Source organism: Humulus lupulus, chromosome 6 (genome assembly GCF_963169125.1).
Source record: "Humulus lupulus chromosome 6, drHumLupu1.1, whole genome shotgun sequence".
NCBI lineage: Eukaryota > Viridiplantae > Streptophyta > Magnoliopsida > Rosales > Cannabaceae > Humulus > Humulus lupulus.
The window spans coordinates 58,416,471-58,488,559 of record NC_084798.1 but is presented as its reverse complement, the minus strand read 5'-3'; the positions used below and the strand labels follow the sequence as shown (position 1 = coordinate 58,488,559).

At 38.5% G+C, this 72,089-nt stretch overlaps 1 protein-coding gene and 1 non-coding gene across 2 annotated transcripts; both read right to left on the bottom strand.

Annotated features, from left to right (window-relative positions):
- Window positions 1-25,291: 25,291 nt before the first annotated feature.
- Window positions 25,292-26,233, bottom strand: LOC133785134 (uncharacterized). The gene has a single exon (XM_062224389.1). The coding sequence runs from the start codon at window positions 26,231-26,233 to the stop codon at window positions 25,292-25,294; it is 942 nt and encodes a 313-aa protein (XP_062080373.1).
- A 26,764-nt stretch (window positions 26,234-52,997) lies between these two features.
- LOC133787667 (small nucleolar RNA R71) lies at window positions 52,998-53,104 on the bottom strand. Its single transcript, XR_009872673.1, has one exon. It is a non-coding gene; the product is annotated as a small nucleolar RNA R71 (small nucleolar RNA).
- Window positions 53,105-72,089: the final 18,985 nt, after the last annotated feature.

Here is a 72,089-nt window from a genome sequence, read left to right as displayed (position 1 = left end):
CCGATCGCGTTTTCAAAGATAGCTTGAGTTATAGGACTCGGAATCAAGTGAGGATCAAGGCATAGCAATCCTAAGGAGAATTAGAAGCATATTAGCCAGAGGATTTAGTTGGAAACAACTCAATCAGAGGTAATTCAAGTTTAAGTTTTAAATTTTTAAAAGTTTTTAAGCTTGAATTGGATTTTGTGAATCGTTGAGTTTTTAGTTCGTTTGAGCCTTAGGTTTTGATGGTTTTGGACCATTGGGGAGTTTGGGAACTTTGATTTGATGATTTGGGAATGTTTAGAAATGTTTTTGGGAGGTTTTAAAAGGTTAAAAATGAAGAAAAATGGCTGCCCCGAAGTTGGGCCACGGCCCTGTTCTTGGGCGCCGCGGCCCTTGCTCGATGAAGCTGGTGTAGGAATTTGTTCCTGCTGGGCGCCACGACCCTATGCATTGGGTGTCGCGGCCCTTGCTTCAGGTTGTGCTAAGGGCCGCGACTCAAGGTTCCAGGGTCGCGGCTCGGCAGGCTTTTGAGGCTGTTTGGGTGTTTTGACCTCGGGAACATGGTTTTAGGCCTTGGGATCATTCTTACTACCCGGATTAGTGAGGATTGATGTCTTGGAGGCTAAGTTTTAGTTCAAGGATTGGTTTTAGAACTTGAACTCATTGGATCACCATTTATGGTTGTGACTAGGTTATCACTAGAGGCTTGGAATCAGGATCGTGCTTGTGGCTCATTTGTTGGTAAGCTGTGCTTGGACCCAAGGTAAGAAAACTGCACCCCATTTGTGACATGCATGGTTATGTTTGATACATGTTGGATGTTTAAATGTAAACATTGATAGCATAATGAATGCTTAGCAATCTTGCTCATTTGCATATGATTATTACTGAGGCATGCTGGATGATTAAGTGTGATGGATGTGATGCACGAGAAACATGTGATTAGGGCATGCCATGAATGATGACTATGGGATTGGTTAGAGCTTGAGTCTCTATGTTTGTGCTTGATCAATATTATGCTCACAACTGTTAGATAAGCATGCTGAATGTTCTACTCTTGGATAAATGACATTTTGATAGCATTGCTAACTTGTGCATGGCTCTAACTAACTAGTCAGAATTGGCAAAGGTGTCAGTATCAACTGTGAAGTTGTGACTCACTAGTCAGGTTCGGCAGTGGTACTGGGCACTGGTCACATTGTGCTAACTCACTAGTCAGGACGGCCTTAGCGAGTTCCACGCAAGCCAACAAAGATTAGATCTAATCGACTTTCTACATTGAATGACTCATATGAGCATTAATACCGGACTGACCTCAAGGTCGATGAATACTAAAAAGTGCTTGTCTAGCCAAGGGCTAGCCATTTAGAGCCAGGGCCAGCGAGCCCCATGACTGTTATGTCACATGGCTATGGGCACCGGCCCCACAGTGACGTGCTTTTCAGTCACTCATCTGATAAGAGCCATTGCAGGAAAGCCCAGGTAACGGTGTCGTTACACGGCTATGGGCACTGAGGCCCTAGTGACTTGTTTGTCAATCACTCAGTATGGTTTACCAAAACCTCAAGTGATATTCACTCATCTGATCAGAGCTATGAGCTCTGTATGATCATTTTGATCATCATATGCATGGCTATGGGCACCAGTCCCGTAGTGACTTGCTTGTTGGTCACTCAGCAAGGTTCACCAGAACCTCAAGTGTCGAGATACTCATCTGATTAGGATTGACTTGATAGTCCTCCAATCAGAAGGGCAGGATTTCTTATCCTGGATACCCCAGCATTGTTTGAACTCATTTGCATGCTGAATAGAGCTATGTTTGCTAGGCATGCCAGATATGATTTGATATCATGATATGACTGTTCATGAGCATATGAGTTTTCTTGCTGGGCTTCGGCTCACGGGTGCTTTATGGTGTAGGTAAAGGAAAAAGGAAGCTGGACCATCCTTGAGTTGGAGAGCTTAGGTGATGACATGTACATATGCAGCTGCTCGACCAATACTTGGGCGAGGTTTGAAAGAGGAACTAGGGTTAAACCCTGTTTTGCCGCTTAGAACGGCCTGTTGTAAATACTTTCTTGTAATAGACTCTCAAATTATCTTTTTGGGATCCCAATGTATACAATAAACGTTCTAGTGAAACGTTATATCTTAACCAAAATGTTTAATCCCTACACCGCTAATCATACTTAGTTATACATTTGTGGCCAAATGACTCGATTAGCGAGTTTAGCACTGTTTGCAATGTGCACTGTAGCGGTCCCTGGAGTTGGGGCATTACAATTGTATCTCTATATGTCAATGGATCATCTTTGTTTATGTCAAAAACAAGCTTCTGAACTTCATGTTCATAGCGTACTGGTTGTTTACCAACCCTCCCACTATGACGAAGTTCTCTATTATTCTTACTATAACTAGCAATATCCTCTGGCCTTTTTTCATTTGCCATTGCTGGTGATTGGTCTTGTTTACTTGAGACCATTTCCTCAAGTACGACTTTAGTTTGAGGTTTGTGGTTATTTATATAGTCATGCTCTAGAATAGTAGCATTTGTAGATACAAACATTTTGTTATATTTAGGACTATAAAATATACCACATTTTTTTCTTTAGAATATCCTAGAAACATGCACACTTCAGTGCGTGATTCCAACTTCCTGGTCTTTCCTTTAAGCACGTGTGCAGGACAACCCCATATACAGAAATGGCATAAACTAGGTTTAGTACCATTCCATAATTCCAATGGTGTTTTCTAAATAGACTTAGATGGAACAACATTGAGTATGTATAGAGCACATTTTATGTTAGAAAACCATTTAGAGCACGCAATGAAAACTCATGCGTGTGGGCCCATTGTTGTGTTTATAAACAACAAAACAACAACAATAAAAAAATTTCATTAATCATATAAATAATTTATATAACCAAGAAAATAATCTTGAAACATTATCATACAATACTATTAATCATGCAAAAAATATGTATATAAATATACAATATATAAACACAAAAAAAAAATCAAGAACATAAACTTTTACCTCTTGAAGCCTATCAAGTGCACTTGAGTCTTTTTGTATTTTTATCGATTTTCCTATCCAATGCTTTGAGCACTCAAACCACAATCTTTCAGAGTGTTCTCTGCACCTCAAGATGTGTGTGGGCACATAGAGAACATGTGTATGTATTTTCGAAATCACACGTATTTATCAACACACGAGAACTTGGATTATGGTCTAAGAATGACTAGAATAAAGAAGAAGAAGGAAAAAATTTATGTCTAACAAAAAGCTTTGAATGATTTGTGTGTCTGTGTATTTTTCTTGTTGGTTGTAGTACGTTTCTCTTCTTCTTCTATATCATATATATAGAGATATTTCTATTGCCTAATAATAATAATAATAATAATAGTAGTAGTAGGATTTGATATAGGTAAATATCTTACTTACCAAATTTGAAATACCATTTTCAAATTATTAAATAATTAAATAAAAAAAACTATACATATACAATATCTGTATATGTGGTACACGCATGGCACAATCCTTGGACTGTGTCAGGCATGTACTGCTATTCTCTTTTTAGGGATTTTGTATTTTTCTTTTATTTGATTATTTAATTAAAATCAATCTCCCACAAAATAAGATGTTAATCTTTTAAATGAAAAGATGACAACCATATTTCAAAATTTAATCTCTTAATTCAAAATTCAAATTGATGATCATCATTACCATCATCTTGTAAAATTAAATAAATCAAAAACTATTTTTTGACTTACAAATTTTATTTTCTCTCACTCAAATAAAATAATTAATTTCAAAAATTAATTTATTTTTATATATATATGAAATTCAAAATTTTATATATTTAAATTAATAAATATATTTTCAAAAATTAATAATTAATTATTCAACCTCAATTATCATATAATTGCATACTTGACCCGAAGAATAAAATTCTTCTCAAATTCCCAAATTACAGTTATACCCTTGTATCAACTCTTACATTGATATGGTATTGATAAAGCCACCCTGCTGACCTATGAACCTATAATATCAAGCTCCAATAAATATTACATTATTAATCAAAGCTCTTTGATTAAATAATCATATTTATTAATCTCATGATTACTCCACTAAATATATGAGATTGAACTATTGATAATTACATACATATATTTACTGAGTACTTTCTTAAGAATAAAGTGTCCATTGATATAATCATTACATACAGTGTTAATCCTCTATTAATGGTTCATAATTAAATGGGAATAAAATTACAGTTTCACCCTTTTAGCTATATCTGGTTCCTAGAGTACCATTGACTTTACTAGTGAAGGTTGTGTCACAGCAAGTTTGCGACGTGAGCGTTCATAACCTTTTCAGTTCCAAAACTCAACCCAATAGGGAACCATTATTCAATCTATAAGAAGGTATAGGTTCCATATCTATTAAACTACGTCCCCAACCATATATATCATTGAGTCCCCAAAACAATTGGTCTTAGCCTGATCATTTTGACAAACTTAATGCATGAATCAAAGGGTCAGATGACATATATAAGAGTTCATAGTAACCTCAGGATTAATATATTCGTCTATATGATCATCGTTTGATGTGTTTGTTTAATACTATGAAACAGTGTTTAAACAAGTATTAACAAATCACATCCGGTCCAGTTCTACATACTCTCAGCATGCAAAGTACCTCCACTAAAGTTTCCTACTACACTAGTAACTTGGATCTAGGTCACATGTATTGATAATACTAGTGGACCGTACTAGCAGTAATTAATCTAAAGATTCCATAACTTTATTTTACTACGAACTATTTAAGTTTATTATCTTAATCTCGATCCTCCCATACCAATATGAGATTAATACCACATAGATAAACTTTGTAATTTTCTGATATTCACTTAATATTATCATATAACATCAGACATAGTCTATATATATATAATAATTCAATTATTTATTTCATTTAAAACATTTGTCAACTACAATTTCTTTAAGGGCATTATTCCCAAAAATCTCCCACTTCCCCTAAAGCAAATTGAGGCATCTCTTTTAATATGTCAATTATATTCTCCTGACCGAATTTGTCTAACAAAGTCTTTGTAACAATTTTGTAAGAAACTATTTTGAAGTTATCTTCAAGATTATTACATCAATTATGTAAATTTGTCTTGTATTCAATGATATTTCATTTCATGTGCTTTACCCTCTCATGATTTATAGTTCTTATAAAATAGTTGTATCTCCATTGCTTTTGCAATGCGATGCTAGCTGTTTATTCTAGTCTGAAAACCTTTCCAAAATGTCAAAGAACTTAACTAAATAAAATAGCCTTTTTAACTGCTCGTAGCTGTTATATATAAGCTTTTGTGGTGAAACATATAAATCTGAAATGTCTAACACATTTCTAGATTAATGTGTTTCCTCCACAGTTATGGAATCCGATTCTGATATCAATCTTGAAGATTTAATATCAGATCATCCATTGGGATTTTAGGTTTCTGCCTAAATGTACATACATATAATCTCTATTATATTTAAGATACTCAAAACTAAGTCATTATAATTATTCAATGACTCAATCCATAATGGATTAACAACTGTTGACTATTCCCATCGTTTAGCAAATGTCAATTTGAAAATAAAATATTCGATACATTAAACAGTCTATCAGTGAGTTGTAGGAATAATTGTCTCATGCCTCTTTTCTACTAAAAGAATAAATGGACATTTATTATTTAGATAATACATTCTCCTTACCTGGAAGGCAAAAATCATTTCTTGGATTTTGTAAAGTAAAGTATTTAAGCTTCTTATCTATATAAGTTGCTTGAGACATAGCCTAAGGATTGTTCTTTCAATCTCTATAGAATTGAATGTACAGAACATTCTTGGCTTTTTTAGATCCAACATTAGAAATGTTCAGCTAACCATTTCTTTTCTATTGAGGAATTCTCTACATCATTCCTAATGATTATAATGTTGTCAATGTCAAGAATAAGAATCACAACAAAATCTTTCTAGTCAAGATCTTCAAATGATTTTGTCATGCCAGTCATTCCAGTAAAGACTATTTAGACATTCATTTAGATTAATCTCATAATCCATGCATAAAGCAATGGACAAGACTATGTAAATAGATTCAATTTTGGTTACACTAGAAGACATTTATTCAAGTAATAAATTCTTCTTTTTGTTCATAGCCTTTGGCTATTAACCTAACTTTGAAAAGTCTGTATTTTCCTCTGTTCTCCCCTTCATCTTGAATATCCTGTTTCAAACTGAAGTTCAATGAACTTTAGTTGGATGTTCAAGAGTACAGATGTCATAGAATTCCAAATTCAATTTCTTGATTCATGGTGTTTCAACCATTGTTTTCTGCAAAAAAAATTTCATTTCATATACTAGTTTGTGGATGAAGTATAGTTAGATTGCGTTACACACAATTTAACTATCTTTACATTTGTAATGGAATAGTTACTAACTAACGCTCCCACTACAACTACACTTTACAAAATTTGTGATATTCTTTGGTTTGATCATTGTTAATTATCAGTAACTCGCTTACTTGACTTGTAGTCATTATTTCTAGTACAACTTAACTAGAAAATATAGTGATTATAATAATCATGCTTCATTAAAGTATCATTTAAAGAGATTCAAACTCTTTTGTAATCTTTTATGATTATTAAACTGCTTCACTAAATGCCTTCATGGAAAATTTTCAATTTATTCACATAACCACTTGTGAATCCCAACTTCTAAGTCTTTGATGTTGTATAATCAAACATGTACAGAGTATAACAAGTGTTAAAATTATAGAAATAATAAAGAAGATAATGATTGCTCATTATCTATTTAATCTTTATCTAATATGATTATACTCCATTTCCAAAATACTGATTTTGCTTAGCATTCTAGTTGTTTGTGAGTTAGGTTTGAATTCCAAGTTCTCATGAAAATTACTTGAATTCCAAATTTGAGTTTACACTTCCTTTTGATCAGATCAAACAAGTCTATAAGTGACTTTACTTTGAATGTTGCATAAAAATTTCTAGAAATTTTATTTGCATTCAATCAAAGTTTAAGCATATCTAAAATAGATGTCAATATGTTGACTTACTATTTATTATTTCCTTTAGCTTTGAACATTAAAAGGTTCATCATACATCTCTATGTATTAGCTAAATGATTATGTGATTTTTGAGCCTTTATTAGAGAAAGATCATTTGGTTAATTTTAATTAACAGACTATATAAACAGGGAGAGAACCATTAAATGGTTGCAATAAAAGACTGTCTTTAGATTGGACATATTGCTGAAAATTAAATAAATAAAATATAATGAATTAATGCATATAATAAATATCAGTTTATATTTGGAATAACAAATATGATGCATGAATGCAACACATAAAAAATAGTAACAAGTCCATGATAGATTAATTTGAAAATTAATGGACCGCCTTAGGGTAGGTCAGATTAATCACAAATTAATCTTGAGACAAGATCTCAACTCCATAAGTGAAAACTTGAAAACTCCTTTTTCTCTTTTGACTTATAAATTACCGTTAGTTTGGTCAAGATGCATTAGTCGTGCACGAAAGCCTAGATACATATTCAGAGTGTAACTAATTATTTTTCGATTAATGACTTAACTCAAGAGTGTGCCTTAGTGTAGCGTCCCAAATTTGCTAATAAGGCATAAGATCTTGATTCGCGTGCCTGGAGGGCAATAATTGATTTATTATGTTAATATGTGAATTTGGTGATTATGTGATTAGAAATGCATGTTTAGGTGGATTGAGGTAGAGGCAGAGCATTTGCAGCATCTTCGACAGGTTTTGCAGAGATTGAGGGAGCATCAGTTGTACGCCAAGTTTAAGAAGTGTGAGGTTTGGTTACTAGAGGTGACTTTCCTTGGACACATAGTAGGGGCAGAAGGGATTAAGGTGGATCCGTCCAAGGTAGAAGCAGTTAGGGATTGGCCGAGGTCGATGAATGCCTCGGAGGTGCGAAGTTTCCTTGGGTTGGCTGGTTACTACAGGCGGTTTGTAGAGGGGTTCTCAAAGATATCTTCACCGATGACAGAGTTGACAAGAAAGAATCAGAAGTTCGTCTGGTCAGAGAAGTGTGAGAACAGTTTTTAGGAGTTGAAGCAGCGACTTATTTCTGCACCTGTGTTGAGTCTTCCTTCGGAGGAAGGGAAGTTTGTGGTCTACTGTGATGCATCGAGGATGGGTTTAGGCTACATGTTGATGCAGAATGAGAAAGTTATAGCCTATGCATCTCGACAGTTGAAGGAGTATGAGCAGCGATATCCGACTCATGATTTGGAGTTAGTAGCAGTTGTATTCGCACTAAAGGTGTGGCGTCATTATCTGTATGGAGAGAAGTGCGAGATATACACTAACCACAAGAGTTTGAAATATTTCTTTACTCAGAAAGATCTGAATATGAGACAGAGACGCTGGCTAGAGATGGTTAAGGATTATGATTGTGATATCCTTTATCACCCAGGGAAAGCCAACGTGGTGGCAGATGCATTGAGTAGGAGAGGTCCAGGGCAGTTATATAGCTCCACCCAGATCTCAAGGGAATTAGCTGATGAGATGGTCAGGGCAAAGATAGAACTGGTGGTAGGCCAGTTAGCCAATATCCCTCTGCAGTCGACTCTGTTAGAGCAGATCAGGGAGGGTCAGTTAGTGGATGTACAATTGCAGGAAGTTAGGCAGCATGTCTTAGCGGGGACAACTAAGGATTATTCAGTTTCTGAGACAGGTTTGCTCCGTTATCAGGGACGGATATGTGTTCCAGGAGATGAGGGAATTAGACGAGAGATATTGGATGAGTCTCACACTACGCCATACTCACTTCATCCGGGTACCACAAAGATGTATCAGGATCTACAGACATTATATTGGTGGCCCGGGATGAAGAAGGATGTAGTTGAGTATGTGTCTAGATGTTTGACATGTCAGCAGGTTAAGGCTGAGCATCAGTGACCAGCGGGATTGCTTCAGCCTTTGGGTATCCCAGAGTAGAAATGGGAGGATATTACGATGGATTTCGTAGGAGGATTACCCAGGACAGTTGGACTTCATGACTCGGTGTGGGTGATAGTGGACAGATACACCAAGTCAGCTCATTTTCTACCAGTGAGGTCGACGTATTCAGTGGAACAATATGCAGAGCTGTATGTGAGGGAGATAGTTTGTCTCCATGGGGTTCCAAAGTCTATGGTAACTGATCGAGACCCTATCTTTACCTCCAAGTTTTGGGGAGCTCTGCAGAGAGCCATGGGGACTCAGCTGAAGTTTAGCACAACTTTTCATCCTCAGACTGATGGATAGTCTGAGAGGAAGATTCAGGTGTTGGAGGACATGCTTAAGGCATGTGCGATTGATTTCGAGGGGTCTTGGAGTAAGTATCTTCCGTTGATCGAGTTTTCATATAACAACAGTTATCAGTCCACGATTGGAGTGGCTCCTTATGAGATATTATATGGGAGAAAGTGCAGATCGCCCATTCACTGGGATGAGATGGGTGAGAGAAGGTATTTGGGGCCGGATATGGTTCAGAAGACTAATGAGGCTATTGAGAAGATTCAAGCCAGAATGCTTGCTTCGCAGAGCAGACAGAAAAGCTACGCTGATCCTAAGCGTAGGAACGTGGAGTTCCAGGTTGGGGACCATGTGTTTCTGCGAGTTTCACCACTGAGAAGGGTGAAGAGGTTTGTTGTAAAGGGCAAGTTGAGCCCTCAGTTTGTTGGACCTTTTGAGATCCTAGAGAGGATTGGACAGGTGGCTTATAGGCTGGCCTTGCCACCGTCACTATCAAGAGTTCATAATGTGTTCCATGTCTCCATGTTGCGGAAATATGTTTCGGATGCAACACATGTGTTGAGGTATGAAGACTTGGAGTTGTAGACAGCTTGTCCTATGAGGAGAGCCCAATTTAGATTTTGGATCGGAAGGACAAAGTCTTGCGGAATAAGACCATTCCATTAGTGAAAGTATTATGGAGGAATAGCAAGGTCGAGGAAGCGACCTGGGAGTTAGAACGGCGATGCGGGATCAGTATCCTGAGCTATTCAGGTAAATTTCAAGGACGAAATTCTCATTAGGAGGTGATAGTTGTAACGACCCAAATTCGCTAATGAGGCTTAAGGGCCTAGATTAGTGTGCCGGGAGGGCATAAATGGGATTAGAATGAATATTATTGACCTAAATGTGTGAATATGTGATTAATGATGCTTATATGATCATTAATGATATTATGTGATAATATAAAATATTTATGTGATACATGTGAGGACCACATTATTATGTGGGTAGGTCTGCAGAGCACGACTCAAGGCGATCCTAGGGTCAGATAGCGGGGAAAGTCACAATGGGACTTAGAATATGACTTTGGACAAGTCAGGGGTATTTTAGGTATCGGGTAATGATTTAGACTATCGGGTCATGAAAATAAATATATGGAGATATATTTGAGGTTAGGATGTCTAGGCGGGAATATTGAGGGATTTTACTGTTTTGGCCTCGGGGACGGTTCCGGCACCCCGGGGATTTGGGTAAATGACTAAATTTCCCTTGAGGTTACTTGAGGATTTAAGATAAGCTTAGGGGCAGATTGGTCTTTTTAGCAAATGGGATATACACTTAGAGGCTTAAGAAATTGCTGAAACTCAGAAGAAGAAAAAGCATAAAACTCTTTACCAGACTCCGCAGCAATAGGGCCGAGGATGACAACCAAGGTTAGGACCATCCAGCTGCTCCACAGAATTGGCAACAGTTATTTGCCGAGATGGAAGCTAGACTTCACCTAACAGAAAAAGAGCTTTGGCAGTTGAGGCAACAGGCCCCTCCTCAGGGCATAGGGTTGCAGGTTCAACAAGCTGAGGAGCTAGTGCCAGTTCAGCCTCTTATGGAGAATAGGTGGAAACCTTTGTATGAGAGGTTCAGGAAGCAGCATCCTCCCACCTTCAAGGGTGGACCAAACCCACTGCGAGCAGAGCAGTGGATGAGCATGATTTATTCCATCCTCGACTTTATGAGGGTGGAAGGGAATGAAAGGGTAGCTTGTGCCAGCTACATGTTTAGAGAGGATGCCCGCATCTGGTGGGATGTAGTGACTCAGAGAAGGAACATTGCAGTTATGACCTTGGGAGAGTTCAAAAATATTTTCAACGAGAAGTATTATAGTGTTGCAGTCCGAGCTGCGAAGGTTGACGAGTTTACCAACCTGACTCAGAACCGGATGATAGTTACTGAGTATGCCTTAAGATTTGATCGGTTGGCGAAGTATGTGTCAAATTTGGTGCCAACTGATGTGGCAAGAAGGGATTGGTTTGTGCGGGGATTAAATGTTATGATCGCCCGTGATGTAAAGATTACCTTGGATCTAGGGACTACTACGTATGCTTAGGTAGTGGACAAGGCCCTTACAACCGAGGGGGCCGAGGATCAGATATGGAGAGAGAGTGTTGTTAGGCGCGATGCTAGGAGGATAGTGCCTCCTTTTACAAGATCTAGTCGGGGTAGTTGTCCCAGTGAGCAGAAGAGAAAGGCCCCCGACTCTTTTGTTCCTCCTAGCTCGGATAGGAGGGCACGGGGTGCTTTCAGTGGCCGTCAGGGTGGGGGTGACAACTGGAGGAGTTTCCCAGTGTGTCCATGGTGCAGACAAAGACATCAAGGAGAGTGCAGGATCAGGGCCTGCTTTATTTGTGGGAGCGTCAACCATTTGAAGAAGGACTGCCCATAAGACAGGAAAGAGGAGCCGAAGCCAAGCGACAGTCTCGCTCCTACCAGAGTATTCACCTTGACCCAGACTGAGGCTGAGGCTAGTCCCTTGGTCATGACAGGTCAGATTCCTAGTGTTGGTTCTTCTTTTACTGCATTGATTGATTCGAGGGCTACTCATTCATTTGTATCTGCTAGAGTGATAGATCAGCTGTGTAGACCTAGTGATTTGTATGCTAAGGGATTTCAGACTTTGTTGCCGACTGTGGAACTGGTAGTCTCTAGGAGATGTTAGAGCGTTTCCAGTAGAGATAGATAGTAGGGTGTTGTCTGTTGATCTGATTGAGTTAGCAATGGATGACTTCGATATGATTCTAGGGATGGATTGGTTATCGAAGTATAGGGCGACGATTGATTGCGAGCGCAGGATGGTGACTTTTAAACCAGAAGGGGAGGTACACTTTGTATATATGGGGACAATTAGTGGACCGCGAGTCTCTATGATTTCGGCACTGAAGGCTAGAGACTTGATGCAGGAAGGTTGCATAGGATTCCTAGCAAACATTGTGGATACCTCTAGAGTTGCGTCGGTTGGGCCGAGTGAGACCAGATTGGTATGTGAGTTTCCAGATTTATTTTCAACAGACTTTCCAGGGTTGTCGCCACAACGGGAGATTGAGTTTATTATAGAGTTGGCGCCAGGGGTGGAGCTAGTATCCAGGACACCTTATAGAATGGCTCAGACAAAGTTGAAGGAGTTGAAGATTCAGTTGTAGGAGTTACTGGATTTAGGGTTCATCAGACCAAGTTTCTCGCCATGGGGTGCTCCAGTGTTGTTTGTCAAGAAGAATGATGGATCTTTAAGGATGTGTATTGATTACAGGGAGCTGAACAAGTTATCCATTAAGAACAATTACCCATTACCTAGGATCGATGACTTATTTGACTAGTTACAGGGGAAGACAGTGTTCTCTATGATTGATCTCTGGTCAGGTTACCATCAGTTAAGGATTAAAGAGGAGGACATACCAAAGACTGCTTTCTACACGAGATATGGACACTATGAGTTCCTAGTGATGTCCTTTGGATTAACCAAAGCCCCAACAGCTTTCATGGATTTGATGAATAGGGTTTTCAAGGACTATTTGGAAAAGTTTGTAATTGTGTTTATTGACGACATATTGGTGTACTCTCAATCAGAGACAGAGCATGAGCAACATTTACGCCTGGTATTGTAGCGGTTGAGAGAGCATAGGTTATATGCTAAGTTCAGCAAGTGCGAGTTTTGGCTACCGCAAGTCACATTTCTGGGTCATATTGTCAGTAAGGAGGGGATTTTGGTTGACCCAAGAAAGATTGAGGTAGTGAGAGATTGGCCTAGACTGAGAAATGTACTAGAAGTTAGGAGCTTTCTGGGATTGCCAGGGTATTATCGGCGGTTCATTAAGGGGTTCTTCAGGATAGCCGCACCATTGACTGAATTGATGCGAAAGAAGAATAAGTATGTGTGGACAGACAGGTCTGAGTATAGTTTCAAGGAATTGAAGCGGCGACTGATCATCGCTTTAGTATTGAGTCTGCCGTCAGATAATGAGAAGTTTGTGGTTTATTGTGATGCTTCCAAACAGGGTTTGGGGTGTGCACTGATGCAAGCCAGAAATGTGATAGCCTACGCATCGAGATAACTAAAGGAGTATGAGTAGAGATATCCCACGCATGGATCTAGAGTTGGCAGCGGTGGTATTTGCACTTAAGGTTTGGAGACATTATTTATATGGTGAGAAGTACAAAATATACACCGACCATAAGAGTTTGAAGAACTTCTTTACTCAGAGGGAGTTGAATATGCACCAGAGATGGTGGCTAGAACTAGTAAAGGATTATGATTGTGATATCCTATACCATCCTGGGAAGGCTAATGTAGTGGCCGATGCATTGAGTCGGAAGGGCCCTGGAAAATTGTTCAGTTCGAGGCAGATATTTCATAAGTTAGCCAAGGAGATGACTGGAGCCGGTATAGAGTTGGTGGTTGGTCGGTTAGCCAACATCACTCTTCAGTCTACACACCTTGAGAGGATCAAGGAAGTGCAGGGGAAGGATCCTCAGTTGAGAGGGCACAGAGAGAGTGTCTTAGTCGGAGCTGCTAGGGACTTCTCTATTTCGGAGAAGGGACTACTGAAATATAAGGGTCGGATCTATGTTCCGATGGATTCTGATATCCGGCGAGAGATCTTGGATGTATCTCATACCACTCCCTATTCTTTGCATCCAGGTATAATGAAGATGTACCAAGATTTGAGAACCTTGTATTGGTGGTCAGGAATGAAGAGGGACGTGCTGGACTATGTGGCCAAGTGCTTAACTTGTCAGCAGGTAAAGGCTGAACATTAGAGACCAGCAGAGTTATTGCAGCCTCTAGGGATTCCAAAGTGGAAGTGGGAAGATATCACCATGGACTTTGTGGTTGGTTTGCCGAAGACCATGGGACAACATGATTTAGTGTGGGTGATTGTGGACAGGTATACCAAGTCTGCCCACTTGTTGCCTGTTAGGACGACCTATACTGAGTTGTATGTGAAGGAAATTGTTCGACTTCATGGGGCTCCGAGGTCGATAGTATCTGACAGGGACCCCACCTTCACCTCCAAGTTTTGGGAGAACCTGCAGAAGGCTATGGGCATGCAGTTGCGGTTTAGTACCGCTTATCATCCTCAGACGGATGGACAGTTTGAGAGGACAATTCAGACTGGAAGATATGCTACGAGCCTGTGTGCTGGATTTTGGGGGATCATGGAGTAAGTATCTCCCTTTGATTGAGTTTTCGACAGTTATCAGGCGACTATCAGAGTGGCTCCGTGTGAGATGTTATATGGGAGGAAGTGCAGATCACCTATCCATTGGGATGAGACAGGTGAGAGGAGATACTTGGGTCCTGAGATGGTTCAAAGGACCAATGAGGCGATTGAAAAGATTAGAGCTCGAATGCTCGCCTCCCAAAGTCGTCATAATAGTTACTCAGACTTCAAATGCAGGAGCGTAGAGTTTCAAGTCTGTGACCATGTGTTTCTTAGGGTTTCTCCCTTGAGAGGAGTGAAATGGTTTGGTGTTCGAGGCAAGCTAAGCCCTAGGTTTGTTGGCCCCTTCGAGATTCTGGAATGGGTTGGAGAGGTAGCTTACAAATTGGCGATGCCTTCAGCTCTATCAGGGGTTCATGATGTTTTTCACGTGTCCATGCTCTGAAAGTACATATCAGATGTTACGCATGTATTGAGTTATGAGAACTTGGAGCTAGACCAGGATTTGTCATATGAGGAGAAGCCGGTTCAGATTCTCAACCGGAAGGACAAAGTCTCGTGGAGCAAGACCATTGCCTTGGTGAAAGTGCTGTGGAGGATCAACAAGGTTGAGGAGGCGACGTGGGAACTTGAGTCAGATATGAGGGAGCGGTAACCCAAGTTATTCAGATAATTTCGAGGACGAAATTTCTGTAAGGAGGGGATAGTTGTAGCATCCCAAATTTTCTAATAAGGCTTAGGGCCTTGATTAGCGTGCCTAGAAGGCAATAATTTATTTATTATGAAAATATGTGAATTTGGTGATTATGTGATTAGAAATGCATGTTTAGGTGGATTAAATATGAATGTGTGCCTTATTTGGTTGTTAGGGGTATATTTATAATTTTAGTCCGCTGAGGGCCATAAATGCAATATTTGTGTATCTTGTGATTGGCACCACATGTGAGTGGTGATATATTTTTAGTGCACGATCTGAGATAGTCCTAGGGAACAGTTTAGCTAGAAAGTCACAACGGGGTCAAATACCCGGCTCTGGAGGAGCCTAGGGGTATTTTGGGTATATAATATGTGTTTGTAATTTATTGAGTAATAGGTAGTAGTTTGGTAGTTATTGGACATATCGGGATTAAGCAGGGATTTATAGGAATACTCGGGGACTTAACGGAATTTGGGTAAATGAATAAATTACCCTTGGGGTTACTTGAGGATTTAAGATAAACTTAGGGGCAGATTGGTCTTTTTAGCAAATGGGATATAAACTTAGAGGCTTAGGAAATTGCTGGAACTCAGAAGAAGAAAAAGCATAAAACTCTCAAGACTGTCTCTCTCCTTCGGTTCTCTTTCCTCTTCTTGGTGTTTGAAGGCTTTGGATTAGTTGGAAGATTTTGACTGAGTTCTTTGAGGATTAGGAAGCTTAAAGCTCAGGGAATCTGTTCAGGAACTGGTTTAAATGTAGAGGTAAGCTTTTAAATTGATTTAAACTGTTGAATTCTACTGGTTTTGGTTGCTAGAACTTAGGCTTGCATGGATTTGGTTTCCAAGAATGGTTTTAAATGTTTGATGGGTGTAAGAATTGGTTTATGAGCTTGTTAGGATGTTTAGGCTATATGAGTATGAATTCTAGGCTTAATTATGAGGCTGGCTGAAGTTCGGGGTGTGAAATATGGGTTTAAGCTCAGGGAAAAACTTGAGAAAAAGGTTGGTTTTCTGGGTTTGGAGGTCGAGCCGCGGCCCAAGGAAGGGCATGTCGTGGCTCGTGTGTGCGTGAAGGCATGGGGAGGCCTCTGTTCTTGAGGCGCGCCGCGGCATAGGGCTGGGAATGCCGCGGCCCGTGTCTCCTTGCAGGGAGGCATTTTGCCTCTTTTTTGGGGCGCGTCGTGCCCCTTAAGGGGCAGGGCTGCGGCCCTAATTCAATGCATTGGTTTTTTTGTAGGTTTTTGGCTTGGGAACCCCATTGTTAAGGCTCGGGATGGATTTTATCACCCGGATTGATAGAATTCAAGGTCCCAGAGACTAGCATTACATTCCAAAGTAATTTAAAGGATTAGGGCTTGATGGATGGCTTTTGTCAATGCGTTGTGACTAGGTTTTAAGCGAGGCTCAGACTAGAGGACTGTGCTCGGGATATCGGAGCTCGAGAATCTTGGGACACAGGTAAGAAAACTGTTGTACCTGTAGAGCAGGGCGTGACCCTATAGTTTGTATTGCAGGGCATGACCCTATGTGATTGAATTGCAAGGCGTAGACCTATTTTTTATATTATGTATTTGTTTAAATATTTGTTGAATATATTCTATGTATTGCATATTTCTAAATGAAAGGCGAAGGCCGAGAACGGCAGGAAGCCGGATACGGCAAGGGGTTGGGAACGACGTTAAGCACGTGGAGTGCAAGGCCGAGTACGGCAAAGGGCCGGGAGCAGCTTTGAGCACGCGGAGTGCAAGTTGCTAGGGTGAGACCCTTCTTGGATGCTTGAATCATCCTCACGGTGTCAATCGCGAACCCAGGGCCTGGTAAAGTGCCTGGGATGGCATGGCCGCTAAGTGTTTAGCCTATTGGCTACTTTATTATATGTTGACTAATAGATATGCATATGTAGATTATAGTGTTGAGTTTTCTTGCTGGGCTTCGGCTCACGGGTGTTTTATGGTGCAGGTAAGGGCAAGGAAAAGGTCGACCAACCATGAGTACGAAGAGCGTGAAGTGGCGTGTACATGTTCGGCCTGCCTGGCTGCCACAGCCAGGGGTATTTTTGGGAGATGTTATGTATTAATCTAAATTTTGTTGTTTAGTTGACCTTAATCATATTTTTGAGTTGTAAATATTTCTAAACAGTATTTTGGGATCCCAAATGTATAATGCTTTATAATTCCAATGAATGACTACATTTTCAAATTATATGACTTTTATTACTGTTTAGCCACACTTTTAACCTAAAACCTCGATTAACGAGTTAATTGCACGTTTTAAACTCACTTAGTAACGACTCTAAGGAAGTAGGGCGTTACACTTAGGGTCAGTCAAACGTGAAATACATCACTATTCTTATTCTCTTATGAGAAGTCAACCTTGAGATAAAATAAGCATATTCAGAAGCCTTTCCTTAGGGAGGCCGCAAACGGAGGCGACACGAGGCCCTTCCTATTCCTCTCGGTATTCAACCAATAATGGAGACCATGAGACTTATTGTCATAATTCTCTCTCCCACTTAGTATTTTTTTTTTTAAATATGTTTTCTCAAAATAAATATTTTTTTAATTTTTAAAACTAATTAATTTTACCAAATGATATTTTAATAAATACTAATCCAATTATGAAAAATAAATAATCGTGCCCTAGATTTTATTTTGCCTTTTTAAATAGAATACCATCTTATTTAATAAAACAATTTTATTAAATAAGAAAATAAACAACTTTAAATTCTTTTTACCATCTTAACTAATTAAGACTAAATTAATTATATGAGTTATCAAATAAAAATATATAATCAATCCTAAGCATGTTTCTAAAAAATGCATGCTTAATATTTACTATGTGGGTAATATGTATGACATGTTATTATGCATGATAAAGTATTAAACAATCTAATCATGTTCAAGCAAATAAATAAATAAATGCAGGTTGGGTGCTTTGGGTATTTCTAGAAAATTACAACACTTGCAAAAAAATATGCAAAAATAATTAAACTAACTAAAGCCTAAAGAAGAGTAACTCGTTTGATCTTGGACTTTCTCTTTTAGTCTTTGGGTCATTAACATTTTAATTATCTATTATGAATTAAATAATATTTTAATTATTTTAAACAACTTTAAAATAATTAAACTTTGGGTTTTAATACCCAACAAGTTATTGATGCCCAATTGGAATTTGGACTCACGACAGTTAACTCAAAGATTATAAGTAAAACACTTTTAATTATACTGGGCTTAAAATGGCTTGAATGGATAACTACATATCCATTAGGGTTTGCATGACACAAAACATAATGGGTGTGTCAATGGTGGGCGACGACTAGAGGCCGTGGGTGGCTGGCAAGGGCGTGGGATGCAGGCAGTGAGATGCGCGCAAGGGCACGGGGTGCAGGTGCGCTAGGGTGCTGGGCCACGTGGTGCAAGCGCGCTGGGAGTGCTGGGCCGCGCGGTGCAGGCGTGCTGGGCATGAGGTGCACGGTCGGGCCTCGAGGTTCGAGCTCAGGGATCTGGCCACACCATAACTTTTCTTTTCAGAATTTAAAAAAATTACAAAATTCCTCAATGTTGATGATTCCACCAGGAGCAAAAAGACCCCCTGAGTTCAAGATGAACCGCCTACTGGGAGATCTTGTACCCCAGTCTAAAGTTAGGTAATTAACATCATTCAATCAATCTTATTTTTTTAATGTTTGCATTTGCTGGGTATTATCTAGTTTTCCTAGTGTTACTCGATGTGATACAAGAATAACGGGGTTCAATGGGTTACCATAGTAGGTTCGATGGGGTTCAAAATGATGGTGGGGTTTGATGGTTGTTTCACTGGGTTTGATGGGATTACATATAGTTGGGTTCGATGGTGGTTCGATGGGGGCTTCTTTGATTGATTTGATTTTGTTACTAATGCAGTTTATATTGATTGTCTAAATTTTATGTTTTCATTTACAGTGGAGATTGTGGTGTATAAACCATCAAGCACATCGGGCACCTATTGGGTAGGCTACCACTTGACATGATCTGCGATGATAGCATTGAGTTGTTCACAAACAAGTGGACGACTGATGTAATGCCTTGGTTAGCCAATATCGTTACTATGTGTATTTTAGATAGTGCTTAACTCGCTAAAAGAGTCATTAGACCATAAACGTGCATCTAAATGTGTTTAACGGTCCAGGGTTAAAAATTTCGGTCAAAAGGAATGGATATTTCATTAAAACGTTAAGTTGTACATGGGATCCCATAATAAACATTTACAAAGTTGTTTACGGTTCCAAAAGGGTAATTACAACTCTAAAATTACAACCCACCGACCTAAGCGGCGTTTAACCCTAGTTCCTCTGAGAAACCTTAGCCATGGTGGTCAAGCCGCCGTATATGTATACGTCGCCACCTAAGCTCTCCAACTCATGACTGGTCCAACTTCCTTTCCCTTACCTGCACCATATAGCACCCGTGAGCCAAGCCCTAGTAAGAAAACTTAAACAAGCTCATAAGCAGTGAATAATACATTTCCAAATCATAATAAACATTCCCAGTAGTAATAACCCTACTCATGCATGCATACCATTCATATAAATGACTACAATGTCATATGGGGCTAGCTGCCCTAAATAAATGATTAACTGAATCATATTGGGGCCCGTTGCCCAACTTAGATGATTAATAAATCACATTGGGCTCAACGCTCTAGGATTTGGCACTAATAAGTCACCTTGGGGCCCATTTCCATATGCTCTGTATAACCAGCCTTGGAGCTGGCCCAGCGTACCTGGTGCTTTAGTTTTCTACGACCATTGGGTCAGACAAGCATATAATGTGCTCCTGATTAGAACTAATTATATCGACCAGCGCTCAGCGCGCTATTGTTGTCCTTAACTCATAAGTCAATGCTTTTCGACCAGTGCTCAACGCTATTGCCATTATTGACTGATAAGTCAATGATTTTCGACCAGTGCTCAATGCTATTGCCGTCCTTGACTGATAAGTCAAGCCTTTCCCAAATATATAATGCTAACAGGCATTCATCATATAACAAATATCCATATAAAAAGCATTCAACATGCTTAATCAATAACTCATAGGCATACTCATAATCATGCAAGTTTACAAGGGTCCATGTAACGTCCCAAAATTACCTAATAAGGCTTAGGGCCTTGATTAGGGGGTCGGGATGGCAATATATGAAATTATGTGTTTAATTGCTATACTAATTGTGAATATGTGAATTATGTGATAATATGATTAAATGCGCATATTTAGGGATATTAAATATGCATGTGGGCCTGCTTCTTATTAGAAGGGCGATTTGGTAATTTTGCCTGTTGCGGGCATAAATGTGTATTTATGTGCATATATGCGATATATGTGAGAGACCACATTATTATGTGGGTTTATTTAAACTTCTCGGCATGAGGCGATCCTAGGGAGCAAGATAGCGGGAAAGTCACAACGGGACCCGATACCCGACTCGGGGCGAGTCAAGGGGTATTTTGGGTAATAGACATTTAATTTGGTTATCGGGTTATGAAAATAAATAATTGGAGATATATTTGGAGTTAGAGTGTTTAGCAGGGAATATTGGGGAAATTTACCATTTTTCCCCCGAGGAAGTTTTTGGTACCCCAACTTTGGGATTAACTTAAGTGACTTAAGTTAGAGAAGACAAAGCAATAGAACACCTTTGGAAGCTATTTTAATCAACCCTCTCCCTTATTCACTCTCTTTTCTCCTCAAAACTCTCTTAAGCTAAACCATTAAGGAACTAAGGAGAATTTTGGGCTAGAAACACAAGGATTGGAGCTAAAATCTTGGGGATTAACTCAGAAGCAATTTGGTGTATTTATTCTTCAGTAGAGGTAAGCTTTAAACTATGGTTTTGCATTTAAATTCTGGAATTTGCTAACTGTTTTGAGGTGTTCTTGAGCCTTTGAGTTTCAAAGATTGAATTGAAGTTTTGATGAGGTTTAAGCTAGTTTTCTATTGGGTTTTGTTGCTTGGAACATATTGGAGCTATTGTATTGATTCGATTGTGTTGTTGGGATGATTTTGGGTTAAATTAAATAGAATTTAGCTGCTGAAATGGAGGTTATTTATGGGTTTGAGGGGCCAAGTCACGACCTTGTTCTTGACAAGTCGCAACTTAGCTTGAACCAGGCGCCTTGGGAGGCCTCTGCCTGGGGGGCGCGCCGCGACTTGATAGGACAAGTTGTGGCCCGTGCCTCTGGACAGAGAGGAGGAAGAGGCTTGTCAGGGGGTGCACCGCGATCCATGGGGGGGGAAGTCGCGGCCCGCCTGGGCCTTTTTTCCTTGGGAGGTTGTCTTCAAAATATAACTTTTTCCTTAGGGCTTGAGATTGTTTCCACTACCCGGTTTGGTGGAACCCGGGCCCCGGAGGCTAGGAATTGGTCCGGAAGCCTTTGATCACTCAATATTAATAAAATCCTATTTTATGGTTGTGACTTAGGGTATCGCTAAGGGCTCAAAGCTGGGATCGTGCTCGAGGGTTGTTTTGATTTACGCTTGCTTGGATCTAAGGTAAGAAAATTGCACCCAGAACGTGTTGTATGTGATTAGGGCTTGGCCCGTCTGTTATATATTGATATGATTAGGGCTTGGGCCCCAAGATTGGTTATGTTTGGCTATTGTTCTAAATGCTTGGTGATAGATGCTTAAGTGCTTATATTCGTTGCACGAATTCTATGTTATATGAATATATTAGTATTATGGAAATGGTTATTCTATGGGAATATATGATTAGCGTGAATATGTGCTTAATTTGTTGGGATGTGCCTTTCTACATCTGTTTCTTATAAGTAAGATATGGAATCCTGGATCAGGGCTTGACTTATGAGTCAAGGATGGCAATAGCGCACTATGCGCTGGTCGAGAGGTATTGGCCTAAATCAGTAACGTATTATTACGTTGATCGACTCTAAGGTTGATGGTGAACCATGGGGGTTAGGCTAGCTCCATGGTTAATGAGACAAAGCTAAGAGCGAGGCCCCAGGTGACTCTATGGTCATGTAGCTAGGGCATAGGCCCGGACGGTGGCTTAAAAGCCAATTGAATAGGGTAGTGGCCCCAGGTTGATCCAATGATCATGAAATTGAACTTAAATGATATTGGCTATGAATTAATGTTACTGATTTTTATTGAATGGTTATTTTAAAGTTATGTTTTCTGTTGTTGCATGTTCTGTTTTCTTACTGAGCCTCGGCTCCCAGGTGCTTTGTGGTGCGGGTAAGGGAAAGGGAAAGCTTGACCAGCCATGAGTTGGAGAGCTTTGGTGGCAGCGTGTACACATGCGGCTGCTCGACCATCACGACCGGGGTTATCTCAGAGGAACTAGGGTTGTAGCTTTGTTTTTCCGTTTAGGCCGGTTGATGTAACTTTTGTTATGTAATTACTTTTTTTTAACCATTGAGTTGTAATATTTTGGGATCCCATGTTACATAAAACTTTTGGAATACAAGTCAATGGTTCTCTGACCAAATTTTTTAACTCTAACCCTTGTCACTAACAGTAGTTACACGTTTTAAGCCAAATGACATGATTAGCAGGTCTGACACAATTTTAAGTACACAATGTAACGGTCCTTGATTAGGAGGGTGTTACACTTCAAGCCCTAATCAAATATGTATTCAACATTTGGGCCAAGCCCTAATCATGTACATCACTTATTGGGTGAAGTTTTCTTACCTCAGGTCCAAGTGTAATGTAAAATAATAACAACCCTCGAGCACGATCCTGATCCCGAGCCGCTAGCAATAACCTAGTCACATTGAAGTATAGAATCTCATCAAAAAGGAGTAAATAAAGGCTTCCGGACCGAGTCCTAGCCTCTGGGACATCAAATCCTACTAAAACGGGTAGTAGGATCGAATTCGAGCCCTTAGGTTTGAGTTCTCGCCCTCAAAACCTCCCCAAGGCCAAAAGTCCCTTAAGCGTCGCGACCCCCACAAATTTGAGCCGCGACCTGCTTAAGTCAAAGGCCCAAGCCTCTTCCCTAGCTGCACCAATGCCACGACGCCCCCTAGCAGGCGACGCGGCTCAAAAGCCCCACAACCACCTGCTTCTACTTCGTTCAAGAGAGCCTCAGCGCCCCAAGAACAGGGTTGCGGCTCAACCTACAAACTCTATTTTTTCTCCATTTTCTCATGCCAAATCCCTCCATAAACCTATCCAAACATAGCCAAATCCCATAAACAAAGTTTCAAAACAACTCAGTAGCCTAAAACCATCAAAACCCAAGTAACAATCCAATCAAAAACTCATCAAAACTATAAAATCCAATCAAAGCTTACGAACTCAAAAACTCAGAACTTAATGCTTGGATTGCATCTGATTGAGTAATTTTGCAGTTAAATCCTCTGGCTATCAAGCTTCTAATCTTCCCTAGAATCGTTATGACCCTAACCTTGCTTGAATCCGAGCCCTAAAACTCGAGTGACCTTTGAAAATGCAACGAGCGGTAAAAAGGAGAACGAAGAGAGAGAGTGTTTGAATGTACTTTTTTTCTATTTCTATCAAGTTACTTTGAACTCAAGTAACCTTAAGTAAAACCAAGGCTTTGGGTCCCAAAAACACCCCCAAGGGTAGAATAGTCAAAATTCCTAGAATTCCCTCATGATCTCACTAACTCTAAATATATTATTGATTATTCATTCCCATATACCCAATATCCGAGTAATGCACTAAATACCCAAAATACCCCTTGACTCGGCCTGAGTCAAGTATTGGCCTCGTTGTGACTTTCCCACTAGCTTGATCCCTAGGACCGTCTCGTGCCGAGTAACCCAAATATATCCACATAATAATGTAGTTTCACACATATATCACATATATGCCAAATATACTCATAACAGGCCAAGTTACAAAAATTGCCCTTCTAATAAGAAATGGGCTCACATGCATGTTTAATACACCTAAACATGCATATTAAGTCATATTATAATATAACTCACATAATCATGCAATGATACACATATATATCACATAAGCATATAATTTCCATAATTTTCCATCCTGGCCCCCTAATAAAGGCCCTAAGCCTTATTAGGTAAACGTTACAACTGAATTATGGTATTTGAATGTCAGACCTTGACCATCCAGCAACCAATGATATGTTATTTTTGTTATATATCATATTTTTTAATTTTCCTTTTTTTCCCTCACTGTATTAACAACAAATAGACTGGCCCATCCCTTATCTTTAATGGGAAAAATTAATGGTTTTTTGCTTAAAATTTATGTTATCAAAATCTATATATTTAATAGGCATGCATCGAGAAAATGACTAACACATGGAAATTGTGACTCAACAGGCATGCATAAAGCAGCCATTGAGCATGCATCGAGAAAATGACTAACACGTGGAAATTGTGACTCAACAAGCATGCATCGAGCAGCCATTGAGTACTTTTTGTTAAATAACTAAACATTAAAAGTTACAATTAACAAGCATGCATCGAGCAGCAATCATTGAGCATGTCGGAGCAGCCATCGAGCATGTCTTAGTGGCCATCGAGTATCCATCGATTAGACATCGAGCAACCAACGAGCCAATGACCAACAATCTAGAAAGAAAAAAATAAAGACAGGTCTTTCATGACCCATAATAAAAATCCCTAGGCAGTTCAAATTAAGTAAAATACAAAAAAAAAATTATACTCAGAGTCTAGCTATACATGAGGACTTGTTGTGGCCACGACAACCGCATCTACTACACTTACGCTTTTTCACAACTTTTTCCCCGTCGGATGGCCAACACTTTGTCTTTGGTCTTCCTAACTTTTTCTTCTTCGGACGACCAACTGGTTATTTCTCTACAAGTACACCAACTTCCATATTCTTAATGTCATCTGACATTGTCTAATCCTCCTCGTTCCCAGTTGTGTAAATAGTTTCTTTGTATGACTCCCTCCATGACTCAATGGTGTAAATGGGGAACACAAAGAGTAAACGTTCACACCACGGTCAAGAGTTGCTGCAACTCCATGCACACAAGGTATACCTATGAGCTAAAAAACACTAGATGAGCATGAGCTACATGCTACATGAAATTCAAACTAGGCAATGGCGTAGACACTCATGAACCTTCCTTTGTCAGGAATTTGTGACAAATCTGCCTCTATAGGGGGTGATAATTTGGTGGTATTGTTCTTTGAGGCACTACGTCGTTCAGAAAACAAAGATTGCAGTGTGAACTGAATGAATTCCAAAAAATTTGTGACTGGAAAGGTTCTTTCATCACTGGTCTTGTTGTTGAAGCTTTTAGCATAGTTGCTTGTCAATATATTGTATCGTTTCCCATGAAAGAAAAGACGATACCACTTATTGAAACCAATTCCCTCCAGATATTCAGCTATGGAAGGATTCATTTGCTTAATATTTACAAAATGCATTTGAAATTCTGTTTTCTTCCATACATAGGTTGCTGCATTCATCTCATTGTGAGAGTGATCTGTCTTGGACTTAGCTTTTACATTCATATTGATGTGACGGTAGCATGCACCGTGATAGACATGAGGAAAGACAATCTCTAGAGCATGAATAATGCTAGCATGCATGTCTGATACGAAACTCAGGTCATCAATGTCCCCAATGGCTTCTTTCAACTTCGTCATGAAATACTTACAAGAGTTGTGGTTCTCACTATTAACCAACCCAAACATAATTGGATATAAGTGACTATTTGTGTCAAATGAAACGACACATAGCATGTGGCCACCGTACTTTTTCTTTAAGAATGTGCCATCCATATATATCACAGGACGACAAGATCTGAATCCCCTTCTGCAAACTCCAAGGAAAAGAAGCAATATAGGAAACAACCATCTTAAGTGAAACAAATCAGTACTTGTACCTGGATTCTTTTGTCGCAACATGTGCAAGTAGGATGGCAACTTAGAATAAGAATCTTCAAGTGTCCCCCTAACATACATAAGTGCATTCTCTCTACATCTCCATGTCTTTTCATAACTCGTATCAATACCAAAAAATTTCTTCATATCCTCCTATATGTTGTTTTCCATGTAGCTGGTCCCATCAACTGCATATTTGTTCTTTATTTGATGCTCAATGACCCACAATGCTACTTGATGATGATCTTTCTGTTGCACTTCTAGTGAGCATGTATGTACACTCTTGTACACTGTGATCTCAAGCATTGGAAATGTCTAACCCATCATTTGACACATTTGCACTGTCATACGATTATGAATCATCCCCGAAACCATCATCATTATCTTCAAAGCAATTACCAACTAGATCATCATTCATATAGAGATCGTACTCATATGCTTCAAGCACAACAGTGGGACCTCCATGTGGTATATCAAGCTGGACACTATCCATCGAATTAGTAACTGGAACAAAAGTGCCCACCTCACTATTAAGATTCTTGTAACTGCTAGCTATAGGAGATGGATCAACACTGGTCATATCTTTTTTGTTCACACTAATAGAGGGATCTGATATGACATTTTTCTTAACTGTAGTCACACATACGTCAATCCGTTCTTGAGATGTTATTCCTAAGAATACACGAACATTAAGATCATTCGTGATATGAATTGGTGAAAATGGTTGGTTGTCGCATGTGTGCAGCACCTCAAATTTCAATCCATATACCTCTCTATCCATCTGAAATATCTCGTGCAGTATGTCAAGTAGTTGCAAGTAAGTGACATCATTCTCCATCGTTATCACTGTACATTGAGCATCCTTAAAATAAAATTTCCTACCGTTTGTCTCCCAAACATCGTTGTAAGAAATAAATACGTAAATAGTAGAACCTGAAATAAAAAAAATACATAGAATCAGTAAATGAAAAAAAAAACAGCAACAATCGATCATGCATCAAGCATCAATCGAGAAATCCATCAAGCAAGCAACAATACCCATCGAGCATACAAAGCAGAATGAACAATGAACAATGACATCGAGCCTGCATCGAGCAATCATCGAGCATGCATGAAACCATACAAAAGAACACTACCATCGAGCCTACATCAAGCAACCATCGAGCATGCATGAAATCATGAAAATGAACACTACCATCGATCATGTATTGAGCAGGCATCGAGCAACCATCTAGCATAAAAATAACCCAGAAAAAAATGCAGAGAACGCAGATCGACAAAAAAATAAGAACAAACTAAAAATTTGTGTAAAGAATGCTCAGATCTATTCAAAATGTCCAAAAATATTGAAGGAAACATCATCATTCCAAGTATTAAAGAAAAAATTACTTACCCATAAATTTATTCTCAAAGAATCCTCAAAATTTATGTTGCTTTGGGTATTATGTTTATCTCTACAAATAGACGAAATTATGGAGGTTTTTCTGCTGTTGGTGGTGTCGTCACTGTCATGGGAGGTGGTGTTGGTGATGCCATGAGGTGAGGTGAGGTGAGAGAGAGTGAACCGGGAGAGAGAGAGAGAGAGAGAGAGAGAGAGAGAGAGAGAGAGAGAGAGAAAAGAGAAGAGGAAAAAAGAGAAGATATAAGAGGAAGTGGGTGGGAAAAATTATGACAGATGTATTTTGGGTATTGTCAAATGAATTGACATTATTTTGAAATGATTAGAATGCCTAGAATATTTTTTTAATTATGACCCCTCATTAAGCATAGAAACTCAAATTTCCCTTTACAAATCTAAATATCATTTACCCCATAGAATGTTGTATATCCAAGAAACTAAGTTTTCTTTTATTTTTTTTTTCAAAAGAAAAAAAAAGGTTTTCCAACTATGATTTTTTTAATAATTAAAAAAATAATTATTTATATATATCTATATGTGTTACTCTATATTTTTATCATTCTTACAAAACTACTAATCTAATTTATTATTTCTAATTTTGCTTAGCTATATATATTAGTATATACTTTATAATATATTATATTTTTTTCTAAATTAATATATATTAGTAATTTTATATATATTAGTTAACCATATGCTAAAATAATAAACTTATCTTAGTTAAAAATTAACCACATATATATTAATTTATATATTTTTTCTATAAGCATGTATTATATTTTTATTTTAGAAAAATATAATATGTGGTTATAAATTAAGAAATGTATGCTTATATATATAGCTACGTAAAAATGAGAAAAATGGAAAGTTAGATTGATATTTTTGAATGATGATACAAATAAAGAGTAATATATATATATATATATATTTAATTATAATCATAGTAGAAATACTTTGTTTGTCTTTTGAAGAAAAAAAAAGGAAAGTTTGTTTCTTAGATATATACAGCATTCCATAGGGCAAATACTATCTAGTTTTGTAAGTAATGGGGTAAGTAATCAAAAAATGTAAATGTTATAGGGTAAATGACAACTCTAAGGAAAAGTTAGGGGCTTAGGAGTTCTTTGTCCTTATTATAATGATGATATTTTATAATATTTAATTTTATATTAATATAATTACTAAATATTTATTCCACCATATTTTTTAATTAGTTTTAAATGTATTTTCGTTAGATATTTGCAATATTATATTAAAGTTAACAAAAAAATCTGTTAAAATCAAGAAAAACTATTAAATACACACTTTTTAAATAGAAGAATAAATATGTATATATGTGTATATATATTTTAATAAAAAAATATTTACTTTGTAGGAGTTCACATGAATATAATTTTTAATTCAAAATATATAAAATTATTAATATAACTGGTAGTATACCGATATTTTCTAAAATATCCCAGTATTTTTGAAGTTTTAAGGATAGCAACACTGTTTTCTACCAATAATATCACATATCCATATATCAATTAAAATCGATATATCCTTGAAAGTTTTAGCGGAAAAAGATTATAATTCAACAAAAAAATAGGGACCCTACAAATTATGAGATTTCCCTAATATTTCGATCGATAAAATTAATTTCTTCTTCCTTGGTCAAAAGTCATAGGAATACAAATATTGGTCAATTACTTACATTAGAATTAAGGTTAAGTCTCACACGACCATCGAGCGATGAATGACAATTAGAAATTTATACTTTTATCATGTCTTAGTCCTATACAATTTATATTATATACGACATTTTCTGTATCACTATACTAAACAACCCATATTAGTTAATCTGTCTAAAATAAAAGATAAAATGTGCTCATAACCTTAACTACAGAAAATTTAATATTATTGTCTTAAATTAAATCTTCTGGTATATTGATATTCATATACTTAATTCAAGAATACATTAATAATATTTGATTTTTATGTAGTGTCTCAAAATTTTTACTTAGCTAGATAGTAGTAGTAGTAGTTAGTATTAGTTTGTAGTATGTTAGTTTCCGTGGATTTTAGTTCAATCTGGGACTTAGTTGGAAACTCATAGATACAGTAATGGATTTTATAAGTTTAACCTATAGTTTAGAAATATTAATTATAACATAAGGTTTGATAAATATTGCTGGTCTTAGAAATATTATTTATTATAACCTAAGGTTTAGATAGAATTATTAAGAATGTGACACTTGTCATGATCATGTTTATTAAGAATTTAAGTATTTTTGATGAATAGTTTAAATAAAGAAAGATCTAGAAGCTCTAGAACCTTCCAGCAGCTGTTAGGATCATGTTTTGACTCAGTCAAAGTTGTTTAATCAATTCAAAATACGCTGAAAAAGTGCAAGATATATCAACGTATGCCGATATATCGTAGCTATAGGGGTCGATATATCGCCTACGGGAGATACAGAAACGAACAAGCGAACAAGCGGGGCTCGGGAAACAGCCTTAACCACTTGGATCTGCCTTTCAACGATTTTGACCGAGTTCTGGGCATCTGTTGAACGAAAATTCAAATCTTTTTCATTTTATATTAATTTATTTATTCATTCTAAAAGGGGTTAGTTTCACTCCTTGAACTCTATAAATAGGACCTAGTACTCAGCCATTTCATTCATCATTCAAGCATTGTTCAGAGCCTCCAAGTTGCTAAGATTACTATAGAGAGAAACACTTGGGTTTTGGGATAAAAAAATTTCCAATCTAAGCTTTTCTAAACACTTGGGAAGTAAGATATAGTGTTATTTCGGTATCAAGGTATAGATTAAGTCATAGTTCATCCAAGGTATTCCTATCCTTATGCTCAGTTCTTCATGGTTCTTTAGTTTTCTTTGTTTTCTTTCAGATCATAACTCTTGTTTATGATTCTTGATTAGTTTTTTAAGTTTCTTGAAACTTAAGGTTTTCGGTAAGTTTATACTCGGATGGTTTAGATTTCTTTTCATCTCTTTTTCTTTAGAAACTCATGGTTTGTGCTGTTGGTTTTTAGGAGTGTTCCAATTCAGTTTTTGTTCCCAAATATCCCGATTTTTTGTAAGGAAAATAGGTTAGATTATATGTGTTCATATGTTTATATGTTATGATATGCTATGTATATATGTATGAATATGTTTTTTTATCACTTGGGGCTTATAGTTGCTTAGATAGCAAACCCCAAGATTTTTATCACTATATGAATATGTTTTTTTGTCGCTTGGGGCTTATAGTTGCTTAGATAGCAAACCTCAAGATTTTTATCATTTTCATGGTTTAGAGTTCTGATTTACCCTACCTCGATTAGTAGACGGATGACCTAGATGAGTTATCATATACTATAGTTGTGATCTAACCTACCTCGATTAGTAGACAGAGGATCTAGATGGTTTTATCACATACCATGTTAATGAGTTAATGACCATTAATATATGATATATGTTTTTATAGTCATATGCTTTATAGTGTATGTATATGATATAGTCTTATGTTTATGATTTATGATAAATGTTGTTAGTAGATTTTCATTGTTGGGCATTAGGCTCATTCCTTTATTTTTAGCTTGATACAGAAAAATGAACATGGAAGGCGGGAAAGATTCATGGCAGCTTGGCATATGTGTTGAGGATGAATGAACTGAATGGACTGGTGGAAGATCGAGGATGACGTTGTTTTAAAGTCTTTTGATTTATGTTTTTATGTATTTCCGCACTTAGTTTTTAACAATTGATTTAAGTTTATGTTTTTATGTATTAAATAATGGGTACCCATACCATATGTTATATTTCATACTTTACTTTGTATTTGACACATTATTTTGGGTTTTAAATAAAGCTATGTTATTTCTTAAATATCTATTCAAATTAATAGTTATGTTTAGTAGTTTTTAATAATATGAAGTCTAGAATTAGTTGGGCATTACATTTTATAATATATGTCATATATATAAATGAAATACAACAATGAGTAAACAATCATTATCTTTATTAAATTAACAATAATTGTTTTACAGAAAATATATATTTTAAGTGCACATATCCCAACAATTATGTTGGCCAAACAAGCCCTAAGGGCAAGTCTTGCCCAACACTTTGGTGTGTGGGTTTTCTTGGAGGCATGTTTTTGGAGTTCAATTGGGTTAAGTAGTGTTTGAGATTATCGAAAAAAATACTCATAAACAAAAACATCAAAAATGTTACAAATGATGATTATAGAACAAAACAATAGTGTTTAATTACTTAAAACAACAAAAAGAGTTTTTACTTTGTTCAACTAAGAATAAATCCTACTAAGTTTTTTTTTTTCAAAGTTTGAGGTGTGACATAGTTTTGCATGGTATTAGAATACCATAAGTACTGTACACTGTGAATCGTTAATTATCTATTTATAGTAGAGTCAACTTAACTTTCTTTCTCAAATGGATTGGAATAGGGAAAATTGGAAAGATACCCAGTTTTATTATTTACTAACTACAAATAGATACAAAATTTATTTTATTGATTTTTGGCCATATTTAGCGAGCGAGTGATCAAACTACCCCTCTTACTTTCTTCAATGTCACCATCTCAATTCTCTCTTTTTTTTTTCTTTTAGAGCCAGCACTATTGCCTCACTGCCATTGTTCCTTCACCACTGTGCCTCCCCTATCTTGCCCCAACACCGTATCCTATGTTGTTATCATCACCATCGACAATCACAACAATATTAAAGAGAAAAACATGGCAAGGGTATAATAGACAGTTTGTTAAAAAACTAGGTATAAAAATAAACATTTTAGAATATGGTTAAAAGTTAAATGAACTTTCTAAAACTAGGTATAGAGTCTAATTTACTATATATATATATATATAGGGAAATTCTCCTATAGGGGCTTCACTTTAAGCTCTACCGGTAGGGCTCTCAGTGTTTACAACCCGTGAACAGTTTTCAGCGCAATTTTTTTTTATGACCGTGTATATTGTAGCTATTTAGAGCATCCTGCAAATTTTCAGATAATTCCGAATAGTTTATAGTACCGAAAACTAGGTTCAAACATGTTGTTGCACGTGTGACTAGTTTTTTTTCTGAAATTTTCAATTTGAACATTCAAATAAATACAAAAAATCGAGAAAGTAATAATAATAAAATAGTCTAGGAATTTAGTTTTCTATTCTGGTGTTATTTGACCTATGCGGATTAAGATCGATCTATCATATATATCAAAGTAAATATATTATGCAATTAATGATGATTAATTACATATATTTAGTTTTTATTGCAAATACTCTAGCTGACGAGCATGTCATTTGTTATCAAGTCTTAATTGTGTTTGAGCCTAGTTGGTTTACATGCTAATTTTATGTACCACACAACACCTACTAAGGAGATAAAATCATTAACTGGAATCTAATTATATGATTGAAAATACTAAGGTAGTGTTTGGTTGAAGGCAGGGCCGACCCTAGGCTAAGACGGGCTAGACCCATGCCTAGGGCCCCCTTAGCTTAATGGCTTATTTTTTTAACATTTCTTTTAAAAATACCATAAATTTTTAGAAATTTTTACAAAAGAGACTCCTAATTCTCAATTTTTACTAGGACCCAAAACTTTTCCGAGTCAGTCCTAGTTGGAGGTAATGGAATAATAGTTTTTTAAAGTGCATTTAGATCCACACAAGCATTGACAATGATTTTGTAACTAAATATGATAATGAAAAATTGACATAAAATAATTTAAGTTTTGCAAGTCATGTTCATACATTTGATAATATCAAAGAGAGTTGAATTAAGAAATGGTCACAAACTAAAAGTTTGTTCAGTTACATTTTTTAAAATTATAAACAAAATTAAAATTTTGTTCTATTTTATATAAATATATATTTTAATTTTAAACATAACTTCCTTTTTACTTTTGAAATTTAAATATTTTTCTTTCTCCTCTCTTTTGATCGATTCTATTTTTTTTTTTTCATCTTCCCATCAAATTGTTCGTCGGGGCCACGATTTTTGATCTCCTACAACAATTGTAATCTCTCAATCCTCCAATCTCATATGATAACTATAATCTCTTTGTCCACCTCACTATCTAGATCTCACTAGTGTGGTTGCCCTACTAGCTCCCTATTAAGATTATATTAGAATATCACAATAATCTTCTATTTTTAGAATATGTATATTCTGTGTATCTCTTTATGATTTGGTCAATGAGATAATAGCCATAATATAGCCATAATTCTAGGGTACATACATAGCTGTAGGCAGACTTTAGCTTGTAATATTGTATATATATATTACCTAAAGGTGAATGAAAAAGATCAAGGAAACACATTTTACCAATTTTGACATGGTACCAAAGCCCTAGCAGCCTAGCAAGCTCACACCATTTTTTTTCCTTCCCTACCACGACAGAAATCAGACAACTCCAAATTTTCCATATATCTCTCAGTCTCATCCACCATATATCCCTATACCATATATCCCATATACCATTCTATATATATATATCCATATACCTTTGCCTCTAGTCGACCAACCCAGAACCCACCACGATCTCTCTCTCCATCTATATATATATATCTAAAAAAAAAAAAACCATTCTCTATATATATCAACCGACCTTCTCTTCTTCAGTCATATATATATATACATATATATATTATCAGCCACATAATAGTCACCTACACCGCACCAAGCTGTTTTTTTTTTTTTTAAAACCACAATCTATTCTTCTGATTATGGTCGATGATGGGAAAATCGATCCTCAATCTCCCTATTATCTTGGGTCTGGGGATCAACCTGAAAATATGATCACCCATGTGATCCTCTCTAATGACAATTATATTGTATGGGCACGTGCAATTAAATTATCCTTGAAAGCTCGCCGAAAGTTTGTGTTTGTTGATGGGACAATCACCAAACCGACGGAGAAGAAGAAACAACTCGATTGGGACACTGTCAATTCTATGCTTGTCTCGTGGATCCTGCGGACTCTTGATCCGAAATTGGCGGCCTCCATTCCTTTTCATGATGAAGCCAAACAACTTTGGGATTATCTTGAGAAACGTTTTTGCGTGGCTGATATTACCAATTGTAACCAAACTTTGAATATGTCTATTGATAATTATTATACTCGTTTGATGGGATTGTATGATGAATTGGATCGTCTCAAACCTCTCCATGCGTGTGACTGTGGTAAATTTACTTGTAATCTTGCTGGCTGGTTCGCTGCGGATCGAGAGGAGGAGAAACTTCATCAATTTCTCATTGGCATCAACGATGATTTATATGCAACGGTACGTTCTAATTTTTTGTCCACTTCTCCTTTACCTGATCTTGATCGTGTGTATCAAGCATGTCTTTAGGAAGAAAAGTCTCGGGGTATTTCTCGAGATAGAGCGGACAAGGAGGAAATCCATGCGTTTGCTCTCCAAACTACAGGACCCAAGGCTAGTTTTACCCATCCCGATAAATCAAAATTGTATTGTTCTGTTTGTAAGCGATCGGGTCATGATGACAATTCTTGTTTCAAAACGCATGGATATGATTGGTGGGAAGATCGGAATCGTGGCGTCCAAGGTAGTGCACGACCCAATGCACAACCATCTCCTGCGCCTCCTCCGACTGCTCCTCGTGGTCGGCCCAAAGCTGTGGCCGCCACGGTCGTTGCTGCCAATGCTGTGGCTAGTGGTTGGAATGATTCAATGGCTTCATCTCATGGGCCTTCTGGCCTTTCTTTGCATGATCTGAAACCGGAGCAGGTTCATATTTTATTGAATATGATAAATAATCGCCAGCCTGATCAGATGATGGGTGAGTTCTCTACTTTTTCCTGGATTCTTGATACTGGCGCTTCTCATCATGTTACTGGCACTGAATCATGTTTGATGGACCTTCATCCTATTTTGCAATGTTCGGTTGGGTTACCTAACGGCGCACATGCCATTGCTACTAAGGTTGGGCGCGTTTTGTTGACTGATGGGTTGATACTTGAGCATGTTTTATTTGTACCACAGTTCCATTGTAACTTAATCTCGGTGTCACAGTTAATTGATGATTCTAAATGCCTTTTACAATTAACTGATTCTTTATGTGCTATACAGGACCTACGCTCGGGGAGTCTGATTGGAGCCGGTGAACGTAAGGATGGACTCTATTATTTTCGACGGATTCCTACAGTGTGTGCGGTAACGGTTCCAGAGATTTCAGATTTTGAGTTGTGGCATCGTCGTCTAGGGCATCCATCAGATAGAGTCGTCGAGTTATTTCCTGCTATTTCCTCTAGTACTTCTCGAAAGAAATTGAATAAAGCATGTGATGTTTGTCCTCAAGCAAAACAAAAACGTGATAGTTTTCCTGTTAGTGATAGTACAGCTCGTCGAATTTTTGAACTTATTCATTGTGATTTATGGGGCCCAAATAAGATACCCTCTTCGTGTGGAGCACATTATTTTTTAACTTTGGTGGATGATTTTTCAAGAGCTGTATGGGTTTATTTATTGCGTTTAAAATCAGAAGTTTATCAAATTTTTTGTTCATTTTTTGCTATGATTCCCCGTCAGTTTGAAACACATGTCAAATTAGTAAGGAGTGATAATGGTACGAAGTTTAAATGCATGCTGGATTATTTTGATACAAATGGCATTATTTTTCAAACCTCCTGTGTTGGGACTCCTCAACAAAATGGTCGCGTGGAACGAAAACATCAACGTATTCTTAATGTGGGTCGTGCTTTGATGTTTCAAGGAAATCTTCCTATTACTTTTGGGGGAGAATGTGTGCTTGGTGCAGTGTATCCCATTAACAGAACTCCTTCTGGTTTACTCCAAAATAAAACTCCCTTTGAAATTCTCTTTGGCCAGGCACCTGATTTTGATGAACTTAAGGTCTTTGGTTGTTTAGCTTTTGCTCACAATCAAAAGGCTAAAGGTAATAAATTTGCTCCTCGAAGTAGGAAGTGTGTTTTTATTGGTTACCCACATGGGAAGAAATGGTGGAATGCAATGACCCAAATTCACTGTTAAGGCTTAGGGCCTTGAATAGTGGGCCTGGAGGGCATAATGGGATTTTGTGTGTGACTTTAATGAGTTTAATGCATGATTATGATTAATGCACGTTATATGACTATTTGATTATTTGTGATGCATGACTATGTGAATTAGTATGCACGTAGACCTGATTGTCTTAAAAAGAGCATAATAGTAATCTGGCCATTTTGGGCATGTTTTGTGTTGATATCGGTGATCCATGACTCGAGACGATCCTAGAGTGAGCGGGTTAGCGGAAAGGTCAAAGCGGGAATCTATACCTGGCTTGGGTTAAGCCTGGGGAGTTTTAATGAGAATTTGGAAATATATTGAGGTTAATCTTGATGATGAGGAATGTATATTTGACGATTAATCAGGTATTGGGTAGCGAGCGGGAATTATTAGGAACACTTGAGGAATTAGTGGGAACTTGGGTAATATGACTAAAATGCCCCTTTATGGGCATAAAGGTTTAGAATTATTAAGGGAAGGCATTTTGGTCTTTAGGCTTGGAAGAGATGAGTTAAGGAAGGCTTTATACTTAGTGGATTTAGTAGAGAAAAAAAGTTATAGGCTGAAAAGAAAGAAAGAAAGAAGAGAAAAGAAAAGAGGGAAAGTTGAAGGGTTTTGTCCAAGAACGGTTTGTGGCTCTCCCAACCAAATTCCTTCATTTTTCTTGGAGTCAAGCTCAGTGGAGAGCTAGGGTAGGCTGAGCATCAAGAATCCTAAGCTAGGCTTGAGGATTGGCAAGGGGTTAGCAAGATCACATCAGAAATTGAGGTAAGTTCTTGGGGATTTCTATTTTAGGGCTTGACTAGTTTGGATTGTGTCTTTGAGCTAAATGGATGGGGTTTTGGGGGAAAATAGGTCAAGGTTGTGAAGGTGCAAGCTAAGGAGGTCTAGGGTTCGATTCAAGGTCAAAATTCCACTCACGGTATGATTTCTAAGACCCTATCCTTGTTGTTTGAGTGAATTTCTGGTTTTTGGGTTCATTGTGTTAGATTTTGAGTTTTGGGTTGCTTGAGCTTGGGATTGAGTTCATGGGATGCTTGGGATGAGTGTGTGGTGAGTATATGTGTGTTTTTGGGTTTGGAAAAGGTTTGGGCAAGTTTGGAGTTGAAATGGGAGAAGAAAATCGCAAGATGCGATTTTTGGTTTTGGTCTGGCTGCAACTAGCACTAGTCAGGGGGCGCTGTAGCGCTAGCCCCTGTTCTGATGGGGTGGTTCTGCTTGTAGCGCTACAGTGCCCTCTTTTGAGGGTTGTAGCGCTGCACTGTTCAAAGAGGGGATTTTTGGGCTTTTGTGAAGGGATTTTGACCTAGGGTTCGGGGCTCGATTCCGCCACTTTGTTTTGGGGATCTAGGACTTCCCGGGGGCTCGGGATTAGTCCCGAAGCTAGGTTTGTGATTTGAGGTTGGTGATGACTTTGACTTGTGAATTTTGCTTAGGTAAGCGCTAGGGCTCGGGTAGGATCGTGCTCAAGGAGTCAGGTGATCAAGGCTACCGAATCTAAAGGTAAGAAAACTGTAACACCCGAGAATAGGGCATGGACCCACTGTGTGATTGCAGAGCACGGCCCTAGATTGTATTGTGTGCAAATGTGTAAACTTAGATGAACTATCGTATGTTTGAATGGTTATTTCTGAATGTATTATATGTGTGATTATAATGGAATGAACGGCTAAGGCCGAGAGCGGCGTAGGCCGGGTACGGCAGTGGGGCCGGAAGTAACGCTCAGCACATGGGATGCTATAGCCAGGGTGGGACCCAAGGGATACATGAGTTATCCTACGGTGAGGATCGAGACCCCAAGCTTTGGTAAGGCCTCTGGGGCGGCGTGGTCGTGCTTGTTTAATCTGATGGTTTTTCTATTTATCAGTGAATTATGCCAGCTATATTAATTGCATATGTTATGTACTATTTGGGTTTTCTTGCTGGGCTTCTGCTCACGGGTGCTCCGTGTGGCAGGTAAAAGCAAGGAGTCAGTCAACCGGCCATGAGTATGGAGAGCGTGGGGGCGGCGCGTACATGTTCGGCCTGCCCGACTGCTTTGGTTGGGGGCATTTTGTATATGGCTGTATTAAACCATTCTTTTGATAGTTGATCTAGTGTAAATCTATTTTTGAGTTGTAAATATTTTGTAAACCTTATTTTGGGATCCCAGATGTTTTATACTTAACGTTTTCAATGAAACTAAACATTTTCAAAGAGTACAGCCTTAAACTCTGGTTTATTCACACTTTTGGTTTTAGAAACCACTTAGAGTCAGTCAAAAGCACGATTTCTATTTTAAACTCACTAAGTAACGACTCTAAGGTAGTAGGGCGTTACATGGAAATTGTATGACCTTCAGACTGGTGACATCTTTGTTTCCAGAGATGTAAAGTTTCATGAAAATGAATTTCCTTACGAGACTGCTTCTACTTCTCAAGTGCCCACTCCTTCCTCTCCGCCACTTGATTCTAATGTGGGGATTAATATTGATTTTTTGGATGACTTGGAGTATGTTTTGGTTGATAACCATGCAACCCCTACAATTGGGACTGATAATGTGCTGGAACGCCCATCCCCGATGCCTCCTGCATCCGCCGATGCCTTGGGCGCGGGTTGCGGGATAAGCATCCCTCCGTTCTTCTTCGTGACTTTGTTACCCACACTGTACAATCTTTGAGTCCATCTGAGTGTTCATCGTCTTCTACCAGCTCCTCAGGTACTTCTTATCCTATAGCACATTATGTGAATTGTAATAAGTTTTCTCCACAACACCATGCTTTTCTTGCATCTATCACTGACGGCATTGAGCCTCGTTCTTTTAAAGAAGTTATGCAATATGAAGGTTGGCGCAGGGCTATGCAAAGAAATTGTTGCTTTAGAAGCTAATGGCACTTGGGAAATGGTAGTTTTACCTCCTCATAAAAAGGCTCTTGGTTCTAAATGGGTCTTCAAAATCAAATATCATGCAGATGAGCAAGTAGAGCGTCTTAAGGCTCGTCTAGTTATTTTTGGCAATCATCAAGTTGAGGGGGTTGATTATAATGAAACTTTTGCTCCTGTTGCGAAAATGGTCACTGTTCGCGCCTTCTTAGCAGTTGCAGCAGTCAAGAATTGGGCTTTGCATCAGATGGATGTTCATAATGCATTTTTGCATGGTGATCTTGCTGAAGAAGTTTACATGGAACTTCCTCCTGGCTTCAACGTTCACAATCCTAGTTTAGTGTGTCGTCTCAAGAAGTCTTTGTATGGTCTACGGCAGGCTCCGCGATGTTGGTTTGCTAAGTTAGTTGCTTCTTTGAAGACCTATGGTTTCCTTCAGTCTTATTCAGATTATTCTTTGTTTACACTCCATCAGGGATCGATCCAACTCAATGTTCTTGTGTATGTTGATGATCTCATTATTTCTAGTAATGATGCTTCCGCTGTTGATCATTTCAAAGCCTATTTGCATGAGTGCTTCCATGTGAAAGATTTGGGTGTCCTGAAATATTTTCTTGGTATTGAGGTTGCTCGTAATTCAGAGGGCATCTTCTTGTATTAGCAAAAATACACACTTGATATTATTGCTGAAGCTGGCTTATTAGGGTTTCGTCCCGTTGGCTTTCCCATTGAGCAGAATCACACATTGGCTCTCGCCAAAGGCCCTTTGCTCGTCGATCCTGAAAGGTATAGACAACTTGTGGGTCATCTCATTTACTTATCATTCACACGTCCAGGCTTGGTTTATACTGTTCATATCTTGGCTCAGTTTATGCAACACCCTCGTCAAGATCATTGGGATGCGGCACTTCGTACGGTTCGCTACTTTAAAGGGTGTCCGGGTCAAGGAATTCTTCTTCGTACTGATTGTGAATTATCTCTGACAGGTTGGTGCGATTTAGATTGGGCTACATGTCCTTTGACTAGACGGTCTCTTACTGGTTGGATAGTGTTTCTTGGCTCTTCTCCGATTTCCTGGAAGACCACGAAACAACATACAGTGTCCCGGTCTTCTGCTGAGGCTGAGTATCGTTCCATGGCCGCTGTCACTTCCGAGTTGAAGTGGCTCAAAGCTTTGCTTGCAAGTTTGGGTGTCACACATTCACCAGCCATGCACTTATATTGTGATAGTCAATCGGCCCTCTACATTGCTCAAAATCCTGTCTTTCATGAGCGTACCAAGCATATTGAAGTTGATTGTCATTATGTGCGTGATGCCATTCGTGATAGTATTATTTCTACGTATCATGTGTCTACTGATGATCAGCTTGCCGACATCTTCACCAAGGCCCTTGGCAAGCGCAAGTTTTTGTATCTACTTGGCAAGTTGGGCATTTGTGATCTCCATGTTCCAACTTGAGGGGAGTATTAAGATTATATTAGAATATCACAATAATCTTCTATTTTTAGAATATATATATATTCTGTGTATCTCTTTATGATTTGGTCAATGGGATAATAGCCATAATTCTAGAGTACATACATACTGTAGGCAGACTTTAGCTTGTAATATTGTATATATATATATATATTACCTGAAGGTGAATGAAAAAGATCAGGAAACACATTTTACCAATTTTGACACTCCCAGATCTCCTCCGCCGTCAAATACCCACTTCTTTACCTTGTCACCTAACACGATGGCATCTCTTCCATTGCTGCTCGTCATCATCATGGTCATTGATTATGGTTTTGCTTGAGAGTATTTAGGTACCGTTGAAGATATCAACTTTACTGAGCAGTGAGTACTTTATCTATTTTTTTACTTTTTTAAGAGACCAACAAATATAAATGAAATCTAATCATTAATTTATTTTTAAAATAAAAGAAAAAGAATTCTTTTTTTCCCCAACAACCCCTTAATATCATCCTTCTAACATTTTTTCTCTCTCATTAGATTTAATTTGGTATAAATAGAGAAAAGTCAAAATTAGTTGTTGCCAGGTTTTTGTTTTTTTAGACAAAATATTTTGTTGTACCTTTGGTACGAGTGTCAAATACAATATTTTTTTAAATTAAAAAAAAAAGCTTAAAAATCATATTTTAAAAAATTCTGTGACCATTCAAATAATAAAATAATTAAAAAATTCCACATACAATAGTATTCTTATGCTAGTTTTAATTTTGTAGAAGAGATGGATTGGGTGTATTGATGTACTTTTATCTTTATTAAGAAGAAAAAAAAAATATAATTAAAATTTAAAAAATTACCTTAAAAATGAAGAAATCAAAATAAAAAGTAAAAAATATCTTTCACTCATGGAATATGTAGATGCTATTTCCTACAATTGATTAAATTGGGCGCCATCAATCTGTCAAGAGCAAAAAATGAGACAATAATTTAATTAGGAGTATTAGTGGGGTGTCAGCCAAAGAGATTCTAATGCTCAAGTTAATTCGATTGCAATAATAAATAACGTAGTAGAAATGAAGTAACAAAATAATAAATGATGAGTAACATAAAAGTGATGATGGCGATGGAGCTTGATGGCAAGGTAGGATGACTCGTTCGACTGTCTCACTGAAAGTGATAGGTTTTAGTGTTGATTATTCGATGATCCTTGAGGACCTCTCTAGACTTCATTTTATAGTGTATACCTTAGCACCGTTGGCCCTTATCCTGGTCGTTTCGTCTGACTCGTTCCAAAGGGGTTGTCACTAGAATATCGTCGGAAGGGACACGCCCCTTTGACTCAAACTATAGTTGACTAACTCGATCCCTCTCGCTAAGTGGGTGGATGTGATTTCAGAGTTGGATATGGGTTGATCATTGCAAGGCCCAATAATTGGTATGGGCTGCTTATTTGTATTCATTTGGGCCCGATTGGTTCGTCTAACTGCCTTATTGGGCCTGAAGTACATTGAAGAATTTGTACAGATTTTTACTACTACAGTTTGCCCCTCACTCTCTCGTCTAGAATTTATTCTAACCAGAGAGTTTATAATGTCTAGATGGTCATGTGACTGAGTAATTTCACAGGCACGTGACAGAGTGGGTCGGGTAGGTTGAGTGGCCAACCACTCCTGAGTAGCTGATTGATCTTAAGTGGCTGAGTGCATCTTATGGCCAAGTGCACCGGGTGGTCGATTGGGCGCAAATCCTAGTGGACAAGGGTCGGAGGAATGGATGTGAGTCCAAGTGGCTAAGCATGTTGAATGAGTAAGAGCTACTTGGGTGCAAATAATCGGACATTGAGGGCATTCGACCACAAGGTGCACTCGGCCACTTGAGAGCAATCGACCACTCGGGAGTAGTTAGCCACTCAACCCACTCGACCACATTCCACTTAGCCTAACCGATCTACTTCGTCACGTGCCCGTGAAACTACTTGATCACATGACCATCTAGACATTATTAACTCTCTGGTTAGAATAAATTCCAGTCCAGAGAGTGAGGGACAAATTGTAGTGGTAAAAATCTGTAAAAATTCTTCAATATACTCCAGGCCCAATAAGGCAGTCAGACGAACCAATGGGGCCCAAATTAACACAAATAAGCAGCCCATATATGTTATTGGGCCTTGCAATGGTCAGCCTGTATCCAACTCTGAAATCACATTCACCTAGTCAGCCAAAGGCATCAAGTCAGTCAACTATAGAAGGAGTCAAAGGGACGTGTCCCTTTCGATGATATTCCAGGGACAACCCCTTTGGAACAGGTCAGACAGAACGATCAGGAAAAGAGCCAACGACACTAAGATATACTCTATAAAATGAATTCTAGAGAGGTCCTCAAGGATCATCAAATAATCAACGTAAAACCTATCACTTTCACCGAGATAGTCAAACTAATCATCCTACCTTGCCATCTAGCTCCATCGCCATCATCAATTTTCTCTTACTCATCATTTCATCAATTATTATTTTGTTACTTCATTTCTACTACGTTATTTATTATTGCAATCAGACTAACTTGAGCATTGGAGTCTATTTGGTTAACACCTCATCGCTGCTCTCAATTGAACTCTTGTCTCCTTCTTTGTTCTTGATAGGTTGCTGGTGCCAAATTTAATCAATTGTAGGAAATCGCATTTATAGAGTAGAAGAGAAAAAAAATGAGCTTTTATGTAGTATAATATTGAATGAAATACGATAATAAAACCCTAAATTTATATTACAATATAATATACATTGTATACCACAATTTGAAATCAGTTGCACCAATTAATGCACTTTCATTTTTTACGTTTTTTTCCATTATATAACAACTTTCCATATATGATTTAGCAATCTATTATTAAAAAATATATTAATTAGTCAATATTCCTTTTTGATATGAATATACACCAAGCACTGTCCGTTCAGTTTGTGTTTTAAAATAGCATCTAAGAAAGTCATTTCATCACCACCAATATATAAAAACTTCTATTGAACGCCATTGAAATAAACAAAATAGTTTATTATGTTAAACAGTTCCACCATAAATAAACCTTATTTTATTTTTAATTATGTCAACAACACAGCAAATAAACTTGTATCTATAATGTTTATGTATATATTATTTCTATAAAAAATATTATGGTCATTGATATCATCAAAAAGTACGCTGATCTAAAATAAACTATTTTGTTAGGTTTGATATAAAAATTCAATCACGTTATAGTTTAATATATTTTATTTCAAAAAGAATTTCCTATATTTTATTTTGTTTACAAATCTATTTGATATATTTTGTTTAGTTTCATATAACAGATAATAATATTATTAAATTTCATTGAAAATAAACATAAACGAAAGCATATAACAAAATGCAAATTGTATGAATAAATAAATGAATTGGTTTAGTTTAATACACATATCCATAAGAAATAAACTTATTTTATCTTGTTTATATTATTGTATTATGTTTCCATGTAAACATTAATATTTTAGCATACGTTCTCGTTCGCGGTCCAACTGGCAGACACTTAATAATGTTATCCATATTTTGAGAACGCGGTACAAGTTCTAAAATGGGTAATCGAGTCAATCGCAGGTCGACAAGACATCAAGGAAATAACCTAGCCATATCTTCACGTAATATAAGTATAGCTCGAGCATCTCAATGCTTAGATTGGTTTGGCCTGGAAACCTCTAGCTCACATGGTATGCATTGATCTTGCTGTCGATGCATATCATACAACGGCTTGAATTCTTGAAGACTCAGAGATGTTATATGCATAATTAATATATTGTAACGCTTGCTTGATAAATGTATAATATCAGACAATCAATGTATTTAAGGTTTTTATTTGTATGTTTGAGAAGTTACCCAATATTGAACGTTATCCAAATCTGTCCATTGAACCCCTATAAATAGAGAAGGAATGGACAGATAGACTCGTGGACTAGGTGAATTTTAATCACTAAACCACGTAAAAGCTCTTGTGTTATATCTATTTACGGTTTCTTAAAAAGCCTAATTATCTATTTTAGACTTCTTAATCAACTGTTGGCGAAAACCGCATCAACAAATTTATGTTTTCATTGAGAGATCAATTTGGCTTATCAATCTCTTTTGCAGATTTTTCATTCAGTCAAAATGGTGGTAGCACGATCGATGCGCAACAATGAGTTGAAGAGGCTTGGAGCCTATGGGGAGTTCCGTGCAATCAGCCCCGCTGGAGAGGGCACTTCTGTACCCCATCATTCTGGGAAATAACCCCAAAACCAAGACAGGGATCACCACGACACTGGCAGTTCATCATCAAACTGGGGAATGCTCAGCTGAGGAGCCATCTCGCCCATGCCAACAAGCGTATTGACGAGATAATGTATCAATTACCCCCTCCTATAACCAACCATAAATGTTGGAAGGAGGACAAGTGGGTCCCACAAGACTAGGTCCCATAGACATAGTCGTCGTAATGTAAGTTGTTATGTTCAGACCGCAACTCTGAGCTTCGTGCCGTCAGAACGGACCACCAAGAAAGACCGACCCGCTCACAATCATAGGAATAAGCAGGCGACTCATGTTTCTAGAACTCAGGCCAATCAAACAGGGCGAGCACAGACTACTTCCACAAGCAGGAGTCCCCCCGAATCCTCCAGCACCAATCCAGCCAAGTGGTCAAGTACAAATAAATGAGGATGCATTACAACCAGTCTGAGACATTGGAGTGTACGATGGGTGACCTAGGTTTGTGTGCCCTGATGGACGACAGGTGGCCTCACCGATAAGGCACCCTCCATCACCGATTCGTCACCCAACACCCCCACGAGAGCAAGGGAACACACCAACTCGTGGAAACAACCAAAGAAACTCTGCCCACAGAGAGGCTACATAAGTTTCACGATCTTAGGATACTGGAATCTGAGTTCATGTGAACGACCAAGCTCAGCGACCTAATCAGCAGATGGTGAGCATTGCTGAAGGCAGCTTTCGGACAGAGAGCCATCGTGAGAGAAGGTCAGAGAGTGTTCACAATACACACTCTCAAAGGTAGGAATATAAAGTACTACTAATCCAGGACTGTTACACTGTGTAATTAAGATGGTGCTTAACTTGCTAAACGAGTCATTTGGATTTAAAACGTGTAATTGAAACTAACACAAGGATTAAGTACTAAAAATTTCGGTCAAACAGTAATCATTTCATTAAAAAGTGTTTAAGTCTTTACACGGGATCCCAAAAATAGTTTAAACTATTACAGATCCAATAAATACAAAAGGTTGGCCTAAGCGGCAAAATCAGGGTCCAACCCTAGTTCCAACAAATAGCCTCGACCATAGTGTTCGAGCAGGCCACATATGTACACCCCACCCCCGAAGCTCTCCAACTTATGGCTGGTCCAACTTTTCTTTCCCTTTACCTGCACCATATAGCACTCGTGAGCCGAGACACAACAAGAAAACATAATCATGCTCATAAGTAGTAAATCATCAGATCACATAATCATAATTAGCATGCTTAGTAGTAATAACCCTACTCATGCTTGCATTAAATCCAAATAGAACTTTAGAGCCACACTGGGGCCCATTGCCTTATTCCCTATATAACCAGCCTTAGGGCTAGCCAAGCATACCTAGCGCTTTATATTTTGGGGGCCATAGGGTTGTTCAAGTGTATATCATGCTTCTAGGTTAGCTTAACCACATCGGCCTGCGTTCAACATGCTATTGCCACCCTAGACTCATAAGCCGAACGTTTCAATCATATATATAACAAGTAAACCCTCGACTGATAAGTCAAGCTTTTAATCCGATACAATAGATAAATCCTTGACTTATAAGCCGAGCTTTTCAATCAAATATAATCGATAAACCCTCAACTTATAACCCGAGCTTTTCAATCATATATAACAGATAACCCTCAATTCATAAGTCGAGCTTTTCAATCAGACATAACAGATAAACAATCATTACTTAAAATAGGTATGCACACCGCAATCAACATGTTTAATAAAACATTATAAGCATGGTTTATAACCATGTTCAATAACCGAGGCTCGAGCCCTAACAACAGTCCAGGTGCAGTTTTCTTACCTCAGGTCTTGAGTGAATAATGTATGATGACCCCGAGTACGATCCTTTCCTCTCGAGCCTAACAGTTCACCCTAGTCACAACTATGACAAGGAATAACTATCAAGAAACGAACCAATAAGGCTTTTGGACCAAGTCCTAGCCCCGGGACCCTGAATTCTACTAAATCGAGTAGTAGAACCGTGCTCGAGCCTTTAGGTTTGGGTTCCCACAACCTAAAACACGATTTTTGACTTTTTCTCATTTTGAGCCGCAGCGCCACCCACTAAGGGCAGTGACACTCAACTAGGCAGAAAGTACCTAACATCCCCTACACACATGCCATGACGCAACCCACCAAGCGTCGCGATGCTAAGGCAGTTCGAGGAAACCCTACCTCAACCAAGTTCATGAGGGCCGCTGCGCTCCAAGAATAGCACTATAGCGTGACCCTGCGAACTCAAAATTCCAGCAAGTTGAAGAATCATCAATCTTCCCGAAACACAATTTTAACCAATCCTGACCACATAAATGGTCTCAGCAGCTCACAACATAATAACCCACTTTAAAACTCAATCAAAGCTCCATTAAAACTCAAAATTCAATACAACTTCAAAAACTTTAAAAACCAAAACTAAAAACTTGGAAACTTAAATTTACCTCTGCTAACAACGTTTTCCCAGCTGATTACTAAGTTTACAAGCTTCCAACTCTGCCTAGAACCACTTCAATTCTTTAGTAAGCTTGATTCCAAGCATTAGGATCAAGAATTCTAGAGTTTCGCTTCAAAATGTAAAAGACTAAAGAGAGTGAGAGTTGCTTCTGAAATTACAAATATGCCCATTTAAATAAAAGCAGGTATGTTTTGCACATTTAATACACTTAAACATGCCTAATCAGTCTTATAATAATATAACCCAAGCAATTCACATAATCGCATAAATATTCAATTAATTCACATATAAACACATAATATTCCAATAATGCCCTCCTGGCCCCCTAATCAAGGCACTAAACCTTATTAGGAATTTTGGGACGTTACAACTATCCCCCCCTTATAAAAATTTCGCCCTCAAAATTTACCTGAACAACTCGGGATACTAATCCTGCTTATCTGACTATAATTCTTAGGTCTCTTCCTCGACCTTGTTGGTCCTCCATAATACCTTAACCAAAGGTATAGTTTTGTTCCTCAATACTTTGTCATTTCTATCCAAGAGTTGAACAAGTCGCTCCTCATAGGACAAATCTGTCTGTAGCTCCAGATCCTCATAACTCAATACATGAGTTACATCTAACACATATTTCCAAAGCATCAAAATATGGAATACATTATGAACCCCTGACAGCAATGGGGGTAAAGCCAATCAATAGGCTACTTGACCAATCCTCTCCGGGATCTCAAAAGGTCCCACAAACCTAGGGCTCAGATTGCCCTTTTTTCCAAACCGCTTTACATCTCTCAAAGGTCAAACACGGAGGAAAACATAGCCCTCAACCTAGAATTCTATTTCTCTAAGCTTGGGATCAGCGTAGCTCTTCTGTCTACTTTGAGAAGCGAGCATCTGAGCTCTAATATTCCTAATGGCCTCATTGGTTCTCTAAACTGCTTCAGGACCCAGGTATTTCCTCTCACCAATTTCATCCCAATGAATGGGTGATCTACATTTCCTACCATACAACATCTCATATGGAGCCACTTCAATAGTCGACTGGTAGTTGTTATTGTAGTAGGAAAACTCAATCAATGGCAAGTACCTAATCCAAGACCCTTCAAGGTCCAGCATACATGTCTGCAACATGTCTTCTAATATCTGAATTGTCCTCTGAGATTGTCTATCTATCTGAGGATTATAGGTAGTACTAAACTTCAGTTGTGTACCCATAGCCTTCAGTAGACTTCCCCAAAACTTGGAAGTAAAAATGGGGTCTCGATCTAACACAATAAACCTAGGAGTCCCATAAAGCATTACTATTTCTTTCATATAGAGATCAGCGTACTGACCCACTATAAAGTTCGTCCTCACTGGTAAAAAGTGAGCTGACTTAGTATATCTGTCCACAATGACCCACACTGAATTATGTTGACCCACGGTCCTGTGTAATCCCACTAAGAAGTCCATAGTAATGTCCTCCCATTTCCATTCAGGGATACCCAAAGGCTGCAATAGCCCTGCTGGTCTCTAGTGTTCAACTTTCACTTGCTGACACATTAGGCACTTAGCCACATATTCAGTCACCTCTTTCTTCATCACAGGCCACCAATATAGCGATTTCAAATCCTAATACATCTTCGTGGTGTCTAGAAGGATACGTATGGTGTGGTATGAGATTCATCAAGAATCTCTTGTCTAATAGTAGAGTCCATCAAAACACAAATCTGCCTCATGTATCTCAGTAAACCCATCTCTGAAATAGTGTAGTCCCTAGCCACTCCAGCTAGGACATCCTCTCTGTGTCTCCTCAACTGAGGATCATTTATCTTCCCTTCCTTAATCCTCTCCAAGAAAGTAGATTGCAAGGTGATGTTAGCTAACTGGCCCACCACCAACTCTATATCTGTTCTAGTCATCTCTTCTACTAACTTCTTTGATATCTGTTTCAAAATGAACAACTGTCCCGGACCTCTCCAACTTAAGGCATCTGCCACCGCGTTGACTTTCCTTGGGTGGTAAAAAATTTCACAGTCATAATCTTTCACAAACTTCAGCCAACGCCTCTGTCTCATGTTCAAATCTCTCTGGGTAAAGAAATACTTTAAGCTCTTGTGGTTGTGTAAATATCACACTTCTCCCCATAAAGGTAGTGTTGCAATACCTTCAGGGCAAAGATCACCGCTGCTAATTCCAGATCGTATGTAGGGTACCGCTATTCATATTCCTTTTATTTGTGTGAAGCATAGGCAATCACCTTTCCAGCCTTCATAAGGACACAACCTAACCCATGCTTTGATGAATCGTAGTAGACCATAAACTTCACTTGATCTGAAGAAAGACTCAATACAGGAGCAGTGATCAACCACCTCTTCAACTCCTGGAAGTTATTCTCACACCTATCTAACCATAAAAAATTTAGATTCTTGCATGTAAACTCGTCAATGGTATTGCAATCCTTGAGAACCCTTCCACAAAATGCCGATAATACCCTGCCAATCCAAGGAAACTTTTGATCTCCAAAGCACTCCTTGGCCTTGGCCAATCCCTGACTGTCTCAATCTTGGCTGGAACCACTTTAATTCCATCTCTACTAACAATGTGGTCGAGCAATGTCACCTAAGGTAACCAAAACTCTCACTTCTTGAACTTCGCATACAATCTGTGCTCCCTCAATCTCTGCAATACCAACCAGAGATTTCACTCATGCTCTACCTCAGACTGAGAATAAACTAGGTGTTGTTAATGAAGACAATTGCGAATTTGTCTAGGTAATCTTTCAACACTCTATTCATGAGATCCATAAAAGTTTCTGGGGCATTAGTCAATCCAAACGACATGACTAAGAACTCATAATGCCCATATCTGGTACGAAAGGCCATCTTCGAAATGTCCTCATCTTTGATCCTCAACTGGTGAAAACTAAATCGAAGATCAATATTTGAAAATATAGTCTTGCCCTGTAGCTGATCAAATAAATCATCGATCCTCGATAGTGGATACCTGTTCTTGATAGTCAACTTATTCAGTTCTCTGTAGTCGATGCACATCCTTAGACAACTATCCTTATTTTTCACAAATAAAACCGATGCACCCCATGGCGAGAAACTGGGCCTAAAAAACCTAAGTCCTGTAACTCCTATAACTGAACCTTCAGTTCTTTCAATTCTATTGGAGCCATCCTGTATGGTGCTCCAGACACTAGCTTTGTCCCTGATGCCAATTCAATAACAAAATCTATCTCTTTGTGGGGTGGCAACCCTGGTAATACTTCTGGGAATACATCCAGAAACTCACAGACTAACATGCTCTCCTTAGGTCCAACTGGCACAACCCTAGTGGTATCCACCATACTAGCTAAGAATTCTATGCAACCACCTTGCAATAGGTCTCTAGCCCTCAATACTGATATCATAGGAATACGGGGTCCGTGCAAAGTTCCCACAAATACGAATGGGTCCTCACCCTTATGTTGAAAGGTTACCATTTTTTACTTACAATCTATAGTTGCCTCATACTTGGCTAGCCAATCCATACCCATAATCATATCAAAGTCATCCATGACTAGCTCAATCAAATCTACTGATAACTCTCTACTATCCACCTCTACCGATAACAATCTGACCCGTCTCCTAGAGACTACTAGATCTCTAGTAGGCAATTGTTGACGCGGTTTTTCACCAATAGTAGACCAAGAAACCAAATAGGGAGATTAGTGCTATATTATAAACCGTAATGAAATAAGAACCCACTCGTACACACACAACTTTTATGTGGTTCAGTGGTTAAAATCCACCTAGTCCAGGAGACAGTTGATTAGTGGTGAAAAATGCATATTTATTGATTTTATTGGTTAAATAAATTATATTTTAATTAATATTTTCATGGAATTAATATGATTTATTTTAGTTATATATTTGAAAAAAAAACGGTAAAAAAAACAAAAACAAAAACAAAAATATTTATATATATAAACATACATATATAAGTACATATTGTTTTTTTTTTCTTTTTGGTTAAAAAAATTATATATATAAAAAAAACTTATGTTTATATATACTTTACGTAAAATATATATATAAAAAAATAGTTATAGAATCTTTATTTTCTTTTTTTTTAGTTAATTCCAATTCCAATTCCATTTCTTTTTCTTAATTTCTTTTTTATTTTCTTAGTTTAAGAAATATTTGTAAAAATAATAATAATAATTATAAGATTGTTGTTTTTATCTTTACTTCCTAAAAAAAAGTATATCTTACTTATTTAATATTGTTAAGTAGGTTGTTTCTTCTCTTTACTTTATTTTTGTGTTGATTATTTTGTTGCTTTAGGTTCCTTCGGTTAGGCTTTTCTTTTTGTTTGCCTTAATTTTCCTTTGAATTTAGGTTTTCCAAAAAAAAAGATATATATAATTGCATAAAATTGTTCATAAAATTTCATTCATAAAACACTTAGTATTGGGAACAATTGTGCAATATTACAAATGGTAGAAACCGATATTGTTCTGTCTAGAAAGATTGGTTGTTAAATAAGGTTTGTGATAGTGTTACCCCCCACACTTACCGGGAGCCCCGGGGAGTTCTGTCTAGGAAAGTGTGGGTCTAAACCGGTACCTTGGCAACCTTCCCAATCGGCCTGGGAACATTTCGAGCATATACCTTTGTACTATTACATTTTTGAGCTAAAAGCTATAAAAAAAAAATCAAGCTTGTTCTATCAAAATAAGCAATTTCACTCTGCTTAAAGGTTGTTTGGTCAAAAAGGTTTAATTTGTGATCCACCATACTTACTCAGAAACCTTGGGGAGTTCTAGTAAGGCGTTGGAGATCACCCCAAAACCTCCAAATCTACATGGGAACAAATTTAACAAAAAAATAAATAAATAAAAACATAAAAAAATTAATTATGATTTCCTAGAGTGGATGAATCATCACGAAACTTCTAGTCAAACTTCTTCCAATTCATCCACCACTCTTTCTGGAACTCCTTCCACCACTCCTGCTTCTCCAAAAACTTTAGTTGATAATAATTCATTCGCAATGGTTCAACATGATGAAATCCAACCAAGAACTCTCAATGATTACCTCCATCCTACTCGCACTTCCACGCTTTCATGCATTATTTTCCCTCCTAATATGCTCGCGCTAGACTTTAAACCTGGCATGATTCAACTCTTGCCCACATTTCATGGAATGGAAAATGAAAGCCCATACGTGCATATTAGAGAATTCAAGGAGGTAGTAGCCACGTTCTATAACCGAGCCAAAAATGTCGATTTTGTGCGACTAAAGTTCTTCCCTTTCTCCTTAAAGGACACAGCCAAAAATTGGTTATACTCTTTGAGACCTAGGTCTATTGGAACATGGCCAGAAATGACCAAATCTTTCTTTCTGAAACACTTCCCTAGCCATAAGACCAACAGTCTAATACAAAATATTTCCACACTTTCCCAAAAGGACAATGAAACGTTCTATCAAGTCTGGGAAAGATTCAAAGATCTGTTGAATCAGTGCCCGCACCATGGCTATGAGAACTGGTGTTTGGTCAGTTATTTCTATGAAGGCCTCATGAGTAATGAGCGCCAATTTGTAGAAATGCTATGCAATGGTGAATTCCTCGAAAAAGAGCCAGACAATGCTCTTGAATATCTCAAAGAAACAGCGAAAAAATCTCACACCTGGACTAGTCCAAGTGCTACTGATATTACCAACCGACACAAACCATCTAGGATCTATCAACTTCGAGAAGAGGACAATGTTAAGGCCGAACTCGAAGCTTTGAAAAAGTAGTTTGAGGTCTTAATGATGAAAAATGGCCAAAAAGAGCACATGATTGCTCAAGCAAAACCACAAGAGCCTTGCTTTGTTTGTGGAGGGACGGAACATTTAGCTAAGGATTGCTTAGCTTTTAATGAAATGAGGGGGGGGGGGGGGGGTTATGAGGAGCAATGCAATGCCTTAGGGACGTATAACAAGCCATTCTCCCATACGTACAACCCTGGTTGGAGAAACCACCCAAATTTCAGTTGGAGAGATTCTAACCAAGCTCAATCGTCTGGAGGCCAATGGAGAAATGAGCAACAAGTTCAACCATCAAAGGCGTATGCTGCACCTCAATACAATACTCATCCACAATGAAATTCTCTTGAGAATACCCTTCATGCATTCATAGAGGAACAATCCATACTAAATCGCTAAATTATGGAAGAAATCAAGGAAATGAAATGTCAATTCTCAAAATTGACTGAATCCTTGGCCATTCCGGAAAAAGGCAAGCTTCCTTCCCAACCAAAATTCAATGTGCAAGGCCAACACATGGCCCAATCCTCAAATTCCAATGATCAAAATGTTAAGGAAGTAAATGCCATCGCAACTAGAAGTGGTAAAAATTTGCATGAACCATCCATAAAAACCACCTCTCCCAGTACTCCAAAAGTTAATCCCAAGAATGCCCCATTCAATGCTTCTCCAAAAGAACCATTTCCCCAGGCTTTGAAACCTGTTGGGAAGCTTCTAGAAAACCGAGCTGAAATCCTTGAGCACTTGACACAGGAGAAGATTAATCTTCCTTTGCTTCACATCATAAATAAGTGCCGGCTTATGCAAAAATCATCAAGGATCTATGCACTGCAAAAAGGAAGCACCATGTCAAGAAGACTTCTTTCTATACTGAGCAAGTGAGTGTGGTGACTGAACAAAAGACACCGCCAAAATATGAAGATCCTTGTTATCCCACCATTTCTTGCCAAATTGGGACTCATGAAGTTAGCCAAGCCTTACTTGATCTTGGCGCGAGTGTAAATCTCATGCCTTACTCTGTGTACTCGTAACTCAGTCTTGGAGAAATGAAGCCAACATTTATTGTGCTACAGTTTGCTGACCGCTCCACCAAAAATCCTAGGGTATTGTTGAGGATGTTTTAGTTCAAATTGAAAAATTCTATTACCTTGTAGACTTTCTTATTCTTGATACCCAATCTGTGGTAAACATGGAGTCAAAAATTCCTATTATCCTCGGAAGACCATTCCTTGCTATTGCAAATGCTTTAATCAACTGTCAGAATGGCCTAATGAAGATATCGTTTGGAAACATGACTCTAGAATTCAATATCTTCCACATCGGGAAACAACCCCGAGAAGATGATGAATATTATCAAACATTCATGATTGACACTTTAATTCCCGAGGAGGTTAAATTGCGAAGCAAATTCGATAATATTGATGAACTCCTCCTTTTGTCTGACAATTAAATTCCCGGCTCTATTGAGTCTAATCTTGCAATATCAGATCACATGGACTCACGCAATAGAAGGACTAAGTTTTGACAACCTCGCTTTGAAGAGCTTCCTCGTGAGAGGGCACATCCAAAAACTTCAGTTGAAGAGGTTCCAATTGTTCAATTGACCCAACTACCCGAGGGTCTGAAACATGGCTTCATGGGAGATGGTGAAACCTTTCCAGTTATCATCTCATCCAATCTTCAAAATTCTAGAGAATTGCAGTTACTCGAGCTACTGCGAATGCATAAATCTGTGATAGGTTGGACGCTTGCTGATATCAAAGGTATTAGCCCTTTAATTTGCTCCCATCGAATCAATCTGGAGTATGACGCTATCCCTCGAACAGACCCTCAAAGGCAACTAAACCCCACAATGAAAGAAGTCGTGAAAAATGAAGTTCTGAAATTGCTAGATGCTGGTGACATCTATCCAATGGCCGACAACAAGTGGGTTAGTCCTACTCAGGTAGTAACCAAGAAATTTGGTGTCACTGCGGTCCCTAACGAAAAAGGGGTACTTTTCCCCACAAAAACTGTGACAGGGTGGCGCATGTGCATTGATTATAGAAAATTAAATGCCGCCTCCTACAAAGATCATTTTCTACTCCCATTCATTGATCAAATCCTTGAACGTGTAGCTGGTCATCCATTCTATTTCTTTCTTGATGACTATTCTGGCTATTATCAAATTGAGATTGCATTAGAGGATCAAGATAAGACAACTCTCACTTGTCCCTTTGGCACTTTTTCTTTCCAGCGTACGCCATTTGACTTGTGTAATGTACCAGCTACATTCCAAATATGCATGATGAGCATCTTTAGTGACATGATTGACAAATAAATGGAAGTATTCATGGATGACCTAACCGTTTTTGGGAATTCCTTTGACACATGTCTTCTTCATCTTGAAGTTGTTTTAAAACAATGTATTGAGAAAGGATTTGTGCTCAATTGGGAGGGATGCCACTTCATGGTATCTTCTAACCAAAGATGTTACCTTTGAGTGGACACCTAAGTGTGAGGAATCATTCCGAACGCTTGTAAATTCACTCACTTTTGCTCCCATCATTCACTCACCCGATTTGAGTCTTCCTTTCGAGATCATGTGTGACGCCAGCAACTTTTTTGTGGGAGCTGTGCTGGCACAACGAAGGGAGGGAAAACCCTTTGTTGTCTACTATGCAAGTCTAACTCTCAATAGTGCTCAAATGAACTATTCCACTACTGAAAAAGAGTTGCTTGCCGTCGTCTTTTCCCTTGACAAATTCCGATCTTATTTGATTGGATCACCTATTACGATCTTCACGGATCACTCCACCTTGAAATATCTCCTTTCCAAAAAGGATACTAAGGTGCGATTAATACGGTGAATCCTTCTTTTGCAAGAATTTGATATCACAATCAAGGACAAGAAAGGTATTACAAACATAGTCGCGGACCATTTGCCCTGACTTGAATTCAACGATCTCGCTGATGGTCCACCTATTCATGAAGTTTTCCCAGATGAACAATTGCTTTATGTTACTAAGTTACCGTGGTATGCTCACATTGTGAACTATTTAGTAACAGGTGAACTCCCATATAAATGGAGTTCACAAGACAAACGCAAATTTCTAGTCGAGGTGCGCAATTTCTTTTGGGATGACCCATACTTATTCAAGTATTGTCCTGACCAAATCATGCAAAGATGCATCCATGATGATGAGGTGTCTAGTGTGCTAAATTTTTGCCACAATGATGCTTGTGGTGGTCACTTTTCTATGAAGAAAACTACTACAAAAATCTTACAATGTGATATTTACTGACCCGCCTTGTTTAAAGACACCAATGAATTCAGTCGTTCTTGTATAAGGTGCAAAAAATTAGGTTCCTTGTCCCATCGGCACATGATGCCCTTGAACCCAATTCTTATTATCAAAATATTTGATTGTTGGGGGATAGACTTTATGGGACCCTTTCCGCCTTCTTTTGGCTACCTCTACATTCTTCTCGTTGTGGATTATGTTTCAAAATGGGTTGAGGACGTACCCTGTCAAACCAATGATAATGCTATAGTTTTCAAATTCTTGAAAGAAAGTGTGTTATCAAGGTTCAGTACTCCTCGTGCTATCATCAGTGATCAAGGCACTCATTTTTGCAACAGATCTTTTGAAGCTCTTATACGTAAGTACGGTGTACTTCACAAAGTTTCCAATGCCTATCATCCACAGACTAATGGGCAATCTAAGTTAGCCAATAGGGAGATAAAACACATTCTGGAAAAGATGGTAAATCTCGACCGAAAAGATTGGTCTAAACGTCTTTTAGATGCTCTTTGGGCATGCTGCACTACTTTCAAATCCCCTCTTGGGATGTCTCCCTATCGGCTTGTCTTTGGAAAAGCCTGTCATTTACCTATCGAGCTCAAGCATAAAGCTTATTGGGCTATTAAAGCCCTCAACTTTGATCTTACTGTCGCATGTTTCAATCGCAAACTCCAATTTTCTGAAATTGAGGAGTTGAGAAACGATGCATATGACAATTTTAGGATCTATAAAGAGATTGAAAATCGCTCACGATAAACAGACCCTGCGAAAACACTTTGAGCCAAATCAGAAAGTGTATCTGTATGATTCTCATTTGCACTAGCACCCCGGTAAATTGAGATCGCGATAGACTGGTCCATTTGTAGTGAAGCAAGTCTTTCCCAACGATTGATGTCGAGGACCCAACCGATGGGAGAATTTTTTGTGTCAATAGCCAAAGACTGAAGCATTACATTGAGAGTGTGAGTCACATTGAGGAGGTCCTTCTTAAGGACCCAATTTATATACTCTGAAATTCTGAATGGTTTGTTTGTTTTTATCTTTTTTATTTTTCAGTCGTTCTTTTACTTTGGTATGTTTTTCGTTCTTGTATTTTGTTAGTTTTGGGGTATTGTTATCAGGCTATTTACGCTCTTGCTTCATGGACATGGTCATCATCCAGGTGTTCTCTTTCCCTACCTTTTTCATTAAGTATTCATTTTGACATTGAGGACACCATCTGATTTTTAGTTGGGGGTGGTGAGCATTCATTAGCATTCATTTGGAAAATCTTATTTTCGTGTTGAATTTTTAAGTCAATTTTTTTCAAAATATTCAAAGCATGAGTACAACTTGTTGGTTTGAGTCAGTTTTTACTATGTTTAGCTATTAAGAAGTGATTTTCAGAGTTCTTTTGTGCATTTTCCAAACATGTGATAAATTGGTTGTTAACATAAGTAGTTGAGAGAAATTTCAAGTTTAAAGTTTTTCATTTCTTGGTGAGTTGTGAGAGTTGAGAAAATAACTTTTTGAACTTTTATTTATCATTTGAGTTGGTAAAGTCACATCTTTGGAATTTAAAATATGACATTTACCAGAGGGATGCTTTTCATATAAAAATGAGTCTTTGTAATATATTTTTGTTCTATTTATTTTATTTTGTTTGAAATTTCCTTTTATTTTTGTGTTGCCTCTTGTCAAAAAAAAAAGGAGAAAAAGAAAAACATAAAAAAATGATGAAAAAAGAGAGAACAAGAGAAACACTTTCCTTTATTATTTTGTAGTTGTTGAAAAAAATATATTTCTATTATTATTTTATGTTTTGTGTAATTGTTTTAAAAAAAAATTAATTAAAAAAAATATTATTGATTGTTTCCTTTTCTTATTTATCATCTCTAGTTACTTGTCATTTTATTCTTTGAGTTTTCTCATGTAAATCCCAAAGGTTGTTTGTCATTTGAATTTCCATAGGTTGATATACCTATCTTGTGATCAATACTTGTTCAAATTGCTTGTCCTAAAATGTTTATCTTTTCTCATTTGAGCGTAAACTGTTACATTTCCAACTCCAAGAGTTTTATCCTTCCCATTAAAAATACTTTCAATGCCCGAGGGGAATTTGGAGTTGAGATCTTTATACTTTTGGGATTTTTCGATACTATATATGTTATGACTTGCGATAAAAATGATTGTGGTTTGGTGTGCACACACACACAACTCTGAAATTGCAACTGAAGTAACATCGATAGTAATCTCTGACTTCTTGCTGATACTGTAACGACCCAAAATCACTAATATGGCTTAAGGGCCTTGATTAGTGTGCCGGGAGGGCATAATTGGTTTATGTGTGAATTTATTGATTTAATGCATGATTACATGATAAGCATGCTTGTTTGATTATATGATTATAGATGTGGTTAACTGTTATGCTTGTGAGAACCACATTATTATGTGGGTAAATCTACAGTGGGAGACTCGAGGCGATCCTAGGGAGCTAAATAGCGGGAAAGTCACAACGGGGCCTACTGCTTGACTTTGGACAACTCAAGGGGTATTACAGGTATCGGGTGGTTATTTAGATTACCAGGTTATGAAAATAAATAATTGGAGATATATTTGAGGTTAGGAAGTCTAGGTGGGAATATTGGGGAATTTTACTATTTTGCCCTCGGGGACGTTTCCGGTACCCCGAGCTTTTGGATTAGCTTAATTGCCTAAGGATAGACTTAAGGAGCTGTAGAAAACAGTAGAATATAATAAACCGACTCTTTCCTCTTTCTCCCTTTCTCTCTCAAAGGAAACTCTTGGAATCTAAAGGAACTCAGCTAAAAGCTCTGTGATTTAGGCTTGGGTCTTGAGGGATTAGCTCAATTTTAACAAAGGAATTCAACCAGTACTAAGGTAAGGATTGATTCCCACTTTCCGTTGTTGAATATTCTGTGATTTTGAGTGTGTTCTAAGTGGTTTTTGGGTTTTGGATTTGAAGATTAAATTGAGGCTAGAACCTTGGAAGTTATCTCAGAAAGCTCTTGGAGGATTTGTTTTGCAGTTGAGGTAAGCTTGAATTTAAGGTTTAATGGCTCAGTTATAGTGTTTCCATGGCTGGGTTTTGTGTTCTTGAGTTAGAAAGTTTCAGTGATTGAAATAAGTTTTTGATGGGTTTCTAGTCTAGGTTTCAGCTGGGTTATGTTGCTGGAATCTTGTGGGAAGTTTTTGGATAATTGAGTTGTGGAATTGGGGTAGTTTTGAGTGAGTTTGCATGAGGTTTGAGAGTCAAAAATGGAGTTTTTTCTGGGTTGGAAGGGGTCGGGCCGCGGCATAGTTCTTGGTGAGTCGCGACCCTTCGAAGGTGATGGGTGCTGAGGAAGGAGAGCAAACCGCGGCATGGTCTTAGTAGGGCCGCGGCCCTTACCTGTTTTTGGGCATTGGGAGGCCTCTGGTTGGGGCCATGCCGCGGCATGGGTGGCTAATGCCACGGCCCTTAAGAGATTTTTGGATTTTGAGATTCTAGGCTTGGGAATCTAACCTAGGGTACTCGGGATTGAATCTTTTACCATGTTTGGTGAAGTTCAATGTTTCAGGAACTAGAACTTTGTGTAGAAGCTCATTTAAGATTGTTGATGGTATCCTTTATCTTGGTTGTGACTAGGTGCTATGCTAGGGCTCGGGGATCGGATTGCGCTCAAGGAGCATCGCTCGTAACTAGTACACTTGGAAGTCAAAGGTAAGAAAACTACACCCGGTTGTGTATTTGTAATGGGACTAAGGGTTCCTTAATATGTATTCTTTGAAAAGGATGGTATTATTCTATGTAAATAGTAAACCAACGGCCTAAGGATGGTAGCCGAGGATAGCTTATTATGCACTGAGCTCAGTTTAAGCGGGCCGGAGTCAGTGGGGTAAACAGAGGGTGCGGTCTAAGTTGTCGGCCCTAGTTATTATGTGATTCAACTGTTATTAATGATTGGTAACATCTTTGATTCCGATTACATGCTATGTGGTTAATGTGGAATGTTAAGTGTTTGATCATGCTTAAATAATTATACTCTTGTTATGATTGTTGAGATGTGTATTATGTTTTCTTGCTAGGCCTTGGCTCACGGGTGCTACGTGGTGCAGGTAAAGGCAAGGGCAAACTTGATCAGCCTTGACTTGGAGAGCTCTGTGAGCAGAATGTACATGACCAGCTGCTCAGCCGCCACGGTTGGGAGGATAATAGGAACAGAAAAGCTATAAATGTCTATTTTGCCTTAGAGTGGCTGATGGTAGTCTGTAATTTGGAAATTTTGTAAACCAACTTTTTAACACTGTTATTTTTTGGGATCCCATATGTAAATCTGTTTAAATATATAAAATGTATCTTTTGAGACCAAAACCATTTTAATCCTAGCACATTTATGGTTTAGTGACACGTTTTGATTAAATGGCTTGATTAGCAAGTCTTGCACCTTTACAAGTACACAGTGTAGCGGTCCTGGCTATCCAGGGCGTTACAGATACTTTGAAAATGCTTAGATGATTTTGCTTGGTGTGACTTGATTATTCAACTTGATAATTTTATTTTTTGCTTGAATTGCTAGGGACTAGCGATAAGCTAGTTGGGGGTTGTGATTAGTGGTGAAAAATGCATATTTATTAATTTTATTGGTCAAATAAATTAAGTTTGAATTAATATGATTTATTTTATAAATGAAAATATTTTATTATGATTTAATTTATTGTTATTTTGTAGGAATTAAAGTTGCATTTTGGCATAAAGAAAAAGAAAGAAGAAATAAAGATTTAAAGCTGAAAAGAATAAAAAGTTGTCTTTTTTAAAAGCTCTCGGCCCAAAAATATGCCCAGATTTTCGGCCCACATCTCTAGTCTCCAGGCTTGCCCCAACTCGCGACCCAATTGGCGACCCAGCTGACTTGCACTTGCCCCGGATCGCTGACCCACGCCCCAACCTAGCAACCCGCCTGCTCCTCGTCCTTTAGCCCAGCTGCCCACGTGGCATGTTTTTATTGGCTGCGAATGGGTCAAAGCCCTAGCTGCCACCAGCCACTTTTCCAGCCCACTTTTTTGTGCTCTTTGGGCCTTGGACCTTCCATTTTGAGCTCTAAAGCTCAGTTTTTGTGTTATTTAAGAAAAATGGCAAAATGATCATTCACTAAAATAGCTAGGTTAATTTAATAATAAGATTTGATTTTTCAAAATTATATTTTATTATTAATATTTCATATTTATTTTTGTAAACCCCATTTATAATTTAATTTCTTTTTAGTCCTTTTCTTCTTTTATAAATAGGAACTCTTCTTTCACATTTGGTATGTAATTTTTAGAGTAAAGAAACTATAGCAAAATTTCCACTCACTTTCTTTTCATACTTTCTTCTTAGAATTTTGTGAGAATCATGAGTATAATGGCCTAATCTTCCAAGGAAGGTTACAGATGATTCCATATGCTAGTGGTGTTATTTTGCTACTTTGATTTACTATGTTCTTAATATAATGTATTTGAGTTATTTATGTTCTTTCATCCTCATCTCTATTTTGTTATCTTTATTTACTTGTGCTAATAATATATAGGATTAGTCATGCTCTTTCTATGTACTTCTAATTAGTAAAAGTAATATTGATACATAATTTTATGTTTAATCTTCTGTTGTATTATTGCCCTTGGGTATTTTGTCATTTTTAGATTTTTCATAAGATTAACATTGTGCTCCTAAAGCAAAGAACTTTATAACTCAAATGGACTTTTGTTAGAAAATAATATGGACTTTAATGTTAGATTTTTCAAGTAAATGTTGAGATGTGAACTATTTACTTGTGTAATTTTGTAAATCAAGTAACTAAGTAACCAAACAAGCATATGGATGATTCTTGAAACCTTTCTACTTCTCAACTCTTGATTGCACATTATCTTTATTTCACTTGTTTCATTTTATCATTTCATAAAACAGATAACATCAAAATCTCAAATCTATTTTCATTTTCATTTTCATTTTCATTTATTTATGTTACTAACTTTTTGTGTTATTTTTCTACTAATCTTTTTGTTTTAGGTTACCTCCTTGTGGATCGACCGCCCAATTTTTCTACAACTACCGCTTAGTGGTTGTCTCGTTTTGGGTGTAAAATAACATTATTATTGCTTTTGTCTCTCAATTTCTGCAGAGTTCTAGTAATACAAAAATGTCATCCATTTCCCTGTCCATTATTCTTGATATTTATAGGGGATTCCTGGATAAGTTTGGGTAACTGCGTGGATAAATAAGTTATATATTTAATATAGGCTATTCCCTTTTACATTGGGATATGATTTGATTACAGAATAGAATATACTCCTGCCATCTTGGATAATAAATGGTAGTTATGCAATACAGCCTCGGCAATAATGAGCGTATAAGGAGCCTCCAAATCTCTTGGGATCCTTCAGTATGCATTCTGTCGAGGTTTCCATGAGTTGAATATCTCACCCGAGCTCGTGCTCAAAGACTATCTTGCCATTATAGGTCTCAAACTTAATTGTTATTCTGAGAGGCGGTCAGATAATAACATGTAGATCATGTACGAACTAGATTGAGTCTCGATCTGCTCACATCATTGTTAACCAGATATCCTACTTGGCTATTTTTCCCCACGTTCCTCTGCCAGTTGTACCCGAGCTGGGTAATTGAACTCGTGCTAATTTTAGGGTACAACATTTTCCCCCAAGCTCCTGCTCGTGCTTGATATCGTCACTTTTTGACATGCACAATAGGGGCTTTTAGGCTTCTTCCATGTAAAATCATGCCTGCCACTACTCGAGTACTGGACACATGGTTGCCTATAATTGACGTCCGTTCAGGTTTCGAGGACTGTGAGAACTATCTTGTCAACCCTTTGTCGTTGTATGGTTCATTTAATATTGGACTTTGGATCTCGAGCTAACCCAATCGGATGGCCCGAATTAATTCCTATAGTTTACATATAAATAGGGTGATCAGACCTGAACCCTCACCACATTTGCATACAAAAAGTTTCCTTTTTCAAAAATAAAGTTTCCTTTTCTTCTCCCAAAATCCCTTCATCACCTTTTGGATTTTCAAAAACTTTCAGTGAGCTTCCTGTGGACGTATCGATACTTTCTTTGAACCGATTATATAGACTGTAAGTATTTCCTCACCTGGTTTGAATTTTTCAATTCTTTGCTTTCCAATGAGTTTTTTTTTTACTGTGAAAAACATCCTTTGCTTAATGTCAATTAGGTTACGTCTCAGTGTAAATAGGAAATAGGGTTCAGTTTAGGCTAAATAAAAGATACTGGGCTTATTTAGAAATAACGATTTCATAAAACTAGGCAAATTTTCTGGGTTTTTCAAAGAAAAATCTACTGGTAAATTGATTTGAATACCTGTTTGGGGTGTAGAAGTCGAAGGGTTTTAGGTTTGGTCCTGGGTAGCTTAAAGGTTACGATTCCTTAAGCGGTTTTGCATTAAACCGCTTTCAAAAGAAAAGTAGTAGATCTCACGAGTTTGACCCCACGTATCCTGGAGTATCAGGGAATTTTAAGAAATCAAAGAGTGTGGCCTAGGAACACGCGTGGAACCACGCGTTGAGGCTAGGACTTAGATTAGCTCATATAAATTGTCAAATTCCAAAAATAAACCACTTAAACCCTTGAATTTCCGTATTCCACAACTGTAGCTAGTAATCATCTTAGGTCGCCATTAATAGGTCACTTTGTCGTCATGCAATCTAAATTATGGCCCTCGCAAAGAAAAACACTGCGAGCTCCTCTGCTCAGAGTAAAGACAAGGGCAAGCAGGTCACCTCTGACTCTCCCATCCCTCATTTCAGCCCTGTGGTGGAGAGGGAAATCATGGTCGACCCCAACGCATTCTTCGTGGCTGAGCACATAGTATCGTGATCACGACTTAGGGGAAAGTTAACAAGATCCAACTGAGTCATGGGATTGAGATGGGAGGTGATGGCCTCCATGGCCAACCTGCGCTGGAAGGAGAGTGGAGCTATGCCCCTCTCCAAGATGACTACGAAGCTTGGAGTGATGAGCACCTGAAGGCAGGTGCCTTCCTCCCCTTGGACCAGTATTTTGTAGACTTCTTGAACTACGTCAAACTGGCTCCATTCCAGCTCCCACCAAACTCATACAGACTTTTGGTGGGGTTAAAGTATTTGTTTCTAAGGCACGAGTGGCAGGTCCCCACTCCAACATATATTATGTATTTCTTTTGCCTCAAGGCCAGTCCCGACCAGAAAGGGCGAGGTGACAGATTTTACTACCTCACTCATTTTCCCAACTCAGCATCCTTCATTGACATCCCCAGCCACCCAAATGACTACAAAGACTTGTTCTTTATGTCAAATGGATTCAAGAATTGCGAACGCCGATACTTCAACCATCCTCGTAAGACTTCTATCTTTATGAATTCAGGAAGTGAAATTTGTATCACTTTCACACACATCTTTTATTCTGATTAACTTCTTTCCTTGTGCAACTATATTTGCGAGGACAGGGCGATCTGAGACCCTTGGGGTCAATATGAGACCCTATCTAGTCTTCCTCCGTCGGAGAAAGACTATTGCCAGGTTGTGAATGACACCACCATGGTGGCTTGCAACCTGATCGGCAAGGTCCATACGCTGGCTCTGAGGACCCGAGTTCCTCTTCCTGTCATCCTCGAGCTCCCCCCCCCCCCTCCTCCTCAAGAAGCCTTGCCAGCCAATGAAGACATTGAGGAGGAGGAAGACATGGCACTGCTGGTGCGAAAAAAAGGTGAGCTCCTGAGGATAATTAGGAGCTTGACCCATAACGAACTGCGTCCGGGGTAACAGTCGGCCCCTCCGGCCAAGGTAACCCATACCCATATAGAGAGTTAGATCGGTTTGCTGCCAGTTATAGACTAATTTGATTCAACCCTAACTAGCTCATTAGTCATCATCCTACCGATGCGGACCTAAACACAACCCTCCTCCAATGTGTGGACCATTTGGTGGTATGCTATGACTACAACTACCCCAAAGGTACCATCGTGATTGACAACACCCTCAATTTTAGGTCCAACATTTTTTAAGAGTATGGTACAAATAGTAGGACTTGGCCATCCCTGTGTTAGGGTGTATATGCCCCTGGTTTTAGGCAGTACATAGATGAGTCCAGCCCTGAGGAAGGACCTGAAACCCCTAGGACCCAGGAGGCCATAATTTTAGATTCTCCTCCACCTCCATTAATCCAAGAGTTAAAGGACGTGCCCAGCCTGGTCAATAATACTGAACTGATTGTAATAGATTCCTCCTCTAGCCCATAGGGTAGGGTTCTTGCTCTTTCTCTTTTGTTTACAATACTTTGAATAGTTACTTCTTTAATTTGAATCCTCTATTCGTTCTTTTTCAGGCGAAGAGATGGAGCTGCCAAAAGTCCTGGGTTTGAGGGGTGCTTTTAAGGCCGTTGGGGTCGGAGCTGGTCCCGTGGTGAAGAGGGCCAGAGTGACAAAGAAAATAGCTCCTAACACTGGGGGCACCACCGAGTCTTTGGCTAAAGACAAAGGTACCAACTCTGATCAAGAACAGCCATTGAAGAAACTCCCCTCAGCTCTGGTAACAACAGTCACGGTTCAACAAGCTCCTCCTCCCCTTCCTCAACATGTACCTCCCTCAAATCCTCAAGTAATCCAAGGCAAGGCTCCCACCGTCTAGATTCCAGTCAAGCCACTCGACATAGACAAGATCCCCGAGGTTTTTTGGGGTACTATGTACGAGGTGGCAAGCCATATGGTTGGCCATGCTTAGAGAGCCCACGCCAGAGACTTAAGGGCTATGGAAGAGCGTACTCATAAGGACGTCCTCGAATTTTCCATGGGGATGAACCTCACCATGAGTCCTTCTCACACTTTTCCTTTTTCTTTTTCCTTAGTTTTTTTTAAACTATTCTTAACTTGCCTCATTCTTTTGCAGTCTATCCTAGCTTAATTTCAAGGAATTTCTCAGGTTATGGCCAAGGACAAGGAGCTCCGAGCTACCCTGGGCGTTGCTCAAGAGGGCAAACAGACTGCCAAAGCCGCCCTGGTTTCCTTCAAGGAGAGCAAGCAGTCTGCAAAAGCCACCCTGTCTGCCTCCTAGAATCAGGTCGTGGAGGTGAGCTGTTCCGTGGATCAGCTTCAGTCCGAAAAGGAAGAACTTAAGATGAAGTTGAACGGGGTCGAGGCCATGGAGGAAGTTGTGGAGTAATCGACTCAAATGGAGGAGATGCTTTACCATTGTTGGGCTTTCAACCAGGACGGGAACTTCACTTTTATGTAGCCTGAGCTATGGGAACCATATCTTGCCAGGTTCAAGATTCAGTTCTCACAGGAACCCTTGGAGACCGTCAAATCCTCTGAAGTTGTTGAGGGAGATGGCAAGGAGGTGACTTCTCTAGAGTGAGCTGACAGAACTCAGTTACTTATTACTTTCATTTTTTATTTTCAAGCTTTTGTAATCAAGTCCCTTGGGACCAAAACAATTGCCTTCGGGCTTAGGTCGAGGTTTTTTTTCTCCTCAAGATGACAATATTTTTTTTAATATTCATCTAACTTATGATATATTTGTATTCCCTCTCGTTTTATTGTTTTCTCATGTTTATGAATCCTTAGATTCTTGTGCATTCAAAATCTTAGAGGTTGACTTTAGATTGAGATAGATTTTATCGATATCTTAGTTGTATCCAAGAATTTGCTTGCTTACTTGTGTCATACCTATTAAGAATCGGGCCTTGGACCTAGTTATATTCAAGGTTTTAGAGATTTCTCAAACTTAGTTCACATTCGGTTTTTTTTTTAATTCGAGCTTTAAAAATCCGTTGAATAATCAATTTTTCAAAACTCTAAGTTTTAATCTTTATCCGAATAAGTTAAAATCTCTTTGGTTATGTGCCCCCCAAGCAACCAGAACGTATTAACATTCTTGTTTGCTTTTACAAAGTGAGCTCATGATAATAAAAACGATAAAAATAGTTATTTATTGAACTGAAATGGCTTTTTATAAATAAGCCTTACATAAATTATAATTCCGAAAACATTAAAGTCAGCAAAACTATTGATAATACTTTTTTAAGTGTAGGGCATTCCAGGTCTGTGGGACTATTTCCCCACTTAGCCGGGCTAACTTTAAAGTTCCTTCGCGTAGGACCTCTGCGACCTGATACTACCCTTCTTAATTTGGCCCTAACACACCATCCTTGGGATCTTTATTTGCCAAAAAGACCCTTCGGAGAACTAGATCGCCTAATCCGAGTCTGCGTCCCTTAACCTTTGAATTGAAATAACGAGTGATCTTCTGTTGATAATGGGAGAGATGTAATTGTGATGCCTCTCATTTTTCTTTGATTAGGACGAGAGATGCACTAAGTATCTCATGGTTATGATCTTGATCAAAGGGTTTTAGTCTTTGAGTCGTTACCATTGCCTCAATTGGGAGCATAGCCTTGCTTCCAAAGGTTAGGGAAAAGGGGGTATGTCCTATGGAGGTTCTATGTGAGGTCCGGTATGCCCAGAGTACTCGTGGGAGCTGCTCAGGCCATAATCCCTTGGCCTCATCTAGTCTTTTCTTCCAGCTTTCCCTCAGGGTTTTATTTACGGCTTCGACCTGCCCATTGGCTTATGGGTACGCTACTGATGATAAACTCTTGGTTATGCCATATTTTTTGCAAAATTCTGCGAGATCGTTATTGAACTAGGTTCCGTTGTGTGACACAATCTTTTTAAGGAGTCCAAATCGACATATGATATTCTTCACAAAAAAATTCAGAACTCTCTTCGAGGTAATGGCTGCCAATAGTCTAGCCTCTACCCACTTCGTGAAATAATCGATTGCTACTACTGCATAAAGAACTCCTCCTTTTCCTGTTGGCAGGGAACCAATTAAGTCAATTCCCCATGCTGCAAATGGCCAAGGGGATGAGATCATGGTTGTCTCAACTGGAGCAACTCGAGCACCTATGGCGAAGCATTGGCATTTGTCACACTTTTGCACATATGAGGCCAAAATAGCCCTGTCTCAGCACCTTTAGAGCTAGGTTTTGCCCCCCCCCCCCCCCAAGCATGGTCTTCGCAGAAACCTTCGTGTATTTCTAGCAAAATAGTTTGTGCTTCCCCAGGCAAAACACATCGCAGGAGGGGCAACGAATGCCCTCGTCGATATAGGTTCCCCTCAATCATAACATACTGTGAAGCTTGATACAACATCTTTCTTGCATCCTTCCTATCATCAGGTAGCCTTCCACTATGGGAGTCATCTAGGTTGGTTTTATGTCAATCATTCCGACCTCAACCATTTCTGTTGTTATACTTGGTCTTTCCAAGAACTCCACCGGAACTACATTCAATGTATCTTCCTCTTTGGTGGTAGCAAGTCAAGCCAGAGCATCAGCGTTGGAATTCTGCTACGGGGTACTTGCTCAACGGAGCTAAACTCTAACTCAAAAAACTCGCCCTTTAACTTAGCCAAATAGGCCACCATCTTGATGCCACGAGCTTGGTACTCCCCCAATATCTGATTTACCACGAGTTGGGAGTCACTATAACATTGGATGGCTTTTTCCTTGAGCTATTTCGCCACCCCTAACCCTGCCAATAAGGCCTCATATTCCTCTTTGTTATTGGATGCTTCAAATCCAAACCTAAGAGTTGTATGGAACTGATGTCCTTCAGGTGAAATTAAGATTATCCCAGCTCCTGATCCATTTTTGTTTGATGATCCATCAATGAAGATTTTCCATAATTCCTACATCGGCTCCCTTATCAGCTCATCCTAAAAAACCTGTGCACTCAGCCACAAAATCAACAAGGACTTGGCTCTTGATTGTCGGTTGTGGCATGTATAATATCTCAAACTAGCTAAGTCCAATGACCCATTTTAATAGACGTCCCGACGTTTCAGGCTTTTGCAAAACCTACCTTCTAGGTTGGTCGGTTAAGACGTGAATAGAATGGGACTGGAAGTATGGCCTGAGTTTCCTTGAAGCCAAAATGAGACCAAACGCAAGCTTTTTCTATCAATGGGTATCGTGATTCTGCTCTGAGAAGCCTCTTACTTACATAATATACAGGTTTTTGCGCCCGTTTTTCTTCTCGAACTAACATAGCACTGACTGCGTTTTCTGTCACGACTAGGTAAAGAAAAAAACATTCTCCGGATGTCAATTTTGATAGTACGGGGGGTTCAGCTAAGTGCGTTTTCAGATCGCGAAATGCATGTTCGCATTCTTCGGTCCATTCATATTTCTTGTTTCCTCTGAGAAAGTTGTAGAATGGTAGACATTTTTCAGTGGATTTTGAAACGAAGCAGTTTAAATCCGCCACCTTTCCAATTAGGCTTTGTACTTCCTTACGCGACCTGGGTGAAGGCATTTCTAGCAACGACCTGATTTTTCTAGATTTGCCTCTATCCCCCTTGTGTTGACTATAAACCCCAGAAACTTTCCCGACACAACTCAAAAAGTGCACTTCTGGGGATTCAGCTTCATGTTGTACTTCCTCAATATGCCAAAACATTCTTCCAGGTCGAACACATGGTTACTACCAATCTTTGACTTGACGAGCATATCATCGACATACACCTCCATGTTTCTCCCGATTTGGTTAGCGAACATTTTGTTGACCAACCGTTGGTATGTAGCTCTGGTGTTTTTCAGCCCGTATGGCATAACTTTGTAGCAATATACTTTATGCTTGGTCATGAAACTAGTATGCTCCTGGTCTGCAGGGTTCATCGCAATCTGGTTATATCCAGAATACGCGTCCATGAAAGACATGAGCTTGTGACCGGTCGTGGCGTCTACCAACTTATCGATTCTTGGTAGTGAGAAACAATCCTTGGGACAAGCCTTGTTTAGGTTGGAGAAATTGATACAAGTTCTCCACTTCCCATTTGGCTTCGGGACCAGTACAGGATTAGCAACCCCAATCCGGTATTTTGCTTCCATGATAAATTTGAATTTAAGTAAGTGAGCTACTACTTCTTCTAATGCTTCAAATCATACTGTCCCCAAAAGCCTTCTTTTCTGAGACTTTGGAGGCATATTCTTATCCAAGTTTAAAGTATGTGTTATTATACTCGGACTTATTCCCATCGTATCCTCATGCGAAAGCATCTAGGTTCTTCCTTAGAAATTCGACCAACTCCTTCTTCCTTCTGACTTTAAGATTTTTCCCAACTTTGATAACTCTTGAAGGTTCTTCTAGGTTGATGTTTATTTTCTCAAGCTCTTCTATTGCTTTAAGCTCAGACATGTCTTCACCTACCCGTGGATCAATGCTGTTTGGTTGGGCAACCTCATCATCTTCTTCTTGAGGTTCTTCCATCCCACAGGTGACTTCCATTACCCAGGACTCCTCACCTCCTTCACTTATGATCATCGCCTGTTGCTCGGGTTGTGATTTTCCCTTCATGGCAATGATATAGCATTCTCTGGCAGTAAGTTGGTCTCCTCTTACTGTGCATATCCCTATGGTTGAGGGGAATTTCATTGCCAAGTGTCGGATCGAGGTGATGGCCTCAAAATCCATCAGTGCAGGACGTCCCAAAATTGCGTTATACGCGACCAGAAAATCGATTACCAGGAACTCAAGTATTTTAGAGACAGTTCGTGTCTCTTCTCCCAGCATAACCACTAGTCTGATCGTCCCTATGGTCACTGGTCCTTCACCCGAAAATCCATATAGAGTCATTGAGGTCGCCTTCAAATCGATTACGGACAATCCCATCTTTTCTAGGGTCGACCTGAAAAGCACTTTATGGAACTTCCATTATCCACCAGTATCCTCCGTACCCTTCGATTAGCGAGCTGCACAGTTACCACCAGCGGGTCATTATGTGGGAATTGAACGTGGCTAGCGTCCTCTTCCATTAAAATGATTGTTTGTTTTTCCAACCGATGTTGTATCGATAACTGCTACTCCAGAACAAACTCCACATCGTTATGAGTTTTCAACTCATTAATATACCTCTTTGGGCCCCGCTGCTCGTGGCCACCAAATGAGGTCCTCTGGAAATAATAGTTATATCTCCTCCTACTATTGGGGGAGGGTCGACCTGATTCTTCTGAGATCTAGGTTGACCTATCGGGGCTTCTGGAGCTGGATGAGGATTCTGGCTGGTAGGTTTATTGGGAACTACCTGATTTTGGACGTACTAGGCTAATGGTCCAGCCCGAATGAGAGTTTCAATCTCATCCTTCAGCTGTCGACAATCATCGGTGTTATGAATGATTTCATTGTGGAATCGACAAAACTTTGAGGGATCTCTCTTTGCCCTCTGATTCCGTAAAGGTTCTGGCTTCTTCCATGGAAGGCGATTAGAATTTTCCAAGAAGATATGTTCCCGGATGTCCGTTAGGTCAGTCTAGGTGGCATAAATGGGCTTGAATTTCTCCATAGACTTGTTCTTCTTCGTGTCATTCTGGTCATCCTCACCATTCCCCTTCATCT

What these genes read in the sequence shown, in the direction of transcription:
- LOC133785134 (XM_062224389.1), bottom strand. Translation starts at nt 26,233, where the DNA reads ATGAAGAAATTTTTTGGTATTGATACGAGTTATGAAAAGACATGGAGA.